General features: G+C 38.8%; 2 protein-coding genes across 2 annotated transcripts; one reads left to right on the forward strand and one right to left on the reverse strand.

The window, feature by feature from the left end:
• Positions 1 to 3,558: 3,558 nt before the first annotated feature.
• Positions 3,559 to 12,877, reverse strand: fgf9 (fibroblast growth factor 9). Its single transcript, XM_059561321.1, has 5 exons — positions 12,865 to 12,877; positions 11,974 to 12,063; positions 9,766 to 9,912; positions 9,547 to 9,650; positions 3,559 to 3,846 (listed from the first exon to the last, which is right to left on the reverse strand). Exons 1-5 carry the CDS (start codon positions 12,875 to 12,877, stop codon positions 3,661 to 3,663), a joined length of 540 nt encoding a protein of 179 aa, XP_059417304.1. The 3' UTR covers positions 3,559 to 3,660.
• Positions 12,878 to 14,356: 1,479 nt separating this feature from the next.
• On the forward strand, positions 14,357 to 42,278 carry pdxka (pyridoxal (pyridoxine, vitamin B6) kinase a). The gene is made up of 11 exons (XM_059561569.1): positions 14,357 to 14,643; positions 14,874 to 14,928; positions 31,091 to 31,195; positions 31,469 to 31,552; positions 34,507 to 34,541; positions 34,689 to 34,774; positions 36,762 to 36,807; positions 39,475 to 39,586; positions 40,990 to 41,126; positions 41,370 to 41,436; positions 41,527 to 42,278. Exons 1-11 carry the CDS (start codon positions 14,563 to 14,565, stop codon positions 41,637 to 41,639), a joined length of 921 nt encoding a protein of 306 aa, XP_059417552.1. The 5' UTR covers positions 14,357 to 14,562; the 3' UTR covers positions 41,640 to 42,278.
• Positions 42,279 to 72,089: the final 29,811 nt, after the last annotated feature.

The following is a 72,089-nucleotide window of genomic DNA, read 5'->3' on the forward strand; positions in this document are numbered from 1 at the left end:
GACCATGCCGCCTTTTTCCTCACACCGGAATATAAACAAAGGCTCGTTCAAGATCCCCCGGTGCAGAGAGTGGTGACGCGATGGTCCGCCCAATCAGAAGCCATGCTACAGGCGGCTCTTGATGACGTAGACTGGGACATGTTTCGGGCAAGTTCATCTGATGTCAGCGAGTTCACGGATGTAGCATTAAGCTTTGTAAACATGCTAGCCGAACAAGCTACAGATACAATAACTTTAAGGACTTTCTCAAATCAGGAACCGTGGGTGGACAAAACAATCCGTGCAGCAGTAAACAAACGCACTGCTGCTTACAACGCTGGTCTTCTGTCAGGAAACATGAGCGAGTACAAAGCATCGTGCTATGCTCTCCGACGCGCAGTAAGAGCCGCCAAACACTGATACAGGGAATGCATAGAGTCACATTTCCAGCTAAATGACTCCCGATGCATGTGGCAAGGACTAAGGACCATCTGTGCCTTTGAAAACAAATCCTCTGCAGAGGTGGGAGCAGATCTGTCGCTGGCTGACAAGCTAAACACTTTCTACGGTCGCTTTGAAAGCAGTGAATTTCTACGGTCGCTTTTGAATCTAAGCAGTGCGAGTCTGCCGATCAGCGCGACAAGAAGCAGCAGTCAGAGCAGCGATCATCATGTAATCACCGTGTCGGAGGACGAGGTTCGGAGGGCTCTAAAGTGAGTGAACGTCAGGAAAGCAGCTGGACCTGAAGGAATTTCTGGCCGTGTTCTGCGGTCCTGCGCTGATCAGCTCCCTGGTTTGTTTACATCCATTTTTAATGAGTCTCTTGCTACATCGGTGGTTCCCACCTCATTCAAAAAATCTGTCATCATCCCTGTGCCTAAGAACAATAAACCCTTTTGTCTGAATGACTATCGTCCAGTTGCCCTCACATCAATAGTCATGAAGCTATTTGAGGGACTGGTTAAAAACGTCATCTGCTCCTCCATCGCGGATACTTCATCGCCCAAACAGATCCACTGATAATGCCATCTCTCACATCCTGCACTCTTCTCTCACACACATTGACAGCAATAGCGTGAACTATGTAAGGCTGCAATTTATCGACTATAGCTCAGCTTTTAATACTATAGTCCACATAAAGCTAGCTTCTAAACTCATAGACCTCGGCCTGAATTCTTCACTCTGCAACTGGATTCTTGATTTCCTCACCGGCAGACCTCAAGTGGTGAAAGTAGTCCAGTACACCTCCAGCTCCATCACCCTGAACATAGGAGCCCCACAGGGCTGTGTCCTGAGTCCCCTGCTCTACTCTCTCTACACTTATGACTGTGTGTCTTTGCACAGCTCCACATCTATAGTCAAATTTGCTGATGACACTGTGGTTTTGGGCCTCATTCACAACAATAATGAGACCGCATACTTGGATGAGGTAGAGAAATTAACATCATGGTGCCAGGACAACTGTCTCTCTCTGAATGTGAGCAAAACTAAAGAACTGATTGTGGACTTCAGGAAGAGACAGCAGCAGCCCTATACACCTCTTATGATCAGCGGGACCCCTGTGGAGAGGGTGAGCAGCTTCAAGTACCTTGGTGTAAACATCTCAGAGGACCTAACTTGGACTACACACATTCAAACACATTTTAATAAAGCCAGGCAAAGACTGTACTATCTGCGACAGCTGAGGAAATTCAGGGTCTCACCAGCAATCCTGAAAACTTTATATTCAGGTGCTATAGAAAGTGTATTGACTATGGGAACAGCTCCAGTCAAGACTGCAAAGCCCTGCAGAGAGTTGTGTGATTAGCTGAGCGTATCTCCAGGTCTGCTTTCCCCTCTCTGCAGGACATCTACCTCAAACATCATTTCCTGTAAATGCTTTGATAGTTTAAAGAGGAAGGGACGAAGGCCCTTGTGACGTGAAGCAGGGCAGGTGAGAGCTGTGGGAGAGGGGCGAGGCACACCTGTGCAAACACCCGAGACTCCAGACCTGTGTGTCACAGGTGTTCCTCATTAACACTGGCCCCACCGGCCTCGCCCCTCTCCCACGGAGCCAACATAATAAAGAGACCTTTACACAAGAACATTTTGAGGGCCATTGTTGGCATGTAAATGTACCCCAAAACATGCTTGAATTGGTATGTTAATAATGATTATTCATGTAGGGGGAGGTTATGCTTGTTTCTGTCAGGAAGTGTTTTATGGAGCTGTTGTCAGTGAAGAGCTCAATGGAAGACTGGCCTGTTTTTCCACCCATTTACCTGTCATGTCTCAAGGCCTATTCACACCAAGGACAATAACCATAAAGGTAATGATAAAGATACATTTCTAAAAATCTTTCTCAATATTAAATAATAGCAGAGTCCACTGCTATGAACACTGCAGCTATAACGATAAAGACAGAGAAAAACAATATCAGTGGAATCACTAGACATTTTTTCCAGCTGATGTAAAATAAAAACATCAGAATAAATCCTGCTATAATAAGCTCGAGAGTTTTGTGCTTAGAACAGACAGACAATATCGTCCGCTGGTGTGGATTCTAATATAATTATGCTTATAGTTATCATTCTTGGTGTGAATGGGCCTTTATTCAGTATGGAGTCAGTTCAACCTTTAATTTTTGTATTGTTGTATTTTTTATTTTTTTTTCTCTGTTTGCAGTTTCCAACATTCACTGTTATTCAGCATGTTCATCTTTATTTGGAGTTCAGAACTCAGATGGATCGGCTTCATTTCATACAATAAGATGAAATATGACATGTACTACATAATAAAATCATACATATCAAACTTTTTAGTTATTGAAAAGTTGCTATAAAATATAAATAATATATGAAAACACAAAAAAATAAATAATGAAAATTAGAAAAGTTGACAGTGTGACCATTTAAGCTGAAGTACTAAAATAACTAAATAGAAATAATATATATATATATATAAAGAAAAAATATGTAATAAAATAATAGCTAATTAAAAATATTAATAAATATAATAAAAGTATATAAATATTACAAAAATAACACTGGTATAAATGTAGATTTCATTCATTATTAAACTATACACACATTAGAGACAAATAAATAAATATGTGCATATTTTCACATTCATTATAAACGCAAATTACAGATAAAGATGTCAAATTCATTAGTCATTTATCAATTTAAATGTTTAAAATAAATACAAATACAGTAAGTAGTTATGGTTAATTGGAGTTACAAAATGTGCAGTATGTCAAAACTAAGTGACAGCTGTTCACAACTCACAGACGTCTTTCACCCATCATCAGAAATCTGTGGCATTTTCAGTTTGCAGCCAATCCACCACATGCACTGCGGATTACAAAAATAGAGTAACGGTCACAGGGACGATCTCTGGCTGCGACCGCAGCAGCTGCATCACCCTAGGGATGGTCCTGTTTGTGGGGAAGTCATGGCCTTGTGGTTAGAGAGTTTGACCCCTAACCCTAAGGTTGTTGGTTTGAGTCTTGGGCCGGCAATACCACAACAGGTGCCCTTGAGCAAGGCACTGAACCCCCAACTGCTCCCCGAGCACCGCAGCATAAATGGCTGCTGTGTGTGTATACTTTGTATGGGTTAAATGCAGAGCATGAATTCTGAATATGGGTCACCATACTTGGCTGTGTGTCAAGTCACTTTGTCACTGTTCAGAATAAAAACTTTAATGAGATAAGGGTTTGCGAGGCAAAAAGTGAGTGCATGCCTGGTGCCGGCCCACTTTTTTACCTTTCCTCAGCTGGCCTTGCTGTGACAAAGCCAGGAAGAATCCTGTGCCGACGGAGGAGTATGTGTTGTAATGATTCTCCTCCATGTGCTCTTTAAACAGGCATTCATTTGAGAACTTCTTCTACAACAAAAAATAGATATAATGTTATTGTTTACATATGCAAATGTGTCATTATTTCAGGATGCACTTAATAAGAATAGTATTTATTCCTTACAAATAGCTGAAATTACTGTTATTTCACATAAGCGTAAGAATTAACCCAAAAAAGCCTACAGTGTTGCATACATACATCAATTTATATGGCATATAATTTATAGACATGATCAAAATTTGCTGAAAAACCTGTTGCAAACAATCTACTACTTTGGTTGATACTTTTTAGCAAGTAAAAGGCTTTTTTCTATAATTGTAAACATGTCCACCTTTAGGTCATGGTTCACGTATCTCTTTGCTGTCTATTTACTGTTTTTTATGAATTAAACATGATAATAACTTTTATATCTTTATTAATATTTCAAGATAAACATTTAGTGGACTGAATCAACTTGATTAACCATTATATACAGTATATATATATTGGAAAACTTTTTATATGTGAGTATCTGATATGATTTTGATAGCTTTTGATAAATGTTTTTTTGTTAATCTCTCATAATTGTATTGCATTGCATTATATGTTTTGCCCTGAGCTTTGATCATTAAACTAAGCAATCAAATATTATCTTACTGTCACACTGTCTAGTCTCTGTTTCCCTGGGTGTCCGCTAGTGAGCTCATTTCCCCTTAGGCACTTCACCGTAGACACTAGAATTCCTCTAGTCTGGTCCTGTCTTCACAGTAATTGCACTCCTGTTAATTGCACCAGGTGCAGGCAATCTATTGTCATTAGCCTCCCTATATATTCCAGTATTTTCCTGTTGTTTGTATGGAGTCCTTACCCTTCGTGTTTCAGCATTCTCGTCCTCCGAGATTCTCCTTTGTCTTCTCGTCCTCCGAGTTCCCGTTTCCCGTTTCCCGTTCCCTTTCCTGTTTCCTCGTTTTGTTTGTTTTCTTGGACTCCTTGTTTGGTTTTGACCCTGGCTTGTGTTTGACAACGAATTGGATTATCCCATTAAACATACTAGCAATTGGATCTACTCTCTCCTGTGTCTCTCTGTTACGCGTATCGTCACAGAAGGACTCCATCAATAGAGATCCAGCAGTATGTCTATTCATATTTCCTCCCCAGTCACCGAGCGGGAGAGGAATGATTTCAAGGGCACCCGCCTGGTCGTGTTCCGTGGAACCAAGGGAGGTCGCTCAGGAGTGAGTGGTCGAGAGGAGGTCCGGCATTGCTCTCCACTGTGGCCCCCCGTCGACCTTGGGTTCGGATTGGAGCCGCCGTCTCCCCATTGTGGACAGAGAGGGGAGAGGAGGCGCAAGTCTGCCGAGCCAGCGCCGCAGCACAAGATGGTCGCCAGTCCAGTGCTGCTGCACAAGATGGCCGCCAACCCAGCACCACGAGGCAAGATGGAAGCCAGCCCCACAGCACAAAATGGCCGCCAGCTCAGCGCCACGAGGTAAGATGGCCACCAGCCCAGCGCCACAGCACAAGATGGCCGCCGGCCCAGCACCACTGCACAAGATGGCCGTCAACCCAGTGCCACGAGGCAAGATGGACGCCAGCACAGCGCCACAGCACAAAGTGGTCACCAGCCCAGCACCACGGTGCAAGATGGCCGCCAGCTCAGTGACAACGCCCAAGATGGGCGACGTTTTTGGATTATTTCTCCATGCTGTCAAAGATCCTAGAGATTCCCAGGAGTGTTCATGTCAAGTCTGCTGAGCCAGCACCACAGTACAAGATGGCCACCAACCCAGCGTCACTGCATGAGTTGACCCTCCAGAGTCGAGTCAGGTTCCCGTTGACCCTCCAGAGTCGAGTCAGGTTCCCGTTGACCCTCCAGAGTCGAGTCAGGTTCCCGTTGACCCTCCAGAGTCGAGTCAGGTTCCCGTTGACCCTCCAGAGTCGAGTCAGGTTCCCGTTGACCCTCCAGAGTCGAGTCAGGTTCCCGTTGACCCTCCAGAGTCGAGTCAGGTTCCCGTTGACCCTCCAGAGTCGAGTCAGGTTCCCGTTGACCCTCCAGAGTCGAGTCAGGTTCCCGTTGACCCTCCAGAGTCGAGTCAGGTTCCCGTTGACCCTCCAGAGTCGAGTCAGGTTCCCGTTGACCTTCCAGAGTCAGGGTTAGTCACCGTTGACCTTCCAGAGTCAGGGTTAGTCACCGTTGACCCTCCAGAGTCGAGTCAGGCTCCGGTTGACCCTCCAGAGTCGAGTCAGGCTCCGGTTGACCCTCCAGAGTCGAGTCAGGCTCCGGTTGACCCTCCAGAGTCGAGTCAGGCTCCGGTTGACCCTCCAGAGTCGAGTCAGGCTCCGGTTGACCCTCCAGAGTCGAGTCAGGCTCCGGTTGACCCTCCAGAGTCGAGTCAGGCTCCGGTTGACCCTCCAGAGTCGAGTCAGGCTCCGGTTGACCCTCCAGAGTCGAGTCAGGCTCCGGTTGACCCTCCAGAGTCAGGGTTAGTCACCTTTGACCTTCCAGAGTCAGGGCTAGTCACTTTTGACCTTACAGAATCAGGGCTAGTCACCGTGGACCCTCCAGAGTCGAGTCAGATGCCCGTGGACCCTCCAGAGTCGAGTCAGATGCCCGTGGACCCTCCAGAGTCGAGTCAGATGCCCGTGGACCCTCCAGAGTCGAGTCAGATGCCCGTGGACCCTCCAGAGTCGAGTCAGGGTCCGATTGACCTTCCAGAGTCAGGGTTAGTCACCTTTGATTTTCCAGAGTCGAGTCAGGCTCCGGTTGACCCTCCAGAGTCGAGTCAGGCTCCGGTTGACCCTCCAGAGTCGAGTCAGGCTCCGGTTGACCCTCCAGAGTCGAGTCAGGCTCCGGTTGACCCTCCAGAGTCGAGTCAGGCTCCGGTTGACCCTCCAGAGTCGAGTCAGGCTCCGGTTGACCCTCCAGAGTCGAGTCAGGCTCCGGTTGACCCTCCAGAGTCGAGTCAGGCTCCGGTTGACCCTCCAGAGTCGAGTCAGGCTCCGGTTGACCCTCCAGAGTCGAGTCAGGCTCCGGTTGACCCTCCAGAGTCGAGTCAGGTTCCGGTTGACCCTCCAGAGTCAGGGTTAGTCACTTTTGACCTTACAGAATCAGGGCTAGTCACCGTTGACCCTCCAGAGTCGAGTCAGGTTCCGGTTGACCCTCCAGAGTCGAGTCAGGTTCCGGTTGACCTTCCAGAGTCAGGGCTAGTCACCTTTGACCTTCCAGAGCCAGGGCTAGTCACCGTTGACCCTCCAGAGTCGAGTCAGGCTCCGGTTGACCCTCCAGAGTCGAGTCAGGTTCCGGTTGACCCTCCAGAGTCGAGTCAGGGTTAGTCACCTTTGACCCTCCAGAATCAGGGCTAGTCACCGTTGACCCTCCAGAGTCGAGTCAGGCTCCGGTTGACCCTCCAGAGTCGAGTCAGGTGCTCGTGGACCCTCCAGAGTCAGGGTTAGTCACCTTTGACCTTCCAGAGTCAGGGTTAGTCACCTTTGACCTTCCAGAGTCAGGGTTAGTCACCGTTGACCTTCCAGAGTCAGGGCTAGTCACCGTTGACCCTCCAGAGTCGAGTCAGGCTCCGGTTGACCCTCCAGAGTCGAGTCAGGCTCCGGTTGACCCTCCAGAGTCGAGTCAGGTGCTCGTGGACCCTCCAGAGTCAGGGTTAGTCACCTTTGACCTTCCAGAATCAGGGCTAATCACCTTTGACCTTCCAGAATCAGGGCTAATCACCTTTGACCTTCCAGAATCAGGGCTAGTCACCGTTGACCTTTCAGAGTCCGAGTCAAGTCACCGGTGATCTTCAGGGACCGAGTCAAGTCACCGGTGATCTTCATGAACAAAGGCAAGTCACCAATGATCTTCACGAACAAATGCAAGTCACCAATGATCTTCATGAGCAGAGTCAAGTCAGCACCGATCTTCTGGAATCCAGTAGAAACACCATGGGATTACCATAGTTTCGTCACTTCTCTGTGGAACTACTCGAGCCTCTCTACAGCTCTGATGAACTACCAGAGTCTCTCCTCGCCTCTGCGGAACTTCCAGAGACTCATCATGTCTCAGTTGAACTCTCAGAGCACCCGACTGTTCCGGTTGTGGCCACGGAGGCTACCCCTATGTTCTATGTTTGAGACTTACCCAACCAGACCTGTCTTCCTGTTGGTCCGGCCGCATGGATGTGGTGGTCTTCTGCTCCGCCCTGGGGGGCGTCTGGTTCGACCACACGGATGTGGTGGTCTTCTGTTCCGCCCTGGGGAGCTTCCGCCCTGACCGGACGGTTGTGGTGGTCTTCTGCTCCGCCCTGGGGGCCTTCTGCCTCGACGACAAGGATGTGGTGGTCTTCTGCTACGCCCTGGGGGGCATCTGGTTCGGCCGCACGGTTGTGGTGGTCTTCTACTCCGCCCTGGGGGACTCCGGTCTCGACCACACGGACGTGGTGGTCTTCTGCTCCGCCCTGGGGGGCATCCGTCCCGACCACACGGTTATGGTGGTCTTCTGCTCTGCCCTGGGGGGCTTCCGCCCTGACCACATGGTTGTGGTGGTCTTCTGCTCCGCCCCCGGTGGGCGTCACGTGATGTCCTTCTTGGACTTGTGTTTTTGTGTTTATTTTTTGTTATTCTTCAGTCTGTGTCTTTCTTTCTGTTTCCTCCTATGGACCTGGCACTCCGTCCCTCCCCCTGATCCTCCGCCGGTCCACCACCCTCCAGGACTCCTTGTTTTGTGTTGCACTTCTCTTGTCTCTGTTTCCCCATTTTACCTGGTCCTCTTGTCTCTGTTTTACCATTCTATCTGGCCCTTCGTCCCTCCCCCTGATCCTCCGCCGCTCCACCTCCCTCCTAGTCTCTTTGTGTCTTTGGTTTTCCCTTGGGTTCGGGTGGAGCATCTGGCAGCTGCTCCGTGGAGGAGGGGGTACTGTCATGCTGTCTAGTCTCTGTTTCCCTGGGTGTCCACTAGTGAGCTCACTTCCCCTTAGGCACTTCACCGTAGGCACTAGAATTCCTCTAGTCTGGTCCTGTCTTCACAGTAATTGCACTCCTGTTAATTGCACCAGGTGCAGGAAATCTATTGTCATTAGCCTCCCTATATATATTCCAGTCTTTCCTGTTGTTTGTATGGAGTCCTTACCCTTCGTGTTTCAGCATTCTCGTCCTCTGAGATTCTCCTTTGTCTTCTCGTCCTCCGAGTTCCCGTTCCCTTTCCTGTTTCCTCTTTTTGTTTTGTTTGTTTTCTTGGACTGCTTGTTTGGTTTTGACCCTGGCTTGTGTTTGACAACGAATTGGATTATCCCATTAAACATACTAGTGATTGGATCTACTCTCTCCTGTGTCTCTCTGTTACACGTATCGTCACACTTACTAAGACATTATTGGGTGATGCAGAGTCACAACTGATATTATATTTTATGTGCAGTCACATTGTCAATAGTTTGCTATACTGTTATATAAATCTCATTATGTTACTTTTAGTCCATATAAATAACAACGTCTGTACCAAATTGCATATTTGTTTTTAAGATCAGGTTGGACCTTATGATGCATAATGCATGATATGGCACCAAAACATACTCATACATATTTCAGAAATGTTTATTTTATATTTTGTGCATAGGTTTAATAAACTGTAACATTACAAAGCATTAGATTTTTTGACTGCTTTCATATATCAGGCCTTATTGGGCTAAATGTGATTCTGAGAAATGTAATGTTTTGCCATTAAGTTTCATACGTGCGGTGTAACGGATGACCTTTCTCACCATTCCCTGTGCGATTCCCTCCTGATTCATGCACAAATATCGCTCGCTCTTCACACCACAGATACCCACTATGCCTGGCCTGACAGCAAACACTCTCAGCAAGCCTTAAAGACAAAAAGAGAATGAAGAAGAAATCATTACATAGAAATAAAAGAAATGGGAATGATATAAAGTACATTTATTCTGACAATTTAATATGTGCAAATGAGTAAATCATACTGTACTCAGAAGGCTCGTGAACGCCCCAAACACTGCCGTTCATCACAATCTGAAGGTGGAAGCCAATCCCAACACGGCAATACAGGAGCTGATGTCGAGCTGGATTAGACTCCCCTATGGCTGTTGGATTAGACTCCCCTATGGCTGCTGGGATATTCAAAGAACAGAAATACTTACTAATTTAAGAAATGTTAAACTATAATTAGATGGTAAGATGGAGAACATCTGAAATTGCACACTTCACTATTATATAGAAAAACAGTATGTGAAGAAAGTAGTATGTGTTTTTAAGAGTCTGTGAGGCCAATAGAAGAAGATTTGAGAATGAGAGAGAAGCAACACAAAGTCACATGACAATGACAGTATGGTGGATGTAGTGCGTCCAGATAACAGTCAAACCACACACATTCCTATTCTAGATAACTTATTTAAACTGACTATTTAACTTTTTTAACAGATGCTAGGGAATTGTTTACTCAAACATGAACCAGAGTATGATTTTGGACACAGCCAATGTGATAAGGCTGCTGAAGGTGGATATTTTGTAAAAATTTCACATTGGTTAAAATATTGTTTTGAGATAAATATATTTATAATCAGTGGTTACTAACAAACTGGTATGATTGTGTGCATGTTCTCTTGAACAGCTGCCTTGCTAACACACTTTATGCTATCAGCGAAAAGTTATCAGCATGCGTCACAGATCTGTCCTTGTGTCTTTGATTGCTGTAAACAAGACATGACCTGATGCACACTGCACACTGAAGCTCAGATCCTGTGTGAATGCCTGTATGTGTGATCACATCCACCAGGCCACTAACATGTGCCACTGGTCTCAGTAACAGCACAAGTCAGGAAGCATCCGTATGATTTCCGTTAATATATATATATGTGTGTGTGTGTGTGTGTGTGTGTGTGTGTGTGTGACCAAACAAACTTTAGAACAAAATATAGGTATCAGAATAGCACACTACCATACTACACTTCATTTGCAAAATATTAGAATTTATGTATGCATTTTATACCTGGATGACCTACTGCGAATGTGCAACAATATAGCAAAAAATATATTGTGTACTACACAATATTCATTCAATAGTAATTAGTAAGATAGTATTTAAAACCATATGCTGGTGCATTCATTCAGTTTTTAAGCAACAGATGTCGTTATATATAGACAGTAGATAGACAGCTGTCATGTGTTCAGCTCTTAAGCCACATTTGTTATCTGTGCTGCTCTGTGTAAAACTTATTATAACAAAAAATGATGCCCTACTATTAAGCTGCTAATAGTAATAAATACATTCATAAAGTACTGGAATTTTTGCCAAATGCATGTACACACATAATTTTTTTGACACAGTGTTTGACACAGTGTCATGTGACACACAGAAATAGCCACTGTGGTCATTCTCAGCCTTTTCTGACTGCAAAGCCCCATGACTTTATTTAAATACCCCATGACTTTTCCAGTTGGTCATGATTTGATGGAAGATGACTAATGATAAGGATTTTAAATATATTTTGTAGTCTAAAAAACTATTTTAGAGTTTGGCATAACTATAAAATTAATATTCAATTTTAAAAAGTAATTTATGTAACCATTCCAGGTTTAGAAATCACACTTTTGAAATTAGGCTACCTCATATATATATGAGATGGGGAATTTAAATCATGATTTTTAGCTGTTTTAGCTTATTGTAATGCTTTGTCTTAAATTTAAGTCACTTTTAGGCATCTTAAGGCCCAGTTAGAAGTTTCTTTGCAGAAGAAACACTTATGTACCATTTATTCAGGCAATAATGTATGAGATGCTGTGCTGTATTCTGAATAAAGTCACAGTAAAAGGACATTAAGGTGCAACAACTTTTACCATGTTAAACACACAAAACAGCATGGTTTTGAGTTCTGTATCACTTTTTAAAATGGCTTTTAAACAATTTTAGTCCGAAATCACCATATTTACAATCATAACATAAATCAATTACAGAAAATTTGCAATACGAAATAATTAATTAAGTCTTAATGTGCTGTGATTAATGAACTATTTATTCTCTCGCTCGCTCTCGCTCTCTCTCTCTCTTTCTCTCTTTCTCTCTTTCTCTCTCTATATATATTATATACATGCATATATATTTGGATTAAAGATTCCCATGAATAGTGAAAATAGTGCTTTGAATGAACAAGCGGGTACAGATTTGATCTTACCTTTCTCTCTCATTTTCACATCCCTCATTGAGAGCAGCCACATGTGTCTCACACGGCTGGCCTGGTCACCTGAGGACTCGGTTTCTTCATCTGTGCAGTTACATCTTACACAAATTGACAGTATAACTGATATAAAGCATAAAAGCGTCCATATCCACGAGAGAGGCATCAGGAACACAAATATGGCTTCCAGGTGAAGCTCTTTGACATGCTGTCGGCTCCTGACCGCACTGACACCTGTGAAACCGTCTCTGAGGCCCGGAGTGTCCTTCCTCAATCACCAGTGCTGTGACTGACTGATATATTGAAACTAAAGGAACATAATGTCCTGCACTCAGTGTAAACAAACTTCACTACACAGGGTCAGCGTGCCTCCACTCATCCTATCGCCATCCTTTATACATACATCATCTGCACTGATACATACTAGATGAACATTCAGAACAGATGCACACAGAGGAAAGAACCCACGCAGATACACTTTTAAATCTGTGTATATGACTAATAAAGTCTTCTTATCATTTGAGTGATACAGTATCTCTTCGCTCATGCACTTTCATAAGTAATGACACAAGTGAATGTGTATGAAGTGTATGAGGGCCTTAACTCACTTCCATTTCAGTTATTAATTCTTTGCCTTTATTAACTTGACCTCAAAGCAGTGTTTCTGTTCACTTATAAAACTAATAATGCACTACTACTAATAGTACAACTACTGTTGTTGATAACATAAAATACTTCCTAATATTGTATGCATTTTAATGTTCAGCAAAGGTTAACATGGAGATAATTATTGCATTTCAAGTGTATCAACATTTATGTGGATACTTGTTTGCGCCACAGAATTAAAAAAAAAAAATTAAATGCAACTTTTTATTTCATAATTCTTACCTTTTCTCGTCATTTTGAGAAATATGTCAGAATTGTGAGTTATGTCTCTCAGTTCTAAGAAAAATTCACAAACACAGAATTATCATACTTTTTTCTTTCAATTTCAAGTTGATATCCCACAGTTCTGACTTTTTTCTCTCTTAATTCTGAGTGTATATCTGATTTCATTTTTTGCAATCGCAAGTTTACATCTTGCAAGTCTGACTTTATATCTTATATTTTTCAGAATTGCAAGTTGTTTCTCAGAATTGCCAGATATAAATCTGCAAGATATAAACTCGAACTCACCCCACACTAGCACCCGTGAAGCCTCTCATCTCTGAGGCCCCTACAGTATATATGAGTTTTGCAATTAATGTGTGATGATGTTTCCAATGAAGCCAGAAGAAATGAGATTAAAGTGGGTGGTGATAAGTTGGTCAGTTTATTTGTTTATGAACTGGAGGCCTCAAACAGCACACTCTGACATAAGTGCTCTCAGTTCTCTGAAAGCACAAAATGTCTAAATAATTATGAAGAAAAAAAATGATATGCCTCATATCTTAGGTTCCCTCAACATTAGCACTGACCATTTGTTTTCACCATGGAAAGAGTGGAAATCTTTATTTATTTATTTATTTATTGTGGAAAATTGGTTAAAGCTGTCCTCCTACAAAGTTTAAAGAGGTATGAGTTATTTACGCATACAGATCAAAGTAGAGCTGTTTTTATTTTATTTTTTATCTTTAATCAGAAGCAATTTAACATAGCCATAACTTCTTTCTAGGTTTTTAGAAAAGGAGTTGAGGATTTATGAGTATAATGTTCTGTGATTATTAGTTAACATTACTGGAGTTGTTGAGATGAAAGGGAGTAGCAACCCTTTTCTCTGTATAGTGACGTAGATCCGAGTGAAATCGATTGTTGAAGAAGAAGAAATGCAGGAAATTCCAAAAAGAACTCACAGCAAACAGAAAACCAGGGCTGGCTTAAATTGTGACCAAACAGCTCTGTTCTGTGACTTTAAGTGATATATTATAATTCTTTCATTAAAAAATATTAATTTATAATGAAACTTATCTTGAGGAATTACATTTTGTTTTCAGATGTAGCTTTTTCTAGCAGAGAAAAAACCCGTTTTTTAAACAAAACGTTATTGTCTTGAATTTATCTGGACGGATTGTAATTCCCTTCCTCTGGGATGAGTGACCAACTCATTTCAGATTTATAATCATAAGAACTAATGTGCTGATTCTTAGATTCTGAATTATTCTCTGCAATTTGAGCTGAATCATATAAGTCTGTTCTTAAAAACTTTACAAACGCAATATTTCATTTATTAGATAAATTATGACGTTTATTAAAATGTTTTGTTATACGACTATTTGCAAAGTACCCTGCACTTGTAACTTTATTAAAACTTTAAAAGCACAAGAACATTTACCAGCCACGCTTTGATCTCGAAAGCCTGACAATCCTTTCAGGTGATTGGTCAATTTCTTGTAAACATGCTGAGCACTTAGGTGTCTTTGCAAACGCCTGAAGAAAGAAAACTCACCCGAGTCCATGCATGTACTATGCAGAGGCTGCTGATGAATGTCTGTTATTACTGAAGTGTGTTTTTATTTGATCTTCTGCGACTGATCGCGGTCTTTTAAGCTGCTGTGAGAACATTAAAGTCTAGTAAGGTTAGTGTTCAGCTGTAAGCGCGCGTCAGTCATGGACTGCAGAGTTCTGTCTGTACAGAGTCATGTTGTCAGAGGATATGTGGGAAACAAATCTGCATCTTTTCCTTTACAGGTAAGAATAAGTAGCTTTTGCAGTGCATTAGATGCCTGCAGCGTCATTTACAGTTTAAACGTAGTTGTGGTACAAAGCATAGCACACCCAAGCTGCTTCCTGCACCCTTACAATAAAGATTTGAACCCTTAACGTTACAATAATGCTTCCTGAGCCTCAGACAAAGTTAGTTTCCCTCTACGGTGCATGTCAGCATGTGTAACATGTGTAACTGTGTGTGTCACTGCTAGGTGCTGGGCTTTGAGGTCGACACTATCAATTCTGTGCAGTTCTCCAATCACACAGGTAAAGAAGTTCTGTTGTCCTTTAAAGAAAAGGGGCAAAAACCAAACACTAAGACATTCTGAAATTCATAGTTTTTATTTTCAAATTTTATTGCTCAAATTAATTGCTGCTGATAAAATGTTTAAAACTGTTGACTAACAGATTGTCACACTGCTGAAATGTACTTGTTGTGTAATGGAGGCTGGAGTTCATTGAGGCATTACTAATTACTCCTCTTGGACTGGTTTCTCTGTAAAGCGTTTGTTTCAGCTAGGGATTAGAGATTGAAAGCTAGTATGGTGATTTTGCATGAATTTCTCACCAGCATTGCTAAATAATGCTTCAGTATGTCCTTGTTTATAATAGAAATACATATCTGGATGGGTTTATCTTGGTATTGTTCAGCTTTCTTGAGTGTTAAAATAACATGTTTCTTTGTCTTTATCTTTCGATGCTGTCCGACTATTCTCAGTTCTTGCATAGGCCCATGGAAAGAAGTAAATTAACATTAAGCCTTTTAGTCTGCTCACAAACTTCTTCAAAGTTTATTAATACATTCACACATTATGTAGTTGCATTGGAAGGGTTGGTGTTTTAGTTTATCCACTGAGATATGGATTGCATATGTGTTGAGTATGAGCCAAAACAACAAGTTAGCTGAGGTAGGCATATAGTCACCCATTACTGGACATTATAAGGAAAAATACTGGCAGTAGAACACTTCAAGGACAAAAGGACAAACTAAACCCAGTAGCCTGGGCCCACAGAGCTCCCCCACCATTCTTCACTGATTGATCTCTATGTATCATCTGTGCATGTGCGTATACATTGAGGTAAAGAGATATATAACTAGAGAATAGAGAGAAAGAGAACACCAATGGTAGGAGGGAGAAAAACAAGGGGAAAAGAAGGGAGGACAGGAGTAAGCAAAAATATAAAATCACTCATACTCCAACATACTCGAACGATAATAGGAAACCTCTGTGGAAAGGAGCGAGTAAGAAGAGTTTGCAGAGGGGCAAACTCACAGAAATATGTAATAGATATCATTATTTAATCTAACAAGGAGGTCAAAGATCAGCTTTGATCAGCATGTGGCAGTGTTTTATTTCCTCAGTGAAGCTCAGTGTTTTTCTTTTGTTGCCAAAGAGAAAAGATGGGTTTTAAGAAGGGTTTTAATAGATAAAGAAGAGGCCTGCTTAACATGTATATAACATGGAAGGTTTATAATTAGTTGATAATCCATTACAAAACAATAAAGTTCCATTCCATAATGCATCCCTGTAGATCAAACAGCAAAGTGCTATATTGCTGAAATTAATGAATATGGCAATCACAAGAAAAAGCTCTAATTGGAATGTGTTTTTAAATACACCTCCGACTCTGCAGGTGACATGAACCAGACCACAAACTTCAAAATAGAAAAACAGTAGAAATACTTAAAAATACCATTTAGATAACTTATTGGATAACTCAATAAAATGTCTCCCCTTAAATGCAGCGCAAGTTGCTTTGGATATGCATGAATGTAAATTTAATGCATGAATGTAAATGTATTTTGGGTGATCTAATTGCATGAATTCTGAGTATGGGTGACCATACTTGCTGTATGTCACGTTTTTTTTGTGTTATTATAGTTTATGGTCAGGAAAACTACCAGGAAATAACAGAACTTGAATCAAATAAACAACATTTATAAACATTTGTTAGTAAAACGCATTAATATATTGCTAGTCCTTTCCTCCTCCTTCAGCAGCCAGTGGTTAATACGGCTAATATAGTTGATGTTAACTTACTCACCTGTTACCACCGCAGCGATGGCAATCACAAGAAAAGACTCCAGTCACTACCATAAAACCACTTGAAAATAAAACACAAAATATGTACTTAACAGGCGTGTCTCTTAAAGTTTCCTTCACTATTTCACGTTAGTTCGCTGTTAACGTTATGTAATGTCTGTCTGACCTAACTTGCAATAAAGAGGCAGCCTATAATGCTTGTCTTTAACTAGTTTACTATGGCTAACTGACATTAATGTTGATGTTACGATGGCTCCAAAATACAACTGCGACATTGCAGTTGATATGATCCACAAACTTGAACATAGAAAACAGAAACAATGAAACAAACTTTAGAGCCCTATGAAATCCAAAATTACAATTTATTTTTTCCCAAATTTCCCAAAGTTTAAATTTTTCTGGATTCCATTTATTTCCATTTGAATTTTTCTTTTAATGGTTAAATTAAATTTTATTAATCAAAAAGCATGTCTAATTAATTAAAATAATGAAACTTATACATTTTCACATCAGTTTATTAAAAGTTTAACAAATATTACATGTTTAGGGCCCTATAAAATGTTTTATTTTTTAGTCACCATAGTCACTTATTGTTACCTAATTCTGTGTAATTATTTAAATAATTATGTTTATTTAAATGCATAACAACTTAATTTATTCAATTTTATATAAAAAAATAGCCTTATTAATTTTTATCTATTTTTTTCCCTTCAGAAATTCTGTTGTGTATTAAAATTTCTCCGGTTATCAAATGAAGGCATAAAACATTAATTTTAATTTATCTTTTAATCCTTTAACTGTCACCCCTACATTTACTTCACAATATTACAATTAAATCTAATCTAATCTTGACAAGCTATATATCGTTGGAAAGGTCTCCAACTCCCAAATTTTTATTTTACCAATGTTTTATTGTCAAAAATTATGTAGGAAAAGTAATAGTTTAATTTATGACAAGAGTGCACCCTCAAAAATCTACATTATAACAGGAGTTTTGAACTTTGTTTAAAAGACTTCTTCATTGCCTTTATCACATTTTAGAAATCATCAGAAATTATTCACATTCAAGTCTATCTTCAAAAATGTGGGTGACAGTTAAGGGGTTAATTATTGAAAATCAAACTTTATTTTTTTGGTAAACAAAGTGGATTTACTATTACAATTAAAACATGGAAGAAATGTTGTGTGATTATTCCTTAAAAAAAATAATGTTTGTTTCCTTTAAGTAGTTTTAGTAGTAGACTATGTACATTCTGCTGAACAATAGTAATACATTTCTGGCAAATACTTGTCTTTAAATTTATATTTTTATACAGTTCTGTGTATGTGATGTGATGCTAGTTTTACTCAAATCAAACGATCAAATGCTCATGAAGTGACTCACGCTTCTGCACCATTCATGTAGGATTCATGCAGGATTCATATTTAAATCGACTTTTCCAGCTTAATATTTACAGATACTAGTCCATATTGTATTTTGATTTAAGTGTAATGAACTACTTTTGATTAATTCAAAACTTGACAAATTCCGTGACATTCCGCGTTAAACTGTAAATTCCGTTTTTATGACTGGATTCCGCGATTCCGTCCGCGTTTTCTGCATCACGGAAATCATAGGGCCCTAAAACTTAAACAGTGGTGTTGCCTTATTCACTTTATTTCAGTATATCCTGTTATTTCGCTGTTAAGGTTAAGTTACTATCGATTTTGCCTGAGCTAACTTGCATAGAGGCAGTGTAACATACAAACATTGTTTCTTGGTTTAACTAAAGTTTATTTCGATTAATGTTGGTTATTAAATAAACCTGAGCAAAGGTGAATGCTCTTTTAATTGAAATGTTCACTTTTGCTCTATTCTTTTTCTATTCCGTTTTCTTTTTATTTATTATAATTTAGAAGATAAAACAACAACAACCTTGCTACATGTACATCGTTAATCTAACTGAGACTTGTCACAGCACATATTATTGCCCTTTTGTTGGTTTTGATCGCTTCAGTTGTCCTCATTTGTAAGTCGCTTTGAATAAAAGCGTCTGCTAAATGACTAAATGTAAATCTATGTTAATGTAAAGGTGGTTCAACGAAATACTGACACAAGAAGGTGATCCTTTTTCCAACTCGGTACCTCTGTTTTTTCTTTTCTTTTTCTGACGTTGTTCTTGAATCTTTCACTTGGATGTTATAAGTTATACGGAGTAAATACAGCTGAATAAAACTGTATTTGTCTTTATATCAGGGTGCAAAGCAACAAAATGTGATTATTTTAAACTGGGTGATTCTTTTCTACACTCCCTGTGTGTGGTGCAAAAGTGAGAGCACGGAAAACAGTGTTTGAGACTCGTAGCAGCACTACCATGCATGTAAAAAAAAAATCCCTAGTGGACAATAAGGCATAATTATAAAAACTAAATAAAAGATAAAAACAATGTTCTCTGACGGGGAGTTTTCAGCGACTCTTCTGCAGGTTATATCATTACACTAGTAGGTGGATGATCAAATCAACCGATTTATTCATTATACTCAAACAGGAAAGAAACATATCTGTCATTTTGATGAGTATTGACCTAAATGGGCCATTTCCTAACATAAGGGTGAACAGATCAGTGGGTGTCAGATGGCTTGAAATAGTTAAAGGTGGTCAACAAATAAATGCACCGGGGCTCATTTAAGGAAGTTACTGTTTTATTGCTCATGCTCCATTATCATGTTCCTGGTCATCGGGTTGACATTTGTATTGAATGGGTTAATGGTTACACTGACTCTCTGTTCCTTTCAGAGCAGGTTGCTAAGCGCTCTAATGGGTTTCTAAGAGGCTATTTGTCCTCGCCCTGCTGCTCATGCTGTTCACATCCCATCCCATCCACATTCATTTTACTTTTGTTTTTAAGGAGGATTTTGAATGAAGAATGCTGAAAAAAAGAATGCTGAAAAAATGTACTCGTCTGTTTTAAATGGCATATTAACGGATAGCATAACGGATGTTGCAAATTAGCATATTAAAATGATTGCTGAAGGATGTGACACTGAAGACTGTTTATGTTGACTGAGTTATGATGCTGAAAATTCAGCTTTACATCACAGGAATAAATTACATTTCATTATTTTATTATTTTGTTATTTTAAATAGTAAAAATATTTCAAATAAATGCAGGCTTGTTAAGCAGAAAAGACCTCTTTAAAAACATAAAAAATCTTACTGTTCAAAAACTGTTGACTGGTTGGCTATATAGATAGAAACGTATATAATGTAATGTATTGCAATGTTATATATATATTACGGGTGTAACGATACGCGTATTCGTATTGAACCGTTCGGTACGAGGCTTTCGGTTCGGTACGCGGTACGCATTATGGACCGAACGGTTCGTTGGACTAATTAATTATATTTGGAAAATAAAAAAAAATTGTGAAATATAATGATATGCGTTCAACAAGGTAGCCCAATAACCCAAACGACGTAACAGGCAACGCCCCTGACACCCCCGAAGAAGAAAAAAACACCAGCTTATATGTTTATGTTAGGCTACTCAGTCAGGGGCGCGCTCACTCAGTAATACACGCTGAAGGCTCGTTGCAAAATGGCCAATGCGTTTAACAGACCAGAAATAGAAGATCCTCCAATAACCAACAGGTCTGGTGTTTGGGTGCACTTTGGATTCCCTGTAAGCTATAATGGTGATGGCAAGAGAGTGGTGGATAAAAAACAACGATATGTCGCATCTAGGGTACACCAGCGGGAATACAAAAAACAAAAAAAAAAAACACCAGCGGGAATACTTGAAACATGTCGACTCATTTACGCCGACATCACCTTAGTGTGTTAGTATCTGGGAAAAGACGAAAAAAAGGAGAAACATACACGCAACAAACTATCCCCGCGGCATTTAGACAGACATTTCCAACAGATTCAAACAGGGCAAAAGACATCACCACGGCGATCGGTAGGCTACATTTACATGATAGCCGCGGATATGAGACCTAACTATTTACCATTGATTCTATCATCACCATTATAGCTTACAGGGAATACAAACACCAGACCTGTTGGTTATTGGAGGATCTTCTATTTCTGGTCTGTTAAACGCATTAGCCATTTTGCAACAAGCCTTCAGCGCGTACTGAGTGAGCGAGCGCCTTACTCTGTAGTGGAAAACGTAGGTTTTAAGAGCATGCTTAATGTAATTGAGCCCCGTTACAATATTCCTTCACGAGCCCATTTCAGACAGACCGTAATTCCTGCGTTGTTCCAAAAAACATAAGCCCTATAGATAACCAATCGAGTAAAAACACACTCAATATAAAGAGTTATAGAGTTCCATATAAAAAGTTACATCTTTGTATTTGTTCATAACTACTACAATAATATAACATTTTCATTTTTTTTTTATAAGGAGCTGTTTTTGTTTTATACAGTATGCTGCTAAGAAAACACCATAGAAGATGGGTAAAGAATAGCTCCATCAATGTTCATTGTAAAAAAAAAAAAAAAAACATACTGTGTTAGTTTTAATAAATAAAACATTTTTTAAAAAATCAAGGAAATTTATCTGCCAATTTTTTCTTTTTGCTGTATCTAAAACGTACCGAACCGAACCGTGACACCAGTGTATCGTATCGAACCGAACCGTGAATTTTGTTAACCGTTACACCCCTAATATATATATATATATATATATATATATATATATATATATATATATATATATATATATATATATATATATATATATATATATATATATATATATATATATATATATATATATATATATGATATGTGTGTGTGTGTGTGTGATTTCTGTCCCTCTCACTTCTGAAAAGATGGCTACGCCCCTGCGTTCAACTGTTTAAACTGTTCAACACCTGCCCTCTGTACAAACATTAGATCATGTTACAGCAAACAGAGCTAGACAGCGTGAATTCAAACAGTATTTTCTCACTAAGAACAGTATGATTACTTCTCATTCATTACAAGTAGGATTCAGACAAGCTGAGTGAAAGATGACAAAAGATGCTGTGCATCATTTAAACCTTAAATTAATCCTAGATATAAAAGAGCTGGGGCCGGGAAAATCTTCTTAAGAAATCAGTTAAGAACTTTCTTAAGTTCATAAGAATGTTCTTAAGTGCATTTCTTAATAAGTTCTCAATGTATTCTTAAGAACATCTGAATTTTTTTCTTAAGAATGGATACAAGACGCACGATAAACTCAAACTTTATTGTCTTTTTGCGCTTCCTGCAGATAACCCTAATAATTATAATAAGCACAAACACTATTTCAATCAGGTCCACTTCCGTCAAGTACATTTATGACAATTATAATTGCATACACTCGACACGCCTGTCCATGCAGCCATGCTTGGACAGAGCGGGGAGAGCAGCAAGACAAACCCCCCTGGGGTACAGAACAGAACCATTATAAGCATATATAATTACAATTGACAATTACATGAGTTGTAAACAAAATGTGATAGAAACTGCTTCCAATGAAGACACTGTAAAGAAAGAACAAGTTAGATCGGATTACAGGTTCAGTTGGTGGAGTTGGGGTTGGGGGGAGGGAGTTAATTGCAAGCAGCAATGCGATGGAAGAGAAACCGAATAATGGGAATTTAAATAGACCGCAGGTGATAGGTGTCAAGACTGGATTGATACACATCAGGGCCCAGCTGACTGTCAGCTGATGCAAGCATGACTAACATGGCCTGACTGAACTAACGCGATGCTCATTTTTCGTCGTGACTTTGCTTGGATCTCAGCTTCACATTTTTAATGCGGTGTGTTTTTGAACAGTTACTTTTAAAATAGCCTGACTCAAGCTACAGCGATATGTTTCAATTATTTTTGTGGTTTGTTTTTGCGAAATGCGTCCTGCGCATTTATATGCGCTGAATACTGCTAAGAATATGTTGTTTTTATGAACTAAAATTAAAAGCGTTCAATTAAAGCTCCCTATGTGACTCGTTTTAGAGTTGCTACTGAGTTTTGAAGTCAGCAAAAAGTAGCATCACACATTGGCTAATCCTGACATCATGTTTACTTAACAGTCATCGCTGTCACTCCAGAAAACTCGTTCACATCCCTAGTCCTCCTATGTATTATATGTAGCTGTTGTTGTAATTCTTAAATATAACAATTCATTTGAAACTACCCAATAAATTAATTCAATAATTCTTACTGTTTGGGAATTAAGACAGGTCTGGGGCCGCCCTAAATTTAAGATGTTATTTACAATGATTTTTAAGAAGATTCTTTTCAAGAATTTTTATTCTTCTTAGGTTTTGTCTTAAGAACAGTCTTAAGAAAAAAGATAAGCATACTCTTTAAGATGGATTTTTGGGAATACAAAATATTCTTAACTTTTTTCTTGAGTTAAATAAGAAGAAGAAAATGGAAGTAAATGTCTTCTTAAGAATGTTTCGTGAATCTGCCCGAAGATGTGTTACAATCAATGTTACAAAACAGGATGTTGGCACAATAGCATGTGATGACTTTGAGAAAAAAACAAAACAAAACAAAAAAGACAAATAAAGACTGGAGAAAGACTATAAATATAAATATTAAAACATAATCAACTATTACTACATGATCCATCTATAATTACTGAACATTCTATTTAACATTTTATCCTTTTAAACGTACAAAAAAAAACTTAAATTAATTTTGCGCCTAACTTGTGCTTTTCAGTGTGTGTGTTCAAAGTTCATCTTTTACCCCTTTTACATTACATTACATTTACATTTATTCATTTAGCAGACGCTTTTATCCAAAGCGACTTACAGATGAGGACAGTGGAAGCAATCAAAAACAACAAAAAGAGCAATGATATATAAGTGCTATAACAAGTCTCAGTTAGGTTAACACAGTACACCTAGCATGGGATTTTAAATAATATGATAAATAAAAAGAAAACAGATAGAATAAAAAAAAAAAGAATAGAGCAAGCTAGTGTTAGAGGTCTTTATACACACACACACACACACACACACACACACACACACACAATTGCATAATAAATGATATGAAAATAGAATACAAAAAGATTAGAAAGGTAGTTAGATTTTTTTAAAGAATAGAAATTAGAATAGAGAGTGTTAAAGTTAGAGGGTCAAATAAAGATGGAAGAGATGTGTTTTAAGCCAATTCTTGAAGATGGCTAAGGACTCAGCTGCTCGGATTGAGTTGGGGAGGTAAGGAGGGAACATTTAATTTAAAAGTCCGTAAAAGTGACTTTGTGCTTTTTTGGGATGGCACAATCAAGCGACGTTCACTTGCAGAACGCAAGCTTCTAGAGGGCACATAAGTCTGAAGTAACAAATTTAGGTAAATGGGTGCAGAGCCAGTGGTAGTTTTGTAGGCAAACATCAATGCCTTGAATTTTATGCGAGCAGCTATTGGAAGCCAGTGCAAATTGATAAACAGAGGTGTGACGTGTATTCTTTTTGGCTCATGTAAAATTAATCTTGCTGCCGCGTTCTGAATTAATTGTAAAGGTTTGATAGAATTAGCTGGAAGACCTGCCAAGAGGGCATTGCAATAGTCCAGCCTGGACAGAACAAGAGCTTGAACAAGGAGTTGTGCTGCATGTTCCGAAAGAGAGGGCTTGATCTTCTTGATGTTGAATAAAGCAAATCTGCAGGATCCGACAGTTTTAGCAATGTGGTCAGAGAAAGTCAGCTGATCATCAAACATAACTCCAAGGCTTCTAGCTGTTTTTGAAGGAGTTATGGTTGATGTAGGGCTGGACGATTATGGCCTAAATTCAAAACCTCGATTAATTGAACATTTTACCTCAATTACGATTAATGAACGATTTTTTTTTAATGAACGGTTCATCAACATGCCCGCCACGTCCCAGAATGCAACGCGGCGCCAAAGCCCTATTAGGCGCGGTCACTTTAAAAGACAATGAATGCATCCAATATAATACACATACGATTTTTTTCTCAACTGTTTACTTTAACTTAAGACATAACTGACAGTTTTTTCAAACATACTATACAATACGGTTATTTTCACATTTTTTATTTATTTGTCGGTACAAGAGCAAAAACAGACAAATTCGGTCTTCAAGTGTTTTGAGACGCCTCTCTCTGCGTGAGCCTGAACACCAGAACACCGCCGTGCTGAATTGGGCTCTTACACATCCTTTTCTGTTTGTTTAAACTGCGATTTGTTTTTGTTCGTTGAGGTGCAGGAGGAACTTAAAGGAGAACTTTGCAAACGAGAGGTCGGTTCAGTGTTGCTGTCTGTGAGACGCGGCTCTCTCTCCGCGTGCGCACCGAGCATAGCGCGAGTAACCAGCTGCTCAGTTCAGCTTTTCCACGTCTTGTGTTTGAATGCTTTAAAGTCTTTTGAATCGTTACATTTGCAAGTGTCAAGGCTTAATAACACGTGAAAATGATACGCTTTCATGACGACACGCAGCAGCGTTATGTCAATTGTCCTGAGCGTCTTTTTAGCCTGGCCTCAGCCAGACGGTTGAGATCGACTATTAAAGGTGGGATATTTTTTCCTATTGAAAGAGCTATCATAGCTCACTATCAGCAGTTATTTTATCTATTTTCGTAACATTTCTTACATATTATTGCTCGGTGTAAGAGATAAATAAAGATTAAAGATAAACAGTACCAGTACGAGTGATTGCGTGTGTGAATTAGTCATACCCTCTCTATATTATTGTGACACTGGGGGTTGTAAATAGCCTAGTTCCTTCAAAAGTAGAAAAATACGCTATAATAAGTTTTGAGATTCTAAGATACTTTAGTGATAAATCACAGGACAGCACTGACAACTGCGTTCCTCTGTGCGCGATCTTCACAGCTATGAGTTTTCGTGCCACAATGCAGCTGCGCAAACATGGTAGCTCGATATAATAATACACATTCAATCGTTTAATCGCTTGAACGTCCAAACCATAAAACAAATACAACTGACAAAGTTTAGTGAAGACTCAAGGCTCACCGCTTGAGTGCCATCATATGTGTCGAACCGGCGTTCACGTCCGTGTTCTGCTTTTATGCCACTGACTTCATGTGGCTACACACGGGAAATATTAACAGGAAATAACCGAAATAACCGACATGGGAAAATTACATCAGTTAGAGGTTATAAATTTCGGTTTCGATTACTTTCCGATTAATCATCCAGCCATAGGTTGATGTGCCTAACTTGATGGTGAAATTGTGATGAAACGATGGGTTTGCTGTAGGGCTGTGACGGTTGCCGTAACAACCGCGTCACCGCGGTGGTTGGTTGCTATCGCGGTTGTCTACTGCCACCGGCGGTAGTGCACGCGACGTCACAAACTCTATAGCAAGCATAATACAAAGTTTTGTATATAAGTGTAATAACTGTAATAGTTGCAAATTCTATATCTATGGTAATTAACAAATTACCTCAAACATTCCTTTAGATATGCAGATTTGAGCACAGGAAAATACAGTTTATGCATTCAGCAAATTAATTTAGTGTTGGGTGATGGATCTTGTTGGGAAAGCAAATACCACATTACCGATCTGGAGTCATCTGCATTCATGTCACCCATCGGCGTTTGCACAAGTTCTCGTGATCGCAAATGCTGGCTGGTCAGGTTTGGTGAGGCTTTCTCCAAACTGGCCAAATACAAACAAGACAGCGATGAATAAACGATGGTAACAAGAAATATGGCAACGATTCCTATTTCAAAGAGAGCGCGTTCAGATGAAGAGTTAGGCCGGTGACACACTGGCTGCGTGGCGTGAGCGTGGCATGTCTGCTGTGTCCCAGGAGCGTGGCGTTTTCTGTGTCTTTACACACCAGAAGCGTGCCTGACGCGGCGCGCTGCTGCTGCTGTAGGTGACATAGAGGGAGGCCGCCGACAGACCAGGATCTTGTCTTCATGACAACAATATCAACTTTTTTTTTACACACCTACAACTACGCCTACTGATAAAGGACACCGTCAACAGTTTTGACGGCAAAATATACTATGTTTGACAGGTGCAATATTTGAAAATCGATAATTATTTATTTATTTATTTTAATTACATTTATATCTGAATTTATGTCAACCTATAGACTTTCAAACATCAAAATGTCATGAATTAATATGTATTTGTGTACAATATGACATATAAACATATTTTCCTATTATATTTTGCCTGGAAACGTTTCCAACACGCGCGCGTGTCCCGTGAAAGATAGGCGTCGGTTCTATTTCTAGCATGCACACGTTTTCCGCGCGGCTTGAGCCGCGCCTGAGACGCGCGTCTCACGCAGGCAGTCTGCAAGCTCTAACCTGTTAACATGGGAGCCGAATTAAAAACGGACACGCCACGCGGCTGAGACGCTTGCGCCACGCATCCAGTGTGTCACCGGCCTAAGTTATTGAGCTTGCTTGGTGGCGTAAAAGTAAACCGGACGCAACACAACCGCGTTGCGACAGGTTTAGTCTGTCTAGTGTCTATACAGGACATATGAACTCTGTGTCAGTAGCCTTCATCACAGACCGGACGGGGATTTATCATATCGTGTTGTGCTGCATCCAGTGTAGCATCACTGATTATAATGAGTATTTTGTCGCGCTGCGTCGCTCGCGTCCGTTAGATAGGGGGTATTTAACTTTTCTTATTTAGGCTACTTTCTTGTTTAACTGAATTATTTCTTTGATATTTATTTTAGTGTTTTGCAGGCGGCGTTCACTGACAGAAGTGCTCAAATAAACACTAACTGACGAGTTAAATAGGATGTGTTAGATGAGTGAGAGGGGCTGATTTCTAGACGTGCATACATATAAATATATCCTGTATATAATATATATAAAATATATTACATGCATGCACAGTTTAAGTCAGCTTTAATCACCTTTTTTGGTAATTCCATGAATTAACTGACCACGACACTGCTTGCACATAGTTTATGCGCCGCCTTTGAGCACAGGACCGTCCACGCTCGCTTAACTTGCACCTGATAATAAAGTGAAGTGGAGCGCGTGTCTGAAACGTCTCCTGTTTAGTCATTCTGTGACTGAATAAATTTACTTCTTGTCTTGAGAAAAAGTGACAGAAGCAGCAGTTGTGAGTGGGTGGCCATCCCCGCCCCTACGTAAAATGATTTGAATACGTTAAACTGGAAAAAAATTATCGCCTTCGTTAACAAGCAAATTTTGACACCAATATATTTATACATTTATATATATATATCAGCTATATATATATATATATATATATATATATATATATATATATATATATATATATATATATATATAATTTATTTTTTTTTTTTATTTTTTTTTTTCCCTCAAACACCGCGCCACCGGCGGTTGTTGGTCCATGACTACCGCGGTGGTAAAAATCAGCCACCGTCACAGCCCTAGTTTGCTGGAATCACAAGAAGTTCTGGCTTGGCAAGGTTGAGTTGAAGGTGATGGTCCATCATCCAGGAAGAAATGTCTGTTAGACAAGCTGAGATGCGAACCGCTACCATCGGATCATCAGGATGGAATGAGAGGTAGAGTTAAGTGTCATCAGCATGGCAGTGGTATGAAAAGCCATGTTTCTGAATGACAGAACCTAATGATGCCATGTAGACAGAGAAGAGAAGTGGTCCAAGAACTGAGCCCTGAGGCACCCCAGTAGTTAGATGTTGTGACTTGGACACCTCACCTCTCCAAGATACTTTGAAGGACCTATCTGATAGGTAAGACTCAAGCCATTGAAGTGTGGTTCCTGAGATGCCTTTTGCCAGTAGGGTTGATAGGAGCATCTGGTGGTGTCAAAAGCAGCGGACAGATCAAGCAGGATAAGTACTGAAGATTTGGATTCTGCTCTTGCCAGTCTTAGAGCTTCAACAACTGAGAGCAAGGCAGTCTCAGTTGAATGACCACTTCTGAAGCCAGATTGGTTGCTGTCAAGGAGGTTGTTGTGTGTGAGAAATGTAGAGACTTGGTTGAACACAGCTCGTTCAAGTGTTTTTGCAATGAAAGGAAGGGAAACTGGTCTGTAGTTCTCTAAAATAGATGGGTTGAGGGTGGGTTTCTTAAGGAGTGGAGTTATACGAGCCTGTCTAAATGATGAGGGAAAAACACCAGTGTGAAGGGATGTGTTGATGATGTGAGTGAGTGCAGGTACAACTGCAGGAGAAATGGCTTGAAGAAGATGAGATGGAATAGGATCAAGCGGGCAAGTAGTAGGGTGATTAGAAAGGAGTTTTGCCTCAGAGAGTGAAGAGAAGGGTGTAAATGAGTGTAAGGTTGCTGGTGATATGAGCTTGACTGATTGTGGTGTGGAAAATTGTGCACTAATGTGTAGAATTTTATTAATGAAAAACGTTGTAAAGTCGTCAGCTATTAGAGATGAAGCAGGAGGGGGAGGAGGAGGACAAAGAAGTGAGGAAAATGTTTTAAAAAGCATGCTAGAGTTAGACGAATTGTTAATTTTGTTATGGTAGTATGTCATTTTAGCAGTGGAGACATTAGCAGAGAAGGAAGATAGGAGTGACTGATACACATTAAGGTCAGTAGTATTTCTGGATTTGCGCCACACCCTTTCAGCAGCTCTAAGCTTAGAACAGTGTTCGCGTAGAACATCAGATAACCAAGGGGCAGAAGGGGTGTTACGGGCTGGCCTGGAGGGGCAAACAGTGTCTAAACAAGATGTAAGAGTGGAGCAGAAAGTATCAGTAGCACTGTTAGCATCCAAAGATGCAAACAGTTTAGGGGAAGGAAGTGAAGATGAAACCATTGCAGATAGCCGGGAGGGTAAAAGTGTGCATAGGTTACGTCGAAAGATGACATGTGGAGGGGTAAGTGATGTGTCAGGGACCATGTTGAGGTTAAGAGTGAGGAGGAAGTGATCCGACGTGTGCAGTGGAGTAACCAGAACATGATCAGTAGAGCAGTGTCGTGTATAAATAAGGTCCAGTTGGTTGCCTGATTTGTGAGTAGTAGTAGCTGACACTCGGTTGAGATCAAAAGAGGCAAGCAGAGTGTGGAAATCAGCAAACAGAGGTTTATCTAGATGGATGTTGAAATCTCCAAGCATAACTAGAGGAGTACCATCCTCAGGAAAGGTTGAGAGCAACACATCTAATTCATCCAAAAAGTTACCCAGTGGTCCTGGGGGTCGATAGACAACTACAAAATGTATTTTAAGAGGGTAGGTAACAGTAACTGAATGAGATTCAAAGGAGCTGTTGATACCCAAAGATGGTAAAGGATTACATTTTCAATCATTAGAGATGAGTAGACTAGTACCTCCACCTCTTCCAGTCAAACGGGGGGAGTGGGAAAATGAGAAATTATTGGAGAGTGCTGCAGGTGTAGCAGTGTCCTCTGGTTTGATCCAGGTTTCTGTTAGGGCCATGAGATTAAGCTTTGAATGACTAATAATAGAAGAAATGAAATAGGCTTTTTACAGCAGACTGGCAATTCCAGAGACCAATAGAAAAAGAAAGTAGTGTATTAGCAGATATAGGCAAAGTGTGCAGGTTGTTAAGATTGCGCTGTCTACATTGTGTGATGTGTGGTTTGCGAGTGGTAGTGATAGTAGGGATCTGGAAACACACAGTAAGATTTGGTTATAAAACAACTGAAACGGAAATGAAGCAAGAGAAAGAAAAAGAGATTAATCAAAACAATACTGATATTCCCTGCCGGTGTCCCTGCCTGGTGGAGTCGCACGGTAGAGTTGATGGTCTTTACACTCTTCGGTCTTCACACGAGGAGGCCTTAACTGGAGGGAATACTAATATTTTTTTAAACCCGAAAAAACGGAAATTGAATTCAGCTGAACACACTTCACGGTTTATCACAACAAAGATCTAAGCAAGCGCACAACACTGACAAAGTATGCGATGGAGTACGAGACCAAACGCATCACGTCTCAACACAGTAAACAAACGAGTGTTTCCTAGCAACGACAACTGCGCTAAACACTAATGAGAAAAGAAATAAAAACACTTACGATCTGCTTTTAACTCCCGCTGATTTAACTGCTTCTCACAAAGGGTATTTCTTTACACTCTCTTGGCTGGTGCTTGAACACACTTTACTGTTTATCACAACAAAGGTCTAAGCAAGCGCACAACACTGACAACGTATGCGATAGAGTACGAGACCAAACGCAGCACTTTTTTTTTACTAGTGCTAAAAAAGCAATTTGAAGACAGACACATGCTTTGGTTTTTAAGTGATAACATTTTAATTTTAATGTGGTTGCTTCATATTTTTAATATGTAGTAACTGTTTTATGAGGCCAGTAGAGTGTTCTGTATTATGAATAGGCGGAAAGCTCGACAACACCCTTTAGTTCTTCAACACCCTTTCCCCACCTAATTACTAAAACATGGATTTAAGATACATATGATGCAGACTACTTGAATGAAGTCTTTCTATTGCTAGGATATGAGCACTGGAAAGGGCAAGTGCTGACTGCAGATGAATTGCACGTCCTGTACGAGGGGATCAAGCTGAACAATGTGAACCAATATGACTATGTGCTCACAGGTACTCTTACATCAGCTGTTATGTAATTACTCATGTTCATTATTCAATTACTGTCAGACTTACAGCAAACACAAGCCCAGATTGTTTTAAATAGAATAATGCATGTCCAAAAGTGGCATGACTGTTTATAACTATGATTGCATTAGGGATGATTATTAATAAAAGACCATTGATCTCTAAAACCCTGCCCTTTCGAAGCTTTGTCCACCAGCACTGCTAAGAATAATGGTCAGTTGATATGGTCCAGATATTTTCCATCATTGTTTATTTCAGGGTACTCTAGGGATGATTCCTTTTTGGATATGATGGTGGACATTGTACAGGAGCTGAAGAGGACAAACCCGAACCTGGTGTATGGTATGCATATTTTAAAGTATTATCACTTTTCAATATTAAGGTCTCATGTGTTACCATTAGTTAACATGAAAAACAAAGAACTGTATTTTTTTTATTAACAAACAAAACAAAGATTAATAAACATTTCCCAGAGATTATTTTATGTTAGATAATGCATTGAATTTGTAGCTCATTCATGAAAGTCTAGATGGGACAGATCATTTTTATAGCATTCTGCTAGCTATTACATCATTCACCGCATGGCACAAGTTGATTGGTTGTCTCTACAGCCAATGAAATGGTTTGTTCATCATTTAAATATTCTAGTTCAGTGTTTGCTGTAAGCTGGTTACTCTGAAACCCTCCACATCCCCCAGCTCCACCTGTCTAGATCTTCTACTGGATTTATGTATGCCTATTCACACAGTAGCACCAGCATGTCTCAGATGCTCACAGTGGTGTGTCAGTGTATATGGACTATTCTACAGAATTCTAAAGAAAGTCAGAGTTAAAAACATCTTGGAAAAAAAACAAAATTCTCAAAAAAAACAAAAAACATTATCTATTCAATTTGTATAATATCTTGTATAATTTGTATAATAAATATGTATTTTAAGAATGTTTTGGAATATTTCAGAGTTAAATCAATGACAATTACATTTTAAGCTATTTCTTGTGTAATTTATTAGATTTGTTGTATTTTGAATCCATTTTTTCTTTGTTAAAGTTAAGGATTCGTTAGTACCAAAACTATCATAACATCTTAGGTGACAATTCAGTATACTTTTTTGACAAAACATCTCATGTTTCGGTTGTGACTGCACATTTTCGGTAATGACAGTAATGCTTTGTTAGTGACCAATTTTTTACTTGCATACTAGAACACTACTTAAACATTCTAAAATACAAAAAATTTGAAGTAAAGTAATTTGTTTCCCAAAAACGAGGATTATGCGTTCCCTTTTGTCACTACCAAAATGCTAACATGTTTCAGTTTTGACTGTTTCGCTAATGACAATGTTAGGGGATGTCACCAAAAAACAAAAACAAAGATGTCACTACCGAAATTCCACCAAATGTTTTGGTAGTGACAATTTTAGATACTTTTGAACCTATCTCAAAGATGCCAGTCAGCACATGGTTAGCTAGCACAGTTCTGAACAGTTGTACACACATAAAATAAAATGGAATAACTCCCAAAAAAGTGTGCTCAGAAGCAGAAAAATTGTTGAATTCTTCGGCAGTGACGTTTCTTAGTTACACAAAGATTCTTCAGACTTTTGAACACATTTACCTCATCTACTCAACCTGTAGCTATGAGAGAGAGTGACATAAATATTTCCTGATCATAAATGTAGAGGTGTAGTTAATTTCAGTCTCCACCAATGGACTAAAACATACACCGTTTTGGTAGTGACATGAAAATGCTGGACAATTTTTTTATTCTTACATAAAGTTTAATAATTTACAAAGAAAATATAAAATAAATATTTTTTTGAACTTCACTTTCTAAAAGAATTTAAATTATATTTTTAAGAGCAACAATGAAAAAAATAATTTCACAATATTAGTTTTATAAGTTGAAACTTAGGGGTTAGGTTTCGGGACAGCCACCTCCCAACTGAAATTACCCAATATATGTTGATTTTACATATATTAAGTTTACAAATATTTAAAATATTATTGTAGGTTTCAATAAAGAATAGAAGGATTTGAATTCTTAATTGCTATTTTAAATGTGATTTTTGGTTGTGAGACAGCAGTTTGGATTCTGTAGAATGACCCATAAACTGACAGTAGCGCGTCCACACAGCAGGAGCAGCAGCATAGCAGATCTAGCAGACCAAATTCATTAATATTGTCATATCCTTTACCATGCTGAAACTCTTCTGAGAGTTTGTAAAGTCAAGTTACTTAATTTACTTAAAAGTTACTAAAGTTGCATTACTTTATTATTATTATTTAATAATGTTCTCTGAGGTGCAGTTATAATGTTATTGTGATTTTTACATTAAAAAAACATCATTATTTTGAAGTAATATGCTATTTTCTATCCTGTTTTTGAGCCTCTCTTAAAAATGGTCTGTTTTTATAGGTGAGGTATATTCAAGACTTGCAAGTAAACGGCCACTGCTATGATTGGCTAACAGTTTTGCTTTTAAAATAACAGATAGACGCTGCCTGTCCTTAGTTTTACCAGAAGTTCAAACCAAAAAAGGGGAACAGAGTCGCATGACAGACACTCATATGTATGTGTTTGCACAAGCCGCGAAAGCTGACTCCGATGTGATGTGACCCAGTCTCTCTCTCACGCACACACACACACACACACACACACACACACACACACACACACACACAAAGTGATACTCTTCACAGCACAAAACTCCACATTTAACCAGTCAATAGCAAATACTTAAACTATTAAGAAAACATACTTATAGAAGCTGATTCAAAATAAGCAAAGTCACAAATTCGAACATCTGGGTTGTGCTGTTCTGTTGTAAAAAAAATCTTAACCAATGATTCCTCTTTGCATCTACTTCAGGAAGGCCAAATAAAGTGTTTTGCACAGAAACACACAGCATCTCCCTGACATGACTGCATCAATACTACTGCGCTTCCTAAAACCACGCCTTCTTTCTTTGCTTGAATATTTGGGTGGCATTATGCAAATATTTCCACATTGTGACATAGACATGCTGTGGCATTTAGCATGGTCTGGATCAGCCTTCTCTTTTAGGTAGAATAAGTCCTTTTGTGGGAAATTTTGAGCTTTGTAACTCCGCAGATCTTATACATCCACAAATAGCTACAGAGCACACTAAAGAAAAGGAAAATAGAAATAGCATCATATGACCCCTTTAAAGACACATTATTTCAAGCAGCAGATTTCAAGCACTGATCCAAACATCAATATGTTATAGGAAGTTATGTTTATTGTGCTTATATTAGCTGTTTTTCTGCTTTCCAAGTGTGTGATCCAGTGCTGGGTGATAATGGGGCTATGGTGAGCATATCTAAAATGATAAAATCATTTGCATCTTATTTTTCTATGCAATAATGTAAACCTTTATTCAACAGAAACACTTTGTTAAACACTTAAGACGTGGTTAGAATAGTTTAAAGAAATGATCACTTTCTGTGTTATCTTTAGTATGTTCCTGAGAACCTGCTGCCCATCTACAGGTGCAAAGTAGTTCCAGCTGCTGACATCATCACCCCCAATCAGTTTGAGGCGGAGTAAGTGTCCTGTGCTGATTTTTTTGTGTGTTTAGAAATGTGTGATGAAGGCACTGCGTACTCCTAGATCATATGCTCTGATCATACGATATTAGTATGTACAATATGTCTTCTGTGAACATTTGTGATGGGCCCACCCAAAACAGATGTTCATACCAAATGCAAATGGTGTCTCTTTAAGGGATGAAATTTGTGGTTGCTGCCATTAGGGATGTGCACGGATAGTCGAACATTCGAATATTCGTTGTGCTCTAATTATTCCATAAATAAAAATGATATTCGGATTTCGCAAAAAAAAAAAAAAAAAAGTTCACAATAAAACCTAATTTGGTCACTTTCTGTGATTCTCCACGGCATATTTGAAGGTGTATGTAAGCAAAGAATAATTACTGAATGATTAAGGGGCCATTCACATATCGCGCCTAATAAAAAGGCATGGAAAAGGCTATGCGCGCCGCTTTCTCCTTCTTTCCAAAGCGCTCGGGCAGAAGCGCTCCTGAGGTGACGCGTTCTCTCCATGAAGACGGAAATTTCAGCAAAGGATAAATGGATTTGCAGCACAAAAAAAATCGCTTTTTAGTAGCTCTGCTACTAAATTTATTTCAAAATGGCAATCCATATACAGCTATGATCAGCTGTTCCTTCATCTTGACTGAGCTTTCAACGTTGTTACAGGAAAGGATAAAGCTGAATGTTTAGTTCTTGTCACATGACCTGCGGTGCGCTTGCGGCATTCAGAAAGTTGAGATGTTTTTAACTCGATGCTGTTCGGACGCGCCTGGAAAAAACGGGACCGCGTCACGCACACGTCGCTTCCATTATGAGCGCGCATACATACATAATATTGTTGCAGCATCTCTCAAGCAACGAATAAACACTGCTAACTTGGAGAATGCAGTGAAAACTCCTCTTCTCGCGTCTGCCCTAGACCCTCGGCACAAACATCTCAGGTTTCTCGATGAAAACATGAGAGAAGTAAGAAAAAAAAAACTTTTTTGAACATTATCAGAACATTTTCCTTGATGCGAGTGGTGCGGATGCAGTCGCCACGATGAAGAAGATGCAATGCCCACTCGTCGGAGAAGGCTGAGCCAGTTTTTCAGCGATGATTACAGAGAGTCCAGCCGAGACGAGTGGGAACAGTTCTTGCTGGAGCCATGTATTCCACCAGATGAGGATCCCATTCAGTGGTGAAACGAAAACACGAAGCGCTTCACAAAACGTATTCGCTTAGCACACCGTTATTTGTGAGTCCCGACAACGTCTGTGCCGTCAGAGCGCGTTTTCTCCGTGGCCGGCCTTATTGTTAACAGACTAAGGAGCCGACTTTCCCCCGATCATGTTTACATGCCCGTATTTCTTAACAAGAACATTTGAAACAATAGAAAAAAAGCAAAATAGATTTGCTGACAGTTTAAAAGTTAAGTGTAAGCTACATTCTGTACAATAGCCTAATTGCTGCAGGCTGCTTTACGTTTTTTCTTTGTTCACTTTTTTTTTTTTTTGCTTTTAATCTGTACTTTTGTATGTTTGCACGCATTGTTAAAGGTTTTCAGCTACAAAACACGATGTGTAATGTTCAAGCTTATTGTAAGCTTGTTCAAAATGACGAAAACAAATGTTGCTGAAAAATAACGTCTGACTCATTAAACTTAATTTAAATAAACGAATATTTGAATATTCGTTTTTTGTGAGCTCAAGTATTCGAATGTGATATTTGTGGAAAACGCCCATCCCTAGCTGCCATCACAGATCTGTACACATGCTTAATATATAAAGTTGTTAATAACACATGTTGTCTGGCTATGTTCTGATTCCAAAAACACTTTCCTGTCTGTCTCTGCTGTTCTATAAATAAAGGCAAAAGGGAGTATTTGTGGATGGTTGGATTTCCGTATTTTATGCCTGTGGCTCACCCACAAGTCATTGCCGTTATGACACACCCAGCATATGTAAATAATATGTAATTTCATTTTCTTTCTCACAGGCTCCTCACTGGTAGAAACATAAGTTCAGAAAAAGATGCAGTTGAAGTAAGTTTTTATTAGCTGTTTTATTTTTGCAGTTAGCTTCTCTAGTGATGCAAAAAACATCACTGGGATGTTTTTATGATGTACCGCTGTCCACACTTACAGCTCGTTTCATTTGCTGTAAATTTCAGCAAAACTTTTGCACACAAAAAAAGATTTATTATTTGTTGTCAACAAATGCAGGTATAAAGCACAGGTCACACAGAAGTAATTTTTAAACCGAGCATCGCAGCAGATTCAGCGCAGTGATCAACTTGAAAATGAGCAAAATATGTACTGAAATTTTTCACCCTCTATATGAAATGCAAATCAAGTCTCCCTTGTGCTTCATTTTAAAAATACTGATGGTATGACACTATATAGTTGTCTATCTAAATCGGTTCCCTTTCAGTGAGGAAGTGGAAACGTGGTGTGCCTCATTAGGTGAAACTTGACCGAGAAGTCCAATTTTAATCGCTCTAAATTTGCTTACCCTCTCACTTTGGCTCAACACACGGCTCTTTGTGTGTGAGACACAGTCTGCTATTGTTAGCCTCCAGTTTCCACTGTGGTCCAAGCTCTGCCTGACAATCTTGTGTAAAATACCTGCATTGGTTTTTGTCCGTGGAATTGTCATGCCCTTTAAAATCACCCACTACTCCCCTGTGCCAAGTCCACTGACCTTAATCAGCACTGAAGATACTCTGCACAAGGGCTAAAATAATTAATAAAGGAGGCCAGGCTTTGTGTCTTAACTTAGCCAAAAGATCACTTCAGCCTGGCTTAGAAGATTTCCGCAGAGTTATATTCAGAATGAACTAGTAAAAATAAACCTATAGGATGAACCTAAATTTTCTGATATAGCTCAGTGGTTCTCTACTTATTTATTAATATGCACACACAGGGACAGGGATCTATCTATTGGTTGCTGACTGGATTGAAGTAGATCTGAATGTGAGCTTCATTCAATTGAAAGAAAGGGGCGGGGTTTAAACTGACTAAATAATTTTTTTTTTCTTTAACTTTGTGTAGTATTTTAATGGCTTTTGAGAATGAGGGCTTCAGGCAAACCGTTCATGTTGGTATCTATTAGGGCTGGGATAAACGATTATTTTTTAAACGATTAATCTAGCGATTATTTTTTCGATGCATCGATTAATCTAACGATTAATTTTTCAGACCGCTTCGGTTTAGATTATCTCCCCATTAATTGACTACTAACAATTTATACATGTTGATTTACATATCTGAATGAAAAAAGATGAATTCCTTAACATTGCAATATATGTTTATTGCTCTTAAAATTACAAAATAAAAGACTGACTAAGAATGCATTACTTTGCACTTGTATAGAGATAGCATTCAATAAAACCTTGAAGCGTTGAAAACACACAGCTTACTGAAACAAGCTTACTGAACACATAGGGCCTAGCTTACTGAAAAAAAGTTCTTCTTTCAGATGAAAATAACCACAAGTTGATGTCTAGCATTCAATAAAAAGTTCACCCAAAATACTTGTTTAGAGCAATTGAAAGAATATAGTAACCAATGTAAACTTTAGGGCTTTAAGCTAATACAGAGAGTGCTTTTCCAAAAACAAAAAAAAAAAAAATTAACAGTGGGAGCCAGCAGCCTGTCATGGAGAAAAAAAAATCTCCGAATGCTCCACGTGAAACTTTGGCGTTCCGCCCTTTTTTCTATCGTGTCTACTGATTTTGGTTAATATTCACGAGGGGAGGGGGGTGGGGGAAGAGAGAGAGAGAGAGAGAGAGAGAGCGCTCGTGTAGTTTAAAGACTGTTAGTGAAACTGCGCGTGAAACTTTGGTGTTTCGCCCTTTTTCTATCGTGTTTAATGATTTTGATTAATATGCACAAGGGAGGGAGAGAGCAAGAAGCGCTCGTGTAGTTTGAAGACTGTGAGTGCGCGCGCAGCCGGGGCTCTCTCTCGTACGCGCCCTGTCACTGTCACTCACCGATCAAATAAGGCTTTGACAGCCGCCAAAAAAAAAAGATCAATGCAGAAAAACCCCTGGATTGGTTATATAACGTTGGACAGAATGTTGATCCGGCCATCGCGTATATTCAGCGCACATAAGGTAAACGTTTTGCAAACGTTTTTTAGAGAAATAAAAACAGGTCGACAAATCGATGCGCATATTTTGCGTCGACGTCATCGATGACCTTGACGCGTTGTCCCAGCCCTAGTATCTATCTAATTTGACTGGCTTCTGACAAAGATAAACTTAAGGCAACGTATCATGTAGATGGATTCAACAGTGAAAACTGAAGAAAATTTTCTCCTCTCCCTAGAAGAGAAAAAAAACCCATCATTATATGGTATATTATGATATATTAGTATATTATATATTATGATATATAGTTTTTTGCACACACAACTCCCAGTCGCATTGGCAACAACTCAAATTACTATTTGGATTTTGCCTGCAAAATTTAGCTGGACAACAGTAAATGTGAGCACAACTTAAATGTTCTTGTTGTTTTTAGTGGATTCCACCCCTCAACTCAAAAAAAAAAGGTTAACAGACATATAGTTTGTCTTGTGGCTATACTATTGAAACTTTTCTCAGAGCATTATACCACTACTGAGCTTAACTTGTTGTAACTTATAAATCTAACTCCAATTGCAGATTGCTTTTGGAACAGAGCCTGAAACTGTTGGTTGTATTTCAGGTTATGAACCTGTTGCATTCGATGGGTCCAGACACAGTGGTCATCACCAGCTCTGATCTGCCCTCTCCACTGGGGGATCAGTATCTGGTTGCTCTGGGGAGCCAGAAAAGAGGTAATTTTGTTAATTTAAAAACAAGTTGGAGCCAGGTGCAATGGAACTTAAAGCTCTTGCCATGCTTGCTTCATACTTTTAATCATCGCTATTTGCCTGGGTTGAGTAAGTTGCAGTTATACTCAGAATTCAGTTGCTTCATTTTGCATGTTCAAAGGTCATGCCTGGCAGCTTGTCTCTGTTTGTACAACAGATAGTCAAGACTCTAAATTCTGATTGGATGAGCTGTTCTTGAAACTGTTGAGAAGATAACCACACGCACCAGTGATCACTTTATATTACAAGTTGCTATGTGGTTTGGCAACCATGAACAGCCTACAGTTAAGACTAATAGAGAGCAACAGTCAGGTTCTGAAAGGAAAATCCCATTCGTTTTCTCTATAGAAGAATAGTTTTTTAATGATGACTTATAAACTGTAAAGACAGACCTACTGTGAGCTAAACTGTGGTAATCAATGGTATGATTTGAAGCCATCAGACCACATTATTTAAAAAAAAATCATGTTTCAATAAACAATTAACCCTCAAATTGTGTTCATGTTATTTTGACTCACAGAGAGGATTCTTATACTAATTTTGTGCCTCAATTACTGGTTAATGTTGTCACATTAGACTAAAACTTTAGCAACACAGCATACAACAACGCCCCACCCTCACCTGTACACACACACACACAAAAAAAACTTTAGAATTTTTTTTTCCAACCCTGTTACACTTGCAGTTTTCCTGGTCAAAATGACCAGCCTACAAAAATTGACTAAACTTTTTATTTTTTTATACCAATTAATATTCAATAAGGATTAAATCCTCTCCTTTCAGTTAGCACAGGTTTTGTATACCTTTATGGAACTAATTGATTGTAGGCTTATTCTACGTTAAAGCTTACACATCTCAGTTTTTGTGTGAACGTGGCCAAAATTGTCCACAAATAATGCTTTTTCACTTTTGTTTCTATCTAAAATAATCATGTTTAACAGCAGAATTTCTGTTGCATTACCCATGATCCTGCAGAGAATATCCACCAATCAGAGAATTAGTGACTGCTCCTTAACCTGAAACACTGCCACCATTGGTTTTCCTACACTCTTAAATTATTTGTATATTGTTTATATGCATATTTTGCAATAAACTTTAAATGTATTGTTTCTATGTATAATCAACATTTAAATCAATAGTTTTAAATTTATCCATTGTTTTTTTTTTTCTGATTCAGGTCATTCACAATGCTTCATGGGATTGTAGTTCTTTCTGTCATTAAAGCCCTTAAGTACAGTCTTGTACAGTTGTCTTTTTGTCTGATTTGGTTCATGGCTTAAACAGGTGCATGTTCTTTAATGACTAGTGTCTTCTCTAGGGTTTCATCCCAGTTGACAATTTAATGATATACTGGTGTTGTTTTCCAGTGACAGCTGATGGTACCATGGTGACTCAACAGATCCGTATGGACATCCCCAGGGTGGATGCTGTGTTTGTGGGAACAGGCGACCTGTTTGCTGCGATGCTGCTGGCGTGGACACATCTCCACCCAAATGATCTGAAGGTCAACACCATGATATCATGCTAAAACACAGTTGCATTATCAAGTGTGAGAATAAAGCAGTTTGCTTTTGCATCAGCAAGCATTATGCAGTGGCTACATTTGGTCATTTAAGCAACCTATAAAAATACATGGCTTAAGTGTACAAATAGTTTGGGGCCACTTAACAAAGGTCCAAAATAAAAGCTAAAATGTTCTGCAAGGTATGCTGAATTACACCCAAAGCCCTTGATGTGTTTTTGACAGATGGCCTGTGAAAAGACGGTTTCAGTCCTTTACCATGTCATTAAGAGGACCATTACTTATGCAGAAGGTAAGACCTTCTGTTGCAAACCAAATATTGCAGAGTCCCTATTATATGATGATAATAATGTAACTCATTCCTTACCTTTGTTCGTATCAGAGGTGGCCGGTCCCAATCGAAGGCCCAGTCCTGCTCAGCTTGAGTTGCGGATGGTTCAAAGTAAAGCAGACATTGAGGATCCTGCCATAGTTGTTCATGCTGCAGTTCTGTAATGCTTTAATCTTAGACTCTGTACTAGACCGTATGAATGTCATTCATTTAACAGCAAGAGTTTACAATCACAATACTTTGGATGGTGGATGGCTTATTTTTTATCCCTTTTTTATTCTTTTATAACAACACTACTGATCTTAGAATTGAAGCTGGGATGTCTGGTACTTCATAGTGCATTAGTGCAGATACTGCATCCAGAAACTAACATGGTACCTAAAGTTATTATGTTCACATTCCAGCCATTATGTGCATATGACTATCTAGCCATTATTACTATTTTATTATGATTTATGCATGTATACATCTGGATTAAGAATTTATGATGATTAACATTAAGAAAACATCATATATGAGTGTTATCTAACATTTGATTAGATTTAGTCAGTTATATGTAACCTAGTATTCGATCCCTTAGTCTTATTTAATCAGTAAACCTGTACAAGCCAGTCAGGCCAAGTGTAAGAAAAATGTCTATTAAATAATAAAAATCAATTGTCTATACTAAGAATGTGCCTTGAAAATGCTGCTATAGCTTATATCATACTAAAAAAAGTATTTATCGTTGTAATAACTAGCAATAATGGCCATGGCAACTACATATTTTGACTATTGTAATAAAATCCTTAAATTTTTATTCACCCTTTGTATCCAGGAATTTCATTTTTTATGGTGCATTTGAAGACATTTTACTCTACAGATTTGTGTAGTTACTGTGTACAAGGATTTTTTTCCCCGCATACTTGGCTCTTACTTCAGTAAGAGTGGGGAAAATTGTGTTTTTCTTTATAGAAATGGGAAATGCAGTGATGGTGATTTTGAAATAATGCTGCTTTGTGTAGTCTCAACGTCCACCTCAACCACACCATGTGCTTCAACACTAACACTGTTTTCATTTGATACATTTTACATGTATGCTCTGCTAGAGTGAGTACATGTCCTGGCTACAACCTGAAACGTTTGAATGACAGTTTACTAACAACAAAACAGGTTGCTGAATCAAGATTTCATTGTTGTCAAACAGGCTAAGAGGTTTAATATTACATACAGCTGAAGAAAATCTTCATCCAAATGACCTTCAGTTACAGGCTGAAGTTTAAACTTTTATTAAAGTATTACAAATACATTAAGCTTGAAAGTACATAGAATAAAATGGGTGGAAAACAAAGTAAAAGGGACTATCACTATTCTTCAAGCAAAAGTAAAATCATACTTCAAAAATAAGTCAAACATATTTGGTAACAAAAAACTAAGCCACACTTAAAACTCAAAAATAAACAAATGATGTCAAACTAAAAAATGATGTCAAACCTCATCAACTTGAGCACTCATAAAAAAATCAGCAAATACAGTGCACTTCTACATTAACATTTCTTCAGCTGGTAAATGCATTTATTATTATTATTATTTATCCAAAGATACTGTAATACTACATTGTTTAATGAAGGGGGGTTTGGGGGCGGAGGTGTTCCAGAAAGCAGGTTATTTCCTATATATTTATATATTTCTAAAATCATTATAATAAAATGAAGCAATTTTTATTTTCCTTATTAATTTTATCCTAATCTCACTCATGGATCTCCATTCAATTTCTCTCTCTCTTTTTTGCACTATAAAATATAACACATTTGTATTTTTTTATAGAAATATGTCATAGCAAATGTGCAAGTAAAATAGCTAAATAATAAAAAGCCATATCTTATTAAAGGTGTCATATGTTGCTTATTTAAAGATCATTATTTTGTGAATTTGGTGTACCAGAATATGTTGACATGCTTTAATGTAAAAAAAAACCCATTATTTTTTAAATACTGTACATTATTGTAGGTCCTCTATGCCCTCCTTCCTCTGATTGGCCAATTGATCCAGTGCATTGTGATTGGCTGAACACCGCAAGCACTCATCAGAAATATAACGGCCCTTTCCCTAATCGTGAGCTTCATCTTTCAAAATAAATGTAATGACAGTTAAGAATGTCCTTAGTTTTACCATCAGATCAAGCCCTAAAGGGGAACAGAGTCGTGTGACAAAGTGATGAAGCTCATATGTGTTTGCAGAACACAAGCCTCAGACGGTCAAGACACTGAATCCACTGTGTGACCATCTCTCTCTCTCTCTCTCTCTCTCTCTCTCTCTCTCTCTCTCTCTCTCTCTCTCTGTCTCTCACACACACACACAACCCCCGGAACATTTGAACATTCAATAGCAAATACTTAAACTAATAACAAAACATATTTAAAGTAGCAGATTCAGAAGCGCCAGATTGTCATAGCAAAGTCAGAATTACCTCCTCTGGTTCATGAAATGGTGGTCCATAAAATGTGTTGCTGTTCTGTTGTAAGTAATCTTAAAGATTCGTAAATGCATCTACTTTCAGAAGGCCAAATAATGTACTTTTGCTTTCGCCTAGATACACACAGTATCTCCCTGACACGGCTGCTTCAACATTAACTGCAGTTACTGAAACCACACCTTCTTTGCGTGAACATTTGGGCAGCATTACGCAAATATTTCCACATAGTGACGTAGACATGTGGAGCGTGTTTGAATGAGACATTTTAGGGGGGTGTGGCAGAGTCTTATAATTTATAAAGAATATCTCTTTGGATTTGAGACTTTAGTCTTTGCAACTTTACAGATCTTCTTTATGCACCAAGAGCTTGTAACACTCCAAAGAGAAAGTAAAAATTTTAATCACATCATATGACCCCTTTAAATTTATACATCAACTACATTTACACATCAAACAAACAATATGACTCTTGTTCACAGTTATAAAAATATATATTAAACTGTAATGTAAAAAAATGTTTGCACAATCACCCATTAAGTGTTAGGATGCATTAAAAACTAAATTTGACATTAAACAAACAAACAAAAAAAATAGAAGTATGGCACATTTTTCACATCCATTTCTATAATGACTCATGGATTCGGCGCTCTATTAAGAATATTTGTGTCCCAAATGATGCACTATACACTATGTACTTAACTGTGTAGTGTATGAATTATATAAGGTTATTTTTTCATTCATCATTGGAGTCTGATATGCCTTCCCCTTGTGCATTAAGTGTCCAACATGCCACACTTAGTTTTTTCAGGCAATTAAAGGTCCCGTTTTTCATGCTTTTTTGAAGCTTTGATTGTGTTTACAGTGTGCAATATAACATGTTCATGTTTCGCATGTGAAAAAAAAAAAAAGTATTTTTCACACAATTCACCTATCTGTATACTGCTGTTCACGGTGATAAAAACGGGCTGATGACTTCCTTGTTCTATGAAGTCCCTCCCTCAGAAATACGTAACGAGTTCTGATTGTGCCAGCGGTTCCTGTGTTGTGATTGGACAGAAGCGGAGCGTGCACTGCCCTCCTGGAAACATGATTGGGCTAGTTTTGGACTAGTTTTGAGAAGCAAGTGGGCAGGATTTGTTTTGAAAACCTGACGAGATGCGCATGAAAATCGCATTCGATTATTTTGCATAGCCCTAACATCAAGTTAACAAAGCTAAACAGCGTTGCCCTTTGTGTAATAGGTAACAGAAACTGTTAAATGCACCAACTTAAATAATAAAATACACTTACCGACTGTGGTCCATAAACAACGCCTTCTCCAGATAAAAAGAGAACTGCTCCATCTTTCAAGAATAATCTTTGTGCAAATCCAGCATTAAACTGATTGAGATTGAGGAAGCTGTCCTTAGCAAAATGTGCTGCACATAGTTTTACATGTGGATTATAATTTTCGGGAACCGAGTTAAACATGCATTGTAACCATTAATCTCGAAGTACAGCATCCCTGGGAAGCCCAAACAAACTGGACTCCGAGATGAAAATAACAGCGTTTCGACAACGTGGCGACAAAAGCACTCTTCAAACGCAACTCTTCCTCCTTCTCCGTGCGAGCGCAACAAGACCACACCCCTTTTTTGTGTATTCCTGTGGGCGGAGGTTAGTCAAAAAATGGTTTTAGTGACGTCATTCCTGCAGGAAGTAGAGGGATGTAGTCCAAACGGGTCGTTCGTTGTAGGCGAATTCTGTTAAATAAAATATCTCGCTTGGCATTGAACTTTGAGCTTTAGAATTTTACAGATATTATTTATACTCTAACAACAACATTACACACTAACTAAAGTTTAAAACATGGGATCACGTAGAACGGGACCTTTAGTGCATCATTCTGGTATTTAAAATGCACTTTTTCTTTTTGGAATTTTCAGTGTGAATGTCCTATTTATACTACAAAATGGCATAGAATAGTGCCAAAAGTAAATGAATTGGGATGCGCCTAAAGTTTATTTTGTTCACCGTGGAAATTGCAGTTTTAGAACTGGCTTACAGGGCTTACCCCAGGGGTGTATTTCAGAAAGCACAGTTATCTTACTGTCTATACCCTGAACTTTCAGTTGATTAACCACAAACCTTGCTTACTCGAGGTATGTGGTTCCAAAAACGTGTAAGTTCATTTAACTCAGAGTCTGTTCCTGATTAAGGGGCCATTCACATATCGCATCTTTTGTGTGCTCAAGTTCGTTATTTCAAATGTAGACGCGGTATGCGCGCTCCTAATGGAAGTGATGCACTCGTTTTTTCCAGGCGCGTCCGCACCACATCGAGTTAAAAAACATCTCAATTTTTCAGAATTCCGCAAGCGCACCGCAGGTCATGTGACAAGAACTAACCAATCAGCTTCATCCTTTCCCGTAACAACGTTGAAAGCTCAGCCAAGATGAATGAACAGCTGATCATAGCTGTATATGGATTGCAATTTTGAAATAAATTTAGTAGCAGAGCTACTGAAAGCGATTTTTAGTGCTGCAAATCCATTTATCCTTTGCTGAAATTTCCGTGTCTTCATGGAGAGAGCACGTCATGGTTGCTTAGCAACGGCAGACGCCTCAGGGGCGCAACTGCCCGAGCGCTTTGGAAAGAAGGAGAAAGCGGCGCGCCTAGTGTTTTCCACGCGTTTTAGGCGTGATATGTGAACGGCCCCTAAGACTCAAAACATTCTCAACAGAGCGACGAATCGATGAGTCACTATGGAAACGGACGCTAAGAAAAAGCGTGCCATGCTGATTCTTTCTTCTTCTTTTGTTCAATGGTCGTTTACATGCTTAGTGCATAACGCCACCTAATTTATACTGGTGCAATCATTTTATTTCCCTGTTTAATCTTTAATCTTTGAAAATATGAATTAAATTAATGCATTTAGCAGACGCTTTTATCCCAAGCGACTTACAGTGCATTCAGGCTAACTTATTTTACCTAACATGTGTTCCCTGGGGATCGAACCCACTACCTTGCGCTGCAAACACAATGCTCTACCACTTGAGCTTTATAAACATCCAAATAAAAAGAAATAAACATTTGAAATATAATAGTCTGTGTGTAACGAATGAATATAATATACAAGTTTAACTTTTTGAATGGAATTAGTGAAATCAACTTTTTGATGATATTCTAATTATATGACCAGCACCTGTACAAGTGCACAAGTGAGTTTTGCAACAGGAATACCGCAAAAAGAGTACCAAAATTCAGAGCGCCAGGATTTGAACTTGTACTGCCAGATCTGAGAGGTTGTAAGTGCGGACTTGACGTTATGCAGTGAAACTGAAGTGAAGTGCAAAAGAAAATATGTCATTAACATTTGTGTATGTCATTTTCTTTGTGTGAATATCATTCTACAACTTCCAATTCAAAACATGGGTGTTTTGGTCATTGTCTTTGTGTGCAAATTGAAAGCTGCAGCTTTTCACATCAGAGCTGTGAGTGTAAATTTATACTTACAAATACAAACACGATTCCAGAAAAGTTGGGACACTGTAGGAATTGTGAGCAAAAAAAGGAGTGGAATAATTTACAAATCTCATAAACTTATAATTTATTCACAATAGATAACATATCAAATGTTGAAAGTGAGACATTTTGAAATGTCATGCCAAATATTGGCTCATTTTGGATTTCATGAGAGCTACACATTCCAAAAAAGTTGGGACAGGTAGCAATAAGAGGCTGGAAAAGTTAAATGTACACATAAGGAACAGCTGGAGGACCAGTTTGCAACTTATTAAGTCAATTGGCAACATGATTGGGTATAAAAAGAGCCTCTCAGAGTGGCAGTGTCTCTCAGAAGTGAAGATGGGCAGAGGATCACCAATTCCCCCAATGCTGTGGCGAAAAATAGTGGAGCAATATCAGAAAGGAGTTTCTCAGAGAAAAATTGAAAATAGTTTGAAGTTATCATCATCTACAGTGCACAATATCATCCAAAGATTCAGAGAATCTGGAACAATCTCTGTGTGTAAGGGTCAAGGCTGGAAAACCATACTGGATGCCCGTGATCTTCGGGCCCTTAGACAGCACTGCATCACAAACAGGAATGCTACTGTAATGGAAATCACAACATGGGCTCAGGAATACTTCCAGAAAACATTGTCGGTGAACACAATCCACCGTGCCATTCGTGCCGGCTAAAACTCTATAGGTCATATAGCCATATCTAAACATGATCCAGAAGCACAGGCGTTTTCTCTGGGCCAAGGCTTATTTAAAATGGTCTGTGCCAAAGTGGAAAACTGTTCTGTGGTCAGACAAATCAAGATTTGAAGTTCTTTTTGGATAACTGGGATGCCATGTCGTCCAGACTAAAGAGGACAAGGACAACCCAAGTTGTTATCAGCGCTCAGTTCAGAAGCCTGCATCTCTGATGGTATGGGGTCGCATGAGTGCATGTGGCACTGGCAGCTTACACATCTGGAAAGGCTCCATCAATGCTGAAAGGTATATCCAAGTTCTACAACAACATAAGCTCCCATCCAGATGTCGTCTCTTTCAGGGAAGACCTTGCATTTTTTCAACATGACAATGCCAGACCCCATAATGCATCTATTACAACATCATGGCTGCGTAGAATCATAATAATCATCATAAAGAGGAAGATGCGACAAGACAGTTGAGCAACTGTATTAGACAAGAATGGGACAACATTCCTATTCCTAAACTTGAGCAACTTGTCTCCTCAGTCCCCAGACGTTTGAGGACTGTTATAAAAAGAAGAGAGGATGCCACACAGTGTTAAACATGGCCTTGTCCCAACTTTTTTGAGATGTGTTGATGCCATGAAATTTAAAATCAACTTTTTTTCCCCTAAAAATTTGACATTTTCTCAGTTTAAACATTTGATATGTCATCTATGTTGTATTCTGAATAAAATATTGAAATTTGAAACATCCACATTGCATTCTGTTTTTATTCACAATTTGTAGAGTGTCCCAACTTTTTTGGAATCGGGTTTATACAAATATTAATATGACTAGCTAAACTCGAGAGGTTGAAAATCTGAATGTGAGAACTTCTGATTTACCTCCATATTCCTTTTATACTCACCATTGTATAATGCACTCCAATGGCCATCTTTGCACACAATGATTACAAAGGGGATTACATTTGAATATTTACATACATCCACATAAACATTTAACAGATTTTTTCCCCAAATTGCACTGACTATTCTGAAACATACGGCCCTATCATTTAAAAAAATTGAAAACAGTTTAATTAAAATGTGATATGGACCAGTGTCTGTGAATATTAAACGCAAAAAAAAAAAAACAATATATGAATAAGAGATGCACCGATCGATCTGCCAGGGATCAAAATCGGACGATTTTCATCAGTTGATCAGTCTTATTTCTAACCGATTTTGAGGTGATCCATTTTTATACCATCGGCACAGGCCCTGTATTGTTTTTTTGACAGCCGATGTCGATGCCGATATCTTGGAAAGCAGGGTAGCCGATATAAAGCAGATATAATTTTTTTATTTTAATTAATATTTCAGAAATTTGAAATCATTTGACAATGGATAAAAAATAAATGTGTAAAATAAACATACTTATACTTTAGATGACGAAGTATTTTTCACAAATAAATAAACATTTAATAAAAATATTATTAAAAAGTAAGTAAACACTGTAACCAACAGGACACTCAGTATTCTGGGAAGATTGTGTGGATTGGGGAAAATTTTTTCAAATAAAACAAGGGTAACACTCATTTTACATACAGTACACAGAAAATAATGTGAATAAGTCAGTGGGCAAATACATAAAGTGCAGCATAATTTGAAATCATGAGTTTAACGTTTAAAGGATTCAATTAACACAGACTGAACATCACACAGAGAACACGCGATCATGCTGGATAAATAGGCACACTTCACAAGATCTTGCAGCTGAATTCTGAAGTCACACTGTCTTAGTCATTAAAAAATTAGTTCAGAATCATATAAATGTGTTTTAGCTTAATGCTGATGGCAAACAAGAAAGTAATATAATGTTTGTCTTTCTATTACTAATAATATAAAAGCAATCGTTATAACACTTTTTGTATACATGAATTCCTTTGTTTAACTGTTCTATCGGATTATTAGAAAGACTTTTATCTGTATTAGACCGAACTGTTAATGACGATAGTGAACAAAAGGGAGAATGTGAGCTGTGTGCTCAGGTGCTGCCTTTCTCAGTGCCTTCAAAATAAAAGTCTCGAACACATTGGCCAAGCAGAAAAACGTATCGGCTGATGCCGATATTTAAAAAATGCTAAATATCGGCCGATATATCGGCCTTGTCGATATATGAGTCAACGACTAGCAGAGGTTGATAAATAATTATGGCTATATTTAGGTTAAACACTACGTTGTCAGTGTTGGTATTGTATCAGACATCTGCACTTAACATTATATGAAAATTAAGCTCAAGTGGAGTTAACAAGGTTTTTGACCAGCAAATCACGGAGTTCTGTGTTTTGTCTGTCAATAGAATGACCACATCTGAGGCAAAAGCATCGCATTATACACTCTCATCAACTTTTAGAGTTTATATAACGTTTATTGTTGCTATTTGGGTGCTGTTTTTCTTGTTGTTTAATACCCTTGGCCAAAATTTCATGATATAAATGAAGCGCGATATGCAAATTATTTTTAAAACATACAAAATGTATTGGCTACAACTAGATGGCAAATAGCTACTTCTCCACTCTTCAAACACACAAAAACATTAGCCTTTAAAAGACATACGCTGCATCCGAAATCGCATACTTCCATACTATATAGTAGGCGAAAAACAGTATGCGAAGCAAGTAGTATGTCCGAATTCTTAGCATTCGAAAAACAGTAGGCGAGATGTACCCGGATGACCTACTACTTCCGCCCGAATTCCGTAGCATGCATACGATGGACACTACTCTATCCCATGAGGCCACGGGAGAGGAGGCCCATATTCGGAAATAACGGAAAACCGCGACGTGGCTGTTGTGTCTTGAAGTGTAAGTACCTTATGGATAAACGTTGTTCATCGTGGTTAGAGTGTACTTGTTTAACATAATCCAATTAAATGACTGAAGGTGAAGGTTTACACATTGTAAATTGATTAGAAGATTTTGTAAATTGAGTGTAAAAAGATGTTTAATCATTATTATCAATCAGATGCTGTGCTTCAGCTCGTTAACGCGGTTTTCTTTAAACTCGTTAAGTAATTTCAGAGCCATATAGAGAGAGAGTTGCGACAACTCTATTGACTCCAATGGAACGCTTTTTTACAGCAATGGCGGCTCGTGGAGCCTCTCAATAGTTCCCGGAAGTAGCAGCAAACCGATGCCGCGCCGTAGAGATGCAGCAGAACAAACCGTTTGCGACGCACTTTTAAAAGACGTTTAAATAATATGATTGTAAATTATTAGTACATCTTAATAACAATAAACTGTAAGTTAAAACCTTCTAGTAGAATATAAAATCATTAAATGAGTAGCAGATTAACAGATTAGGCTAGGATTGTAGCTGAATAAAGTTAGTAACGAACACCCTATTAATTGTAAAATCTGTTCTCTTAATTCAGTTTCATCCATTGTGTTTGGAATTAGAGAAAAGGAGTCTAAACTTTTTTTTTGCTGGGTGGGGAAAGTTAGCTAACGTTACATAGCCTATTAGTTCAATATTAACGTTTGACCGCGTGTGACAGCGGTAACTGGAAGTGGTAAATAACATATTAAATAATTAAATTCCTTAATAATAAAATGCACCCTATTGATATAAATTTAGAGTGAATTGAGTTTGCAAAAAAATGGGTGGAGTGTTTTTAGTCATTGTGATTCATTGACTATTACCTGTCTATATTATATAACCTATCTATATTATAATACTACTGTATTATATACTTAAACTTGTTAGTGTATAAAAGTAACATACTGTAACATTCTGTGGGTGCTGGTAGGTGGAGGATTAGTGGTGCCACTGGACTGTTCTGTGATGGAACATCAGTGAGGATGCAGGTCAGGAGTGCTGAGGGGACCATTTTTTTTAAAGCTGCATTTTCATTTTTTATTTTTCTTAGTGCTGCCTTCGCATTGTTTGATTTTTTTTTTCTTGTCTCTTTAATTTTTTTAATAGACCCAGGTAACTGGCTGATGGTTCACTGGAAAGCTGACTGGCTGCTGACTGACTTGCTGCTGGATGAGTGGATAGTGTCAGCTGTCCCTGTCTCTCCTCTCTAGCCATGTCCTCCATTTCTTCACTGTCACTTTCCCTTCTCTAAGTGTCCTCATTCATTTTTTCCACAACCTTTGAAACTGATATAGGCAGAATACATGGAATTGCTAATTTTAAATATTGAAAATATCACATCACTTCAAAATTAGAAATATTACTTCAACTAGTACGAGTTTGTACTTATTATATATGCATCACCTGAAATAATATAGCTGTAATCAGCAGCGTATGTTTACAGGTGTATGGGTGCATCGTGGAGCAGGGGCACTCCTTATTTTGACCACAAAGGTTGTCGGAATAGCACCTGGTCTCAGCCTACTCTTTAATTTTTTGGTCATGACAAATTGGTTTTCCTCAAAATGTGCCTGCAGAGTGACTTGAGTTTAGTTTCATATTAAATGCACAGTTATAGGCATCACTGATGACTCCCTGCAATGTCTCAGCTCCCTGGGTTTAAATAAATTTAAGTATAATTACCTAACAATTTTTTGTTGTTGTTGTAATTGTTATTTATATTTAGATTGCTCCTGCTGACTTGAGCCAACCATTATTTTCTCCTCTCCATGTCAGCGGGGAAGCTATACATTTGCACACCTTCCTCTGACCGAGTGGAGCACCCCATGCAGCACAGCAAACCATGGTGGAGACTATGCAAGGACAACATGAAAGAAAGGACACATACAAAATGCTTGGAATGCTATTAAATTTATTAAAAATGTATTCATGAATTGCTGTAAATAGTTAATTGCATTTATTTCAATAAAAATACAAAGAAAAGGCATCTCGTAATATATAATTACAATTTAAAATAACTGTTTTCTATTTTAAAATGTAATATACTCATGTGATGCCAAGCTGAATTTTCAGCATCATTACTTTTGAAGGCAGTGTACATGTTTGTATAAGAGTATGCCTGAATATATTGTTTAAATGAATAAGTACATAATTATATTAATATATGTAATTGTAAGAATTGTAAACAATAAGCTTCATTTTACATTTACTTAAAATGCTAATTACTGCTGCTACAGTATAGTATAGTGCAGTGCAAGCTGAAAATCAACTGTCACCAGCCTGTCTCTGTACTATCTGAAAGTCATCAATATGACATTAGTTAACATGAGATCAGTGAAAAAAAGAACAATATGTAACGTAAAAAGGCAACCGCAACCCGTGTTTATACAACTTAACATTAGCCTGAAATATGTTTTTAAAATAACGGTAAATTAATTGAACACTAATCCTCAAAAATTACCTGATTTGATATTTTAAAAACAACATCGCTATAACTACATATTCATGCTACATACACATGTCGGTGTGTTGTAGAAATATATAAAATAAATGCATTTATTGACTCCTTATTACCAAAAATCGCAGTTTTGTCACTCTACTCTATCAGTTTGAATGGCCGCCAACGCACTTCCTGGAACTATCTGAAGTCTACATGAATCACGTGACAACCAAACATTTCGAACTTCCGTTGTCGCAACTCCCTCTTTCTATGGCTCTGAATAATTTAATGAGATAGTTACAAAACTTTAAGTAATTAAACCGATTTATCTTTTACTAGTGTTGATATTTTGATAAAAAAAATTTTGGGGGGGATAAATTAGATGGCAAAACTGTTGTTAATAAGTGCCTCAGTTTGATCATAAATCATCAGTAATGTGTAAATCCTGTTCTGATGTTACAGGGACTGATGAACACACTCTTGTTCTCATCCACTGATGAAACCCTATTCACTGGAAGGCATAATTCAGAAAGTATATAAATGAAATTAATCTTAACCACACACTCTTTACATGTATTTATGTTAGGATTTTCACTGATTTATGCTGGTTTTTTATTATAATATTAATTTCCAGGTATTTCCCGTTGCTATTTTGTCAGTTACAAAGTGCTTAATAGCAAGTAACTTTTTCTTGAAGCGCTTGTGTGCACACTGATTTTGTAGCAGTTTCCAGTTGTTTTTAGACAAGCAACATCTTAACATCTGAAAAATGTTGTCTTGAGAATGGGTGCCACACTTTGGAGAAATACCCATGCACCAGGTCACATTTAAAATTATTCTCTCTATTTATTTATTTTTCATTTCTACATGAATAAGAGCACAAAGCTTCAGACAAAACCACATTAACATTTGCATAAAGTAGTATAATAGAGCTTAAAGCAACACCAAAACGGAATTTCTTAAGACGTCTATAAAATAATGTCAGGAAAATGAACTTCAGCAGCTTCAGTTCAGTAACTGTATGTGTATAAGATGAGGACTTTAAATTTGGGTATCAAAAATGAGTGAAAAAAATTGGAAATCTAAAATTTACCCCAAGGATAAAATTAAACTTATATGTTGATATGATATGTTATGTGATATGTTGCTGGAATTTCAAATAACTGTAATACAATTTCCGGGTTATGTGTGTAATGTGTATATTTATGTGTATATATAAAATACACACGTTTAAATATTTACATGTGTATTTATTCATATTTATGTGATTTATAGTATATATATATATATATATATATATATATATATATGTAGATTTCTTAAATAATTAATATATCTAGATCTTGATTTGACCGTCTTAAAATGACCTTCATAACTTACACAAGCTTAAACAATAGCAATATGAGAACATGAACTGATTTGCAGAGTCTTAACCTGTTCAATTGTCCTACAGGTAATTCTGCTCTTGCAGAGCTGCACACTGTTGTCTGGTGTGACACAGCTGTGGTCAGATTGCCCCGCACATGCTCTCCTGTGCTGACTTCTGTGTTTTGGGGTTCTGGTGCATCATAGTCATGATCCTCCATAACTTCTGGATCAGCAATGTCCTCATTCAGAAGACCGAGGTTGTGGAGCACTGCACTGCATGCAGCAACATCTGGCACAAAGGCAGGACTGACTTCCAGGGCCTTGAAGAAGAAGAAGATGGAGCACAAGCTTGTTTTCAGCATCCCGAAGACTCTCTCAACAATGTTCTGTGCACGAGCATCACTGGTGTTGAAAAAACCTGTGCAGGATTCTATATGCTGTGATGAGGCAGATGGGTGCACTCAAACAAAGACACACACCATCTCCCAGGATGCATTTTCCTGCAGGTGGATACAGGCCTCCAGTGTAAATAGGGCTGTTCTTCAGCACCCTGACATCATACACAGACCCGGGATACTCAATAAAAATATCAAGGAACTTCCCCTGCTGGTGGCCTGCAGCTGAACAGAATAAACCGCTTCCTGTTGAAATAACATTGGGCTTCACTTGCTGCTGGTTCAGTTTGTATGTGACTTCCATCTATTTTTCCAGTTACCAGAAGAAAAGCTGCTTCCACTGCGTCCAGGTCATCTGTGGTGGGGAAGACAATCAGCCTCCTCAAAACCCAGATGACAGACATGATTGTACGTTCCACTATCTGCTGGCAAACTCTGGAAGAGAAACCGCTGGGTGAAGTATCCCTCCCCCCATTGTCTGTTCTACATTCTGCTGTTATACTCTGGAGATAAGTTGTTGTGTGAAAGCTCCTTATTATAGACTGTCATATTATCTGCTGGGTCGAGACCATCGTGCCAAAAGCCCCCACTGCTGCTGGACCGAGGAAACGGAGTTGGAACTCTTCCATCTTGTGTTTTAGTATTTAGGGTTTTAACTTAATAAAATCTAACTTTTATGCCTACCTTGCTGTCCGTCTGTGGTGTTTCTGGGTAACTCCTCGAGGTGGTACATTTGGTGGGGGACCAGTTACCGGCCCCCGTGACATGAATATAATCAGGGAAATTTGTTTAAAAGTAAACTGGGACTACAGTACTATTATTTATTATATCATGAGATTATTATTCCTATAACGTTACTGCACATCAGCAACTCGCCAGGAAAATGAACAATCTCAGACACCTTGGTCCACGTATCACTTTTAAATTTTTTTTTATGTCCCTGTACGCAAACAGGGACACATCATAGATTATTGCAAACGCGAAACAGCAATAATCAACCTGTCATCCATTGTGCTTGGGAACGAATCTTTCTGCAGCGGCGTGAGCAGAGCGGCAAGAGCAATTTTTGATGCTCTCGACGCCGGCGGTGTGAACGCACAGTAAGAATAACGAATAACATCACCGATGTTCGCTCAGTAGATTGGGCTCTTTAAATTTACGCGCGGTTGTGACGACGTATGTCACGTGACAATGTCAACATGGCGGATGTAGTACGTCCGAATTCAATTCATACTACCCACATTCATACTATATAGAACGTACTTTTCTAACGGTCGAGTAGTACGTTCAAATTCAAATGTAGTACCCAGTACGCAGTATGCGATTTCAGACGCAGCTTATGATACTACCCACATTCATACTACATAGAACGTACTGTTCTAACCATAGACATCATATAGGTAGATGCCCCATCTGTGGAGCCGCCATCTTGGATCGGTCGCCAGCTCCACTCAGTGTAACTTGTTTGCCAGGTGCAATGAGCTGTCAGCTCGTTTAATTAATCATATCTCACTGAATACCTAACTGATTTTGACTCGGGTTTTTTGCTGCAAAGGTCATTCATGCAGCTATGATACAGGACACATAGTTCAGCGTATTTTAATATTCATAATAGGATTAACAGTTACAGATTATATTCTGATATAAGATATAAAGTGACCAGACGACCAAAATCAAAATATGTGAGGTAGGATATTTATAAATCACACACTATAAATATGATAAAGAAGCAGAAACAGATAGTTGCAGTAAAATAAGATTTTAATAAGTTAAAGAAACATTTTATAATGATTTGTAACACACACACTCCTCTCTCTCTCTCTCTCTCTCTCTCTCTCTCTCTCTCTCTCTCTCTCTCTCACTCACTCACTCACACACACACACACTCTTCTCTCTCTCTCTCTCTCTCTCTCTCTCTCACACACACACACACACACACACACACACTCTTCTCTCTCTCTCTCTCTTTCTCTCTCACTCACTCACACACACACACACTCACACACTCTTCTCTCTCTCTCTCTCTCTCTCTCTCTCACACACACACACACACACACACACACACACCCCTGAAAGAGGACTGTTTTGCAGAGCTTCTTTCTCGTGCTCCCTTTCTGTAGTTCAAGAGAAGCGAGTTTGGCAACATGGTGGAGCCTTATCTTTAGAAACACGGACACAACCAATGACAACAAATCAGACTGATGGTTGTCAATGCCAAACTCCTCTATGTGCTCCCCAAGAAGGAAAACATCCTCTGTCCCAATCTCCTCCCGCACAATGTGTGTGACTGTTGACAACTTAGGAGCTTGTATTGCTGAAGCTTTGCGGATCACCCTCTCTGCAGCTCTCAGCACCTTATAATAATAATAATAATAATGATAATAATAATAATAATAATAATACATATTTATATAGCACTTTACACAGTACTCAAATACACTTTACAGAACAGAGAAATAAGAACAAAGCAACCTTAATATAAATAAATTCCTGATATCATGTGCGCAAACACAAATAACAGTTATTATGTCCTGTCGAACAATGTATGCAACTTAATTAACTTCAGATTGGATTGTGTTGGTAATAGGCACTTAACGTTACCTACCGCTAAAAGTAAGTTCCGTGCATCTAACGAGTGCTTTCAAACTTCTTTCTGATCTTAATAGTAAGTTATGTGGAAAACACTTGAGTTGAGGGAGATACATAGCCTAGCTAACGTTATAGCTACGATTTCAGTACAGTACTATCAAAGATCCTTGCTCCTTCTCAATTCTCTGGATTTAAGGACAAAATACAACCAATAGTACAATAGTAATGTTAAATCTTACTTGTGAAAAGTAATCCCGAGCCGTACTTGCGATGGTCCGCCGATTAGAACAGGAAAATGCTGCACAGTGCTCTGGCATCTTAACTGCTGCTACACAACGAAACTAGGAGTATGACCGGTTCAAGACGGCGGCCGTAAATCTCAGCGGCCAATAGGGTGTCTACCTATATGATGTCTATGGTTCTAATGGTCGAGTAGTACGTTCATATTCAAATGTAGTACCCAGTACGCAGTATGCAATTTCAGACGCAGCGATAGTGTTTGAGTAAAGAATATGCTGTACTATTCAAACATCAGTTATTTATTTACCGTTGTGTCTGTGCGTGGTGCATCAGTCTGAATGGAGGCAGTGTGAAGTTACAGGTTTCACTGACAGTTTGAGGATCCAGTGGGGTTACGCACTTTTATTATTGGTTAAATATTTGTAAAAACGATTTAAAGTAATAATTACGAAATATAACATTATAAATTTGGATAATTTTTAATGGCACACCTGACTGGGCTAGAATATGGCAACTGCATACTCTGCCATACTGGACACAAAAATACCAAAATGAGTGGCTAACTGCACTAAAATGTTCAAATACATACAAAATTATGTCAAAATGCCTGTCTTGGCGAGACAGAGTTAAACATGTTCAGTTTTGGAACATGAAATAGTTGAGAAAGAGAGTGCATGTTGTGTAACAGTATATTGTGGATAAACTCTTAAAGTTTGATTAATTTTATTTCTGTAGTATTTCTTACCTGAATAAAAAATTACTCAAAGGGGTCATATGATGCGATTTCAAATTTTCCTCTATTTGGAGTGTTACAAGCTCTCGGTGCATAAAGAAGATCTGTAAAGTTGCAAAGACTCAGTCTCAAATCCAAAGTTGAATATAAAAGTTGAGACTCGTTCCCACCCCCCTGAAACGGCTCGTTCTAACACACCCCCACATGTCTACGTCACTATGTGGGAAGATTTGTAACTGTATGTGTATAAGATGAGGACTTTAAATTTGGGTATCAAAAATGAGTGAAAAAAATTGGAAATCTAAAATTTACCCCAAGGATAAAATTAAACTTATATGTTGATATGATATGTTATGTGATATGTTGCTGGAATTTCAAATAACTGTAATACAATTTCCGGGTTATGTGTGTAATGTGTATATTTATGTGTATATATAAAATACACACGTTTAAATATTTACATGTGTATTTATTCATATTTATGTGATTTATAGTATATATATATATATATATATATATATATATATATATGTAGATTTCTTAAATAATTAATATATCTAGATCTTGATTTGACCGTCTTAAAATGACCTTCATAACTTACACAGGCTTAAACAATAGCAATATGAGAACATGAACTGATTTGCAGAGTCTTAACCTGTTCAATTGTCCTACAGGTAATTCTGCTCTTGCAGAGCTGCACACTGTTGTCTGGTGTGACACAGCTGTGGTCAGATTGCCCCGCACATGCTCTCCTGTGCTGACTTCTGTGTTTTGGGGTTCTGGTGCATCATAGTCATGATCCTCCATAACTTCTGGATCAGCAATGTCCTCATTCAGAAGACCGAGGTTGTGGAGCACTGCACTGCATGCAGCAACATCTGGCACAAAGGCAGGACTGACTTCCAGGGCCTTGAAGAAGAAGAAGATGGAGCACAAGCTTGTTTTCAGCATCCCGAAGACTCTCTCAACAATGTTCTGTGCACGAGCATCACTGGTGTTGAAAAAACCTGTGCAGGATTCTATATGCTGTGATGAGGCAGATGGGTGCACTCAAACAAAGACACACACCATCTCCCAGGATGCATTTTCCTGCAGGTGGATACAGGCCTCCAGTGTAAATAGGGCTGTTCTTCAGCACCCTGACATCATACACAGACCCGGGATACTCAATAAAAATATCAAGGAACTTCCCCTGCTGGTGGCCTGCAGCTGAACAGAATAAACCGCTTCCTGTTGAAATAACATTGGGCTTCACTTGCTGCTGGTTCAGTTTGTATGTGACTTCCATCTATTTTTCCAGTTACCAGAAGAAAAGCTGCTTCCACTGCGTCCAGGTCATCTGTGGTGGGGAAGACAATCAGCCTCCTCAAAACCCAGATGACAGACATGATTGTACGTTCCACTATCTGCTGGCAAACTCTGGAAGAGAAACCGCTGGGTGAAGTATCCCTCCCCCCATTGTCTGTTCTACATTCTGCTGTTATACTCTGGAGATAAGTTGTTGTGTGAAAGCTCCTTATTATAGACTGTCATATTATCTGCTGGGTCGAGACCATCGTGCCAAAAGCCCCCACTGCTGCTGGACCGAGGAAACGGAGTTGGAACTCTTCCATCTTGTGTTTTAGTATTTAGGGTTTTAACTTAATAAAATCTAACTTTTATGCCTACCTTGCTGTCCGTCTGTGGTGTTTCTGGGTAACTCCTCGAGGTGGTACATTTGGTGGGGGACCAGTTACCGGCCCCCGTGACATGAGTATAATCAGGGAAATTTGTTTAAAAGTAAACTGGGACTACAGTACTATTATTTATTATATCATGAGATTATTATTCCTATAACGTTACTGCACATCAGCAACTCGCCAGGAAAATGAACAATCTCAGACACCTTGGTCCACGTATCACTTTTAAATTTTTTTTTATGTCCCTGTACGCAAACAGGGACACATCATAGATTATTGCAAACGCGAAACAGCAATAATCAACCTGTCATCCATTGTGCTTGGGAACGAATCTTTCTGCAGCGGCGTGAGCAGAGCGGCAAGAGCAATTTTTGATGCTCTCGACGCCGGCGGTGTGAACGCACAGTAAGAATAACGAATAACATCATCGATGTTCGCTCAGTAGATTGGGCTCTTTAAATTTACGCGCGGTTGTGACGACGTATGTCACGTGACAATGTCAACATGGCGGATGTAGTACGTCCGAATTCAATTCATACTACCCACATTCATACTATATAGAACGTACTTTTCTAACGGTCGAGTAGTACGTTCAAATTCAAATGTAGTACCCAGTACGCAGTATGCGATTTCAGACGCAGCTTATGATACTACCCACATTCATACTACATAGAACGTACTGTTCTAACCATAGACATCATATAGGTAGATGCCCCATCTGTGGAGCCGCCATCTTGGATCGGTCGCCAGCTCCACTCAGTGTAACTTGTTTGCCAGGTGCAATGAGCTGTCAGCTCGTTTAATTAATCATATCTCACTGAATACCTAACTGATTTTGACTCGGGTTTTTTGCTGCAAAGGTCATTCATGCAGCTATGATACAGGACACATAGTTCAGCGTATTTTAATATTCATAATAGGATTAACAGTTACAGATTATATTCTGATATAAGATATAAAGTGACCAGACGACCAAAATCAAAATATGTGAGGTAGGATATTTATAAATCACACACTATAAATATGATAAAGAAGCAGAAACAGATAGTTGCAGTAAAATAAGATTTTAATAAGTTAAAGAAACATTTTATAATGATTTGTAACACACACACTCCTCTCTCTCTCTCTCTCTCTCTCTCTCTCACTCACTCACTCACACACACACACACTCTTCTCTCTCTCTCTCTCTCTCACACACACACACACACACACACTCTTCTCTCTCTCTCTCTCTTTCTCTCTCACTCACTCACACACACACACACTCACACACTCTTCTCTCTCTCTCTCTCTCTCTCTCTCTCTCTCACACACACACACACACACACCCCTGAAAGAGGACTGTTTTGCAGAGCTTCTTTCTCGTGCTCCCTTTCTGTAGTTCAAGAGAAGCGAGTTTGGCAACATGGTGGAGCCTTATCTTTAGAAACACGGACACAACCAATGACAACAAATCAGACTGATGGTTGTCAATGCCAAACTCCTCTATGTGCTCCCCAAGAAGGAAAACATCCTCTGTCCCAATCTCCTCCCGCACAATGTGTGTGACTGTTGACAACTTAGGAGCTTGTATTGCTGAAGCTTTGCGGATCACCCTCTCTGCAGCTCTCAGCACCTTATAATAATAATAATAATAATGATAATAATAATAATAATAATAATACATATTTATATAGCACTTTACACAGTACTCAAATACACTTTACAGAACAGAGAAATAAGAACAAAGCAACCTTAATATAAATAAATTCCTGATATCATGTGCGCAAACACAAATAACAGTTATTATGTCCTGTCGAACAATGTATGCAACTTAATTAACTTCAGATTGGATTGTGTTGGTAATAGGCACTTAACGTTACCTACCGCTAAAAGTAAGTTCCGTGCATCTAACGAGTGCTTTCAAACTTCTTTCTGATCTTAATAGTAAGTTATGTGGAAAACACTTGAGTTGAGGGAGATACATAGCCTAGCTAACGTTATAGCTACGATTTCAGTACAGTACTATCAAAGATCCTTGCTCCTTCTCAATTCTCTGGATTTAAGGACAAAATACAACCAATAGTACAATAGTAATGTTAAATCTTACTTGTGAAAAGTAATCCCGAGCCGTACTTGCGATGGTCCGCCGATTAGAACAGGAAAATGCTGCACAGTGCTCTGGCATCTTAACTGCTGCTACACAACGAAACTAGGAGTATGACCGGTTCAAGACGGCGGCCGTAAATCTCAGCGGCCAATAGGGTGTCTACCTATATGATGTCTATGGTTCTAACGGTCGAGTAGTACGTTCATATTCAAATGTAGTACCCAGTACGCAGTATGCAATTTCAGACGCAGCGATAGTGTTTGAGTAAAGAATATGCTGTACTATTCAAACATCAGTTATTTATTTACCGTTGTGTCTGTGCGTGGTGCATCAGTCTGAATGGAGGCAGTGTGAAGTTACAGGTTTCACTGACAGTTTGAGGATCCAGTGGGGTTACGCACTTTTATTATTGGTTAAATATTTGTAAAAACGATTTAAAGTAATAATTACGAAATATAACATTATAAATTTGGATAATTTTTAATGGCACACCTGACTGGGCTAGAATATGGCAACTGCATACTCTGCCATACTGGACACAAAAATACCAAAATGAGTGGCTAACTGCACTAAAATGTTCAAATACATACAAAATTATGTCAAAATGCCTGTCTTGGCGAGACAGAGTTAAACATGTTCAGTTTTGGAACATGAAATAGTTGAGAAAGAGAGTGCATGTTGTGTAACAGTATATTGTGGATAAACTCTTAAAGTTTGATTAATTTTATTTCTGTAGTATTTCTTACCTGAATAAAAAATTACTCAAAGGGGTCATATGATGCGATTTCAAATTTTCCTCTATTTGGAGTGTTACAAGCTCTCGGTGCATAAAGAAGATCTGTAAAGTTGCAAAGACTCAGTCTCAAATCCAAAGTTGAATATAAAAGTTGAGACTCGTTCCCACCCCCCTGAAACGGCTCGTTCTAACACACCCCCACATGTCTACGTCACTATGTGGGAAGATTTGTAACTGTATGTGTATAAGATGAGGACTTTAAATTTGGGTATCAAAAATGAGTGAAAAAAATTGGAAATCTAAAATGTACCCCAAGGATAAAATTAAACTTATATGTTGATATGATATGTTATGTGATATGTTGCTGGAATTTCAAATAACTGTAATACAATTTCCGGGTTATGTGTGTAATGTGTATATTTATGTGTATATATAAAATACACACGTTTAAATATTTACATGTGTATTTATTCATATTTATGTGATTTATAGTATATATATATATATATATATATATATATATATATATATATATATATATATATATATATATATATGTAGATTTCTTAAATAATTAATATATCTAGATCTTGATTTGACCGTCTTAAAATGACCTTCATAACTTACACAGGCTTAAACAATAGCAATATGAGAACATGAACTGATTTGCAGAGTCTTAACCTGTTCAATTGTCCTACAGGTAATTCTGCTCTTGCAGAGCTGCACACTGTTGTCTGGTGTGACACAGCTGTGGTCAGATTGCCCCGCACATGCTCTCCTGTGCTGACTTCTGTGTTTTGGGGTTCTGGTGCATCATAGTCATGATCCTCCATAACTTCTGGATCAGCAATGTCCTCATTCAGAAGACCGAGGTTGTGGAGCACTGCACTGCATGCAGCAACATCTGGCACAAAGGCAGGACTGACTTCCAGGGCCTTGAAGAAGAAGAAGATGGAGCACAAGCTTGTTTTCAGCATACCGAAGACTCTCTCAACAATGTTCTGTGCACGAGCATCACTGGTGTTGAAAAAACCTGTGCAGGATTCTATATGCTGTGATGAGGCAGATGGGTGCACTCAAACAAAGACACACACCATCTCCCAGGATGCATTTTCCTGCAGGTGGATACAGGCCTCCAGTGTAAATAGGGCTGTTCTTCAGCACCCTGACATCATACACAGACCCGGGATACTCAATAAAAATATCAAGGAACTTCCCCTGCTGGTGGCCTGCAGCTGAACAGAATAAACCGCTTCCTGTTGAAATAACATTGGGCTTCACTTGCTGCTGGTTCAGTTTGTATGTGACTTCCATCTATTTTTCCAGTTACCAGAAGAAAAGCTGCTTCCACTGCGTCCAGGTCATCTGTGGTGGGGAAGACAATCAGCCTCCTCAAAACCCAGATGACAGACATGATTGTACGTTCCACTATCTGCTGGCAAACTCTGGAAGAGAAACCGCTGGGTGAAGTATCCCTCCCCCCATTGTCTGTTCTACATTCTGCTGTTATACTCTGGAGATAAGTTGTTGTGTGAAAGCTCCTTATTATAGACTGTCATATTATCTGCTGGGTCGAGACCATCGTGCCAAAAGCCCCCACTGCTGCTGGACCGAGGAAACGGAGTTGGAACTCTTCCATCTTGTGTTTTAGTATTTAGGGTTTTAACTTAATAAAATCTAACTTTTATGCCTACCTTGCTGTCCGTCTGTGGTGTTTCTGGGTAACTCCTCGAGGTGGTACATTTGGTGGGGGACCAGTTACCGGCCCCCGTGACATGAGGATAATCAGGGAAATTTGTTTAAAAGTAAACTGGGACTACAGTACTATTATTTATTATATCATGAGATTATTATTCCTATAACGTTACTGCACATCAGCAACTCGCCAGGAAAATGAACAATCTCAGACACCTTGGTCCACGTATCACTTTTAAATTTTTTTTTATGTCCCTGTACGCAAACAGGGACACATCATAGATTATTGCAAACGCGAAACAGCAATAATCAACCTGTCATCCATTGTGCTTGGGAACGAATCTTTCTGCAGCGGCGTGAGCAGAGCGGCAAGAGCAATTTTTGATGCTCTCGACGCCGGCGGTGTGAACGCACAGTAAGAATAACGAATAACATCACCGATGTTCGCTCAGTAGATTGGGCTCTTTAAATTTACGCGCGGTTGTGACGACGTATGTCACGTGACAATGTCAACATGGCGGATGTAGTACGTCCGAATTCAATTCATACTACCCACATTCATACTATATAGAACGTACTTTTCTAACGGTCGAGTAGTACGTTCAAATTCAAATGTAGTACCCAGTACGCAGTATGCGATTTCAGACGCAGCTTATGATACTACCCACATTCATACTACATAGAACGTACTGTTCTAACCATAGACATCATATAGGTAGATGCCCCATCTGTGGAGCCGCCATCTTGGATCGGTCGCCAGCTCCACTCAGTGTAACTTGTTTGCCAGGTGCAATGAGCTGTCAGCTCGTTTAATTAATCATATCTCACTGAATACCTAACTGATTTTGACTCGGGTTTTTTGCTGCAAAGGTCATTCATGCAGCTATGATACAGGACACATAGTTCAGCGTATTTTAATATTCATAATAGGATTAACAGTTACAGATTATATTCTGATATAAGATATAAAGTGACCAGACGACCAAAATCAAAATATGTGAGGTAGGATATTTATAAATCACACACTATAAATATGATAAAGAAGCAGAAACAGATAGTTGCAGTAAAATAAGATTTTAATAAGTTAAAGAAACATTTTATAATGATTTGTAACACACACACTCCTCTCTCTCTCTCTCTCTCTCTCTCTCTCACTCACTCACTCACACACACACACACTCTTCTCTCTCTCTCTCTCTCTCTCTCTCTCTCACACACACACACACACACACACACACACACTCTTCTCTCTCTCTCTCTCTTTCTCTCTCACTCACTCACACACACACACACACTCACACACTCTTCTCTCTCTCTCTCTCTCTCTCTCTCTCACACACACACACACACACACACACACACACACACCCCTGAAAGAGGACTGTTTTGCAGAGCTTCTTTCTCGTGCTCCCTTTCTGTAGTTCAAGAGAAGCGAGTTTGGCAACATGGTGGAGCCTTATCTTTAGAAACACGGACACAACCAATGACAACAAATCAGACTGATGGTTGTCAATGCCAAACTCCTCTATGTGCTCCCCAAGAAGGAAAACATCCTCTGTCCCAATCTCCTCCCGCACAATGTGTGTGACTGTTGACAACTTAGGAGCTTGTATTGCTGAAGCTTTGCGGATCACCCTCTCTGCAGCTCTCAGCACCTTATAATAATAATAATAATAATGATAATAATAATAATAATAATAATACATATTTATATAGCACTTTACACAGTACTCAAATACACTTTACAGAACAGAGAAATAAGAACAAAGCAACCTTAATATAAATAAATTCCTGATATCATGTGCGCAAACACAAATAACAGTTATTATGTCCTGTCGAACAATGTATGCAACTTAATTAACTTCAGATTGGATTGTGTTGGTAATAGGCACTTAACGTTACCTACCGCTAAAAGTAAGTTCCGTGCATCTAACGAGTGCTTTCAAACTTCTTTCTGATCTTAATAGTAAGTTATGTGGAAAACACTTGAGTTGAGGGAGATACATAGCCTAGCTAACGTTATAGCTACGATTTCAGTACAGTACTATCAAAGATCCTTGCTCCTTCTCAATTCTCTGGATTTAAGGACAAAATACAACCAATAGTACAATAGTAATGTTAAATCTTACTTGTGAAAAGTAATCCCGAGCCGTACTTGCGATGGTCCGCCGATTAGAACAGGAAAATGCTGCACAGTGCTCTGGCATCTTAACTGCTGCTACACAACGAAACTAGGAGTATGACCGGTTCAAGACGGCGGCCGTAAATCTCAGCGGCCAATAGGGTGTCTACCTATATGATGTCTATGGTTCTAACGGTCGAGTAGTACGTTCATATTCAAATGTAGTACCCAGTACGCAGTATGCAATTTCAGACGCAGCGATAGTGTTTGAGTAAAGAATATGCTGTACTATTCAAACATCAGTTATTTATTTACCGTTGTGTCTGTGCGTGGTGCATCAGTCTGAATGGAGGCAGTGTGAAGTTACAGGTTTCACTGACAGTTTGAGGATCCAGTGGGGTTACGCACTTTTATTATTGGTTAAATATTTGTAAAAACGATTTAAAGTAATAATTACGAAATATAACATTATAAATTTGGATAATTTTTAATGGCACACCTGACTGGGCTAGAATATGGCAACTGCATACTCTGCCATACTGGACACAAAAATACCAAAATGAGTGGCTAACTGCACTAAAATGTTCAAATACATACAAAATTATGTCAAAATGCCTGTCTTGGCGAGACAGAGTTAAACATGTTCAGTTTTGGAACATGAAATAGTTGAGAAAGAGAGTGCATGTTGTGTAACAGTATATTGTGGATAAACTCTTAAAGTTTGATTAATTTTATTTCTGTAGTATTTCTTACCTGAATAAAAAATTACTCAAAGGGGTCATATGATGCGATTTCAAATTTTCCTCTATTTGGAGTGTTACAAGCTCTCGGTGCATAAAGAAGATCTGTAAAGTTGCAAAGACTCAGTCTCAAATCCAAAGTTGAATATAAAAGTTGAGACTCGTTCCCACCCCCCTGAAACGGCTCGTTCTAACACACCCCCACATGTCTACGTCACTATGTGGGAAGATTTGTAACTGTATGTGTATAAGATGAGGACTTTAAATTTGGGTATCAAAAATGAGTGAAAAAAATTGGAAATCTAAAATGTACCCCAAGGATAAAATTAAACTTATATGTTGATATGATATGTTATGTGATATGTTGCTGGAATTTCAAATAACTGTAATACAATTTCCGGGTTATGTGTGTAATGTGTATATTTATGTGTATATATAAAATACACACGTTTAAATATTTACATGTGTATTTATTCATATTTATGTGATTTATAGTATATATATATATATATATATATATATATATATATATATATATATATATATATATATGTAGATTTCTTAAATAATTAATATATCTAGATCTTGATTTGACCGTCTTAAAATGACCTTCATAACTTACACAGGCTTAAACAATAGCAATATGAGAACATGAACTGATTTGCAGAGTCTTAACCTGTTCAATTGTCCTACAGGTAATTCTGCTCTTGCAGAGCTGCACACTGTTGTCTGGTGTGACACAGCTGTGGTCAGATTGCCCCGCACATGCTCTCCTGTGCTGACTTCTGTGTTTTGGGGTTCTGGTGCATCATAGTCATGATCCTCCATAACTTCTGGATCAGCAATGTCCTCATTCAGAAGACCGAGGTTGTGGAGCACTGCACTGCATGCAGCAACATCTGGCACAAAGGCAGGACTGACTTCCAGGGCCTTGAAGAAGAAGAAGATGGAGCACAAGCTTGTTTTCAGCATACCGAAGACTCTCTCAACAATGTTCTGTGCACGAGCATCACTGGTGTTGAAAAAACCTGTGCAGGATTCTATATGCTGTGATGAGGCAGATGGGTGCACTCAAACAAAGACACACACCATCTCCCAGGATGCATTTTCCTGCAGGTGGATACAGGCCTCCAGTGTAAATAGGGCTGTTCTTCAGCACCCTGACATCATACACAGACCCGGGATACTCAATAAAAATATCAAGGAACTTCCCCTGCTGGTGGCCTGCAGCTGAACAGAATAAACCGCTTCCTGTTGAAATAACATTGGGCTTCACTTGCTGCTGGTTCAGTTTGTATGTGACTTCCATCTATTTTTCCAGTTACCAGAAGAAAAGCTGCTTCCACTGCGTCCAGGTCATCTGTGGTGGGGAAGACAATCAGCCTCCTCAAAACCCAGATGACAGACATGATTGTACGTTCCACTATCTGCTGGCAAACTCTGGAAGAGAAACCGCTGGGTGAAGTATCCCTCCCCCCATTGTCTGTTCTACATTCTGCTGTTATACTCTGGAGATAAGTTGTTGTGTGAAAGCTCCTTATTATAGACTGTCATATTATCTGCTGGGTCGAGACCATCGTGCCAAAAGCCCCCACTGCTGCTGGACCGAGGAAACGGAGTTGGAACTCTTCCATCTTGTGTTTTAGTATTTAGGGTTTTAACTTAATAAAATCTAACTTTTATGCCTACCTTGCTGTCCGTCTGTGGTGTTTCTGGGTAACTCCTCGAGGTGGTACATTTGGTGGGGGACCAGTTACCGGCCCCCGTGACATGAGGATAATCAGGGAAATTTGTTTAAAAGTAAACTGGGACTACAGTACTATTATTTATTATATCATGAGATTATTATTCCTATAACGTTACTGCACATCAGCAACTCGCCAGGAAAATGAACAATCTCAGACACCTTGGTCCACGTATCACTTTTAAATTTTTTTTTTATGTCCCTGTACGCAAACAGGGACACATCATAGATTATTGCAAACGCGAAACAGCAATAATCAACCTGTCATCCATTGTGCTTGGGAACGAATCTTTCTGCAGCGGCGTGAGCAGAGCGGCAAGAGCAATTTTTGATGCTCTCGACGCCGGCGGTGTGAACGCACAGTAAGAATAACGAATAACATCACCGATGTTCGCTCAGTAGATTGGGCTCTTTAAATTTACGCGCGGTTGTGACGACGTATGTCACGTGACAATGTCAACATGGCGGATGTAGTACGTCCGAATTCAATTCATACTACCCACATTCATACTATATAGAACGTACTTTTCTAACGGTCGAGTAGTACGTTCAAATTCAAATGTAGTACCCAGTACGCAGTATGCGATTTCAGACGCAGCTTATGATACTACCCACATTCATACTACATAGAACGTACTGTTCTAACCATAGACATCATATAGGTAGATGCCCCATCTGTGGAGCCGCCATCTTGGATCGGTCGCCAGCTCCACTCAGTGTAACTTGTTTGCCAGGTGCAATGAGCTGTCAGCTCGTTTAATTAATCATATCTCACTGAATACCTAACTGATTTTGACTCGGGTTTTTTGCTGCAAAGGTCATTCATGCAGCTATGATACAGGACACATAGTTCAGCGTATTTTAATATTCATAATAGGATTAACAGTTACAGATTATATTCTGATATAAGATATAAAGTGACCAGACGACCAAAATCAAAATATGTGAGGTAGGATATTTATAAATCACACACTATAAATATGATAAAGAAGCAGAAACAGATAGTTGCAGTAAAATAAGATTTTAATAAGTTAAAGAAACATTTTATAATGATTTGTAACACACACACTCCTCTCTCTCTCTCTCTCTCTCTCTCTCTCTCTCTCTCTCTCTCACTCACTCACTCACACACACACACACTCTTCTCTCTCTCTCTCTCTCTCTCTCTCTCTCACACACACACACACACACACACACACACTCTTCTCTCTCTCTCTCTCTTTCTCTCTCACTCACTCACACACACACACACTCACACACTCTTCTCTCTCTCTCTCTCTCTCTCTCTCTCTCACACACACACACACACACACACACACACACACACCCCTGAAAGAGGACTGTTTTGCAGAGCTTCTTTCTCGTGCTCCCTTTCTGTAGTTCAAGAGAAGCGAGTTTGGCAACATGGTGGAGCCTTATCTTTAGAAACACGGACACAACCAATGACAACAAATCAGACTGATGGTTGTCAATGCCAAACTCCTCTATGTGCTCCCCAAGAAGGAAAACATCCTCTGTCCCAATCTCCTCCCGCACAATGTGTGTGACTGTTGACAACTTAGGAGCTTGTATTGCTGAAGCTTTGCGGATCACCCTCTCTGCAGCTCTCAGCACCTTATAATAATAATAATAATAATGATAATAATAATAATAATAATAATACATATTTATATAGCACTTTACACAGTACTCAAATACACTTTACAGAACAGAGAAATAAGAACAAAGCAACCTTAATATAAATAAATTCCTGATATCATGTGCGCAAACACAAATAACAGTTATTATGTCCTGTCGAACAATGTATGCAACTTAATTAACTTCAGATTGGATTGTGTTGGTAATAGGCACTTAACGTTACCTACCGCTAAAAGTAAGTTCCGTGCATCTAACGAGTGCTTTCAAACTTCTTTCTGATCTTAATAGTAAGTTATGTGGAAAACACTTGAGTTGAGGGAGATACATAGCCTAGCTAACGTTATAGCTACGATTTCAGTACAGTACTATCAAAGATCCTTGCTCCTTCTCAATTCTCTGGATTTAAGGACAAAATACAACCAATAGTACAATAGTAATGTTAAATCTTACTTGTGAAAAGTAATCCCGAGCCGTACTTGCGATGGTCCGCCGATTAGAACAGGAAAATGCTGCACAGTGCTCTGGCATCTTAACTGCTGCTACACAACGAAACTAGGAGTATGACCGGTTCAAGACGGCGGCCGTAAATCTCAGCGGCCAATAGGGTGTCTACCTATATGATGTCTATGGTTCTAACGGTCGAGTAGTACGTTCATATTCAAATGTAGTACCCAGTACGCAGTATGCAATTTCAGACGCAGCGATAGTGTTTGAGTAAAGAATATGCTGTACTATTCAAACATCAGTTATTTATTTACCGTTGTGTCTGTGCGTGGTGCATCAGTCTGAATGGAGGCAGTGTGAAGTTACAGGTTTCACTGACAGTTTGAGGATCCAGTGGGGTTACGCACTTTTATTATTGGTTAAATATTTGTAAAAACGATTTAAAGTAATAATTACGAAATA

This window comes from Carassius carassius, chromosome 11, assembly GCF_963082965.1.
Source record: "Carassius carassius chromosome 11, fCarCar2.1, whole genome shotgun sequence".
Classification (NCBI taxonomy): Eukaryota; Metazoa; Chordata; class Actinopteri; order Cypriniformes; family Cyprinidae; genus Carassius; species Carassius carassius.

Coding starts and splice junctions, on each gene's coding strand:
- pdxka (XM_059561569.1), top strand. CDS start 14,563: ATGGACTGCAGAGTTCTGTCTGTACAGAGTCATGTTGTCAGAGGATAT. Junction 34,542..34,688: donor TGGGTGATAATGGGGCTATG/GTGAGCATATCT, acceptor TGTTATCTTTAG/TATGTTCCTGAGAACCTGCT. Junction 34,775..36,761: donor CCCAATCAGTTTGAGGCGGA/GTAAGTGTCCTG, acceptor TCTTTCTCACAG/GCTCCTCACTGGTAGAAACA.
- fgf9 (XM_059561321.1), bottom strand. Junction 9,913..11,973: donor TGTGAAAATGAGAGAGAAAG/GTAAGATCAAAT, acceptor TGAATATCCCAG/CAGCCATAGGGGAGTCTAAT. Junction 3,847..9,546: donor AGGGAATCGCACAGGGAATG/GTGAGAAAGGTC, acceptor TTTTTGTTGTAG/AAGAAGTTCTCAAATGAATG.